This window comes from Cavia porcellus, unplaced genomic scaffold (genome assembly GCF_034190915.1).
Source record: "Cavia porcellus strain 051 isolate PalLab524CR breed Dunkin Hartley unplaced genomic scaffold, mCavPor4.1 scaffold_1, whole genome shotgun sequence".
In the NCBI taxonomy this organism is placed as follows: domain Eukaryota; kingdom Metazoa; phylum Chordata; class Mammalia; order Rodentia; family Caviidae; genus Cavia; species Cavia porcellus.
Window position 1 is genome coordinate 20,412,970 of NW_026947484.1, and position 72,089 is coordinate 20,485,058.

The 72,089-nt window shown below is 39.1% G+C and overlaps 2 protein-coding genes and 1 pseudogene across 2 annotated transcripts in view; all 3 read left to right on the forward strand.

The window, feature by feature from the left end:
* Positions 1–23,076: 23,076 nt before the first annotated feature.
* LOC100728774 (granzyme B-like) lies at positions 23,077–26,259 on the forward strand. The gene is made up of 5 exons (XM_003463980.4): positions 23,077–23,229; positions 24,245–24,383; positions 24,846–24,981; positions 25,136–25,396; positions 26,003–26,259. The coding sequence occupies exons 1-5, from the start codon at positions 23,121–23,123 to the stop codon at positions 26,144–26,146; spliced, it is 789 nt and encodes a 262-aa protein (XP_003464028.2). The 5' UTR covers positions 23,077–23,120; the 3' UTR covers positions 26,147–26,259.
* Positions 26,260–32,761: 6,502 nt separating this feature from the next.
* On the forward strand, positions 32,762–46,073 carry LOC134476208 (granzyme H-like; annotated as a pseudogene).
* Positions 46,074–66,469: 20,396 nt separating this feature from the next.
* LOC134476319 (granzyme B-like) overlaps positions 66,470–72,089 on the forward strand; it is a 10,606-nt gene continuing 4,986 nt past the window's right edge. The window contains exon 1 of the mRNA XM_063249747.1: positions 66,470–66,509. Coding sequence (XP_063105817.1) covers positions 66,470–66,509 — 40 coding nt within the window. The remainder of the gene's footprint in view (positions 66,510–72,089) is intronic.

Here is a 72,089-nt window from a genome sequence, read left to right on the forward strand (position 1 = left end):
AACCCACTTGTTTAAAATATTCCCCCACAGTGTAACATGAATGTTTTTGATGAGGAGATTTCCCCTTGCCCTCTCAATTATCCTGCTTTACATAATAAATTACACAGTAACCCATGATTAAGGAATGCAGGCTCCATTCCCCAAAAGATGGATTCCAAGTTACCCAATTTATCTGATACAGAGCTTGTTGTTTGAGGTGAGTCTGTAGGATCAGGCAAGGGAGAATGCAGTGGTTCAGGTCTGGAAGGTACCTGCATCTTTTTTACTCGCATGCATTTCCTACATAAGTCTCACAGCATGTCTAACCTCAAAGGAGGCTAGGCAGGGATGCACCTGCCTGAGAGAGGCTGGAGAGTGTAGACATGTAGTTCACCGGTGTCCCTTAGAAAAAAAGGAAATGATTTTTTCTAAGCTTCTAACATTTCTCTGTCACAGTGGTCCATAGTATTTGTCAATTATAAAAGATGATGCCCCTCCTTTTTTTTTCTTCTGAAGTGGATGCATTCTCATTATAGAAAATTTAGATAATGAAAAGTTGAAAATGAGACACAAATTCTTGTACATATTTCCCTTTCATCCAACACACACACACACACACACACACACACACACACACACACACACACTTAATATCAACTTATACACATAGTATTGCATTGTACATATTCCTCCTAACATGAAAGGCTTCAAATTTCTCCAGGCCTTTAAAGGGTCTTCTAAAACACCACTTTTAGTGATCTGAGAGGGCATTATCGAATGAATGTATCATCATCTATATTTCTCTTCTCCTATTGTTGAGTTTTTGGATTATCTAAGCATTTTGACAAGAAGGTCTCAGGGCACATGTTTACCCCCTCTTCCTTTTTCACAATACAGCAAGGCTCTCCCTGGGGTGCAAATGATGGTCAGGCAAAACTAGTGGTGTGGAAAATTCCAAAGCAGCAGTGAGAATAATAGCCAGCAATTGGACCGTGGAATTGAACCTCTGAGAGCAGAGGCTTCTGCCTCTGCTCTCCCATCCTTGGATCCCAGATCTCCACCTCAGACCATGGACCTCCACCTTGGACCACAGACCTCCACCTCAGACCTAGGACATCTTCCTTAGAGGGCAGTCACTTCTGCACCTGCCCTGATACCCTGGAAACTCAGACCTCCACCAAGAATGAGACCACTTCTGTGCCGGTCCTCCCACCCTCAGATCCTGGATCTACACCTCGGAGAGTGGTCGTCTCTGTGCCTGTCCTCCCACATTCGAGAATACTCCCAACTTCTGATCCTAATGTGGCTAATGATCTTCAGGTGCACTTCCTCCTCCCAGAACCTTGGACTTCATTGGATTAGCCTTGCTGGTTTAATGAGAGACTAATGAACCAAAAAGAGGACCTAAGCAGGTTTGCACCAGTATGGTAACTTAGCCTCTGAATTAGAGGCCTTCAGGTCTTCAATTCAAAAGATCATGAATACCTAATTTGAAAATCTTTACTCATATAGGATGGAAAATACAGAGAAAATGGATGATTTCAAGGAACATATGAACTACAAAATCTCAATCAGAAAGATTTCAATAACCCAATATCAGCTTTAGAATTTTAAAATGTGATTAAAAACTTATCAACAAAAAAGTCTATGTCCTGATTGATTCATGGCTGAATTCTACAAGAAATTTAGAGAAGATTTAAGGCTAAAAATCCTCAAATGCGTTAATGAAACTGAAAGGGAAGCAATCCTCCCTACCTAAATCTGGGAGGAAAGTATTACTCTGATACTAAAACCAGAGAAAAACTCAACCAAATAGAACTATAGTCCAGTCTCACTAATGAATGTTGATGCAAAGATTCTCAGTAAAATACAGTGCAAATAGAAGGCAGCAAATTATCAAGAAGATTATACATCATGACAAAGTGGGGTTTATCTCAGGAATTCAGGGATTATTTAACATATGCAAGTCAATTAATGTAATACACCACATCAACAGAGCCAAAAACAAAAATTAAATGATTATCTCAATAGATGCAGATAAAGCTTTCAATAAAACCCAACACTTTTTCACGATTTAAAAAAAAAAAAAAACAGAAACTCAGAAGTGATGGTGTCTACCTCAATCTGAAAAAGGACATCTATGACAAACCATCATCCAACATTTTTCTAAATGGACAAAAACTGAAAGCTTTTACTATAAAAACAGGATTAAGACAAGGATGTCCATTGTCAGCACTCCTATTCTAAATAGTCATGGAAATACTAGCCACGACAATCAGACAAGAGAGAGAAACTAAAAGGAATAAAGACAGGAAGTGAAGAAGTTAAATTATCACTATTTGCAGAAAACATGATACTCTACATAGAAGACCCAAAGAACTCCATTAAAAGACTACTAGAGGTAGAGAGTAAAACCAAATGTGACATAACAGAACAGAATCGGTCAAGTCAAAAGGGTGGATATAATAGATAATATAAAAACATAATACAAGGTGATCAACAATGGTAATAAATAATTTCAGCTATATGGATGGATACAAAGTTAGTGCTCAAAAATCAATAGCATTTTTCCACACACAAAAAAACTCAGAGAGATAAACTATGAAAATATTAGCTTTCACAATAGCATCTAAAAAAATGGAATACTTAGGAATCACAAGTGAGAATGTAAAAGACCTATGTGCTGAAAATTTTTACTACTCTTAAAAAGGAGATGGAACAGGGTAAAAGAACATGGAAGAAATTCCTTGGCCTTTGGAAGAACCAACATTGTGAAAATGGCCTTAGTCCCTTAACTATGATACAGATTTATTGCAATCCCAATCAAATTACCATAAACATACTTCATAGATCTAGATAAAACACTTCTGAAATTCATTTGATAATATAAGAAATCTAGAATAGCAATGGCAATTCTGGACAACAAAGGCAAGGCAGGAGGCATCTAAGTTGCTGACTTGAATCTACACTACAATGCCACAATGAAAATATTATCATAGTACTGGCAAAGAAATAGACCTGAGGATCAGTATAACAGATTAGAAGATGCAAACAAAACTACCAAAACGCTCAGCCATTTGATGTTAAGGTGCTAAGCATGCTCACTGAAAGGAAAGCCTCTTTAATGAATGTCCTTGAAAAAACTGGCTCTCCACATGCCAAAGACTGAAACTAGACACATGCCTATCATCATGCACAAAACTAAAGTCAAAATGGATAAACTATCTAAATATTAAAACAGAAATAAGAAATCTACTGGAAGACAAGATAGGTAGAAGTCTTGGAGACATAGGGATAAGCAGAGTATTCATGAATAAAATAAAAACTTCATAGGAAATACTTCAAAAAATCAACAACTGGGATCTCATATTATTGAAAAGTTTCTGCACTTCAAAAGAAATCACCAACAGGGTCAAATGAAAACCCACAGAATGGGGAAGAATTTTACCCAGCAACTCCTCAGACAAATGACTTATACCCAGAACATATAAAGAATTATATTAAGTCCCTAAATTCAAAGCCCCTCTAAAAATGGGCTTCTGAGATGAACACACAGTTCTCAAATGAAGATACACAAGTGGCCCATAAATACATGCAGAAATGTTCACTATCACTGGTCATTCAAGACATGCACATTAAAACAGCACTGAGATCTCATCTCACTCCATAAAGAATAGCTGCCATCCACAAAGCAACTGATGACAAATGTTGGCTAGGATGTGGGGAAAAATGAACACTGCTCCACTGTAGGTGGGCGTGTAGATTGGTGTCGTCACTATGGAAATCAGTATGGAGATTTCTCAGAAGACTAGAATTGGAAGTTCCATTCAATCCAGTTACTGCCTGCGTGGGTATTTTCCCAGAAAAAATGAAAAGTTCATAGCACAGTGATATATGTGCACCACTGTTCATAGCAGCACAGTTTGTAATAGCTAAATCTTGGAAACAACCAAAATGCCCATCAAACACAGAGTGGATGAAAATGATGTGGTATTTTTACTATTCAGCTATAAAAAAGGATGATCTCGAGACATTCATAGGTAAATGGAGACAACTTGCCTCTATCCTTATAAGTGAAATAAATAAAAAAATCATATTTATAAAAATCACATTGTGTCTCTATTGTGAAATGTATTAAAAAATGTAGCAGTAATAAAACCCCAAATGTGTAATTGCTACTGTAAAGCAGACAGAAAAAGAAAATGCTCTAAAGTATATAACTGCAGGTATGATTAAGTGTGTAGGTTTGATAACCATATTACTAAGTTTTTCATGGATCATTGAGCAGAACTGTTTGCCATCTGACTGTTTGAATGTCTACTTTGTACGTTTTAATTTTGTAACTTAAACAAATATTTCTAAGACAACAAACTGTAATTTATTAACTAGTGTTTACTGTTTAGGTTTTTTTCTGAAATTCTGTATTATTTTTACCCTTTGATTGGGTCTTTTATATTCTCTTCAAATAAAATTTTAAATAAATAAACAAAAAATGTTTACTAACAAAGAAAAGCCAAGAAAAGCCCACTGCAGAATTCCACCAAAAATTGAAAGGAGACTTAATGCTGACATTCCTCAAACTCTTCAATGAACTTGAAAGGGAAGCGATTCTCCCTAACTCATTCGTGGAAGCGAGTATTACTCTAAAACCAAAACCACAGAAAGACCCAAAAAAAGAGAATTGCAGGTCAACCTTCCTAATGAACATACATGCAAAAATTTCTCAATGAAATACTGAGAAACAGAATTATGCAAATCATCAAGAATATTATGCACCATTAACAAGTGGGATTCATACCAGGAATGTAGCAATGATTCAACAAACACAAATCAATAAATGTAATCCACCATATCAATAAACCCAAAAATAAGAATCACATGATCATTTCTATAGATACAGAAAAAGATTTTGATTAGGTCCAACACTCATTCATGATAAGAACCTTACAGAATATTGGAATAGATGGTCTTAATCTCCATCTGATAAAAGCCATCTATGATAATCCAACAGCAAGTATCATATTAAAAGTCCAAAAACTGAAATCCTTTACTCTTAAGTCAGGAAACAGACAAAGATATCAGTGCCCACCACTCTTATTCAGTATAGGGGTAGATATACTAGCCTGAGCAATTAGAAAAGAGAGAGAAATAAAAGAAGTAAGAATGGGAAAAGAAATTCAATTATCATTATTTGCACATGACATGATACTCTATATAGAAGACCTCTAAAACTCCATTGAAGGAACCTAGTTATAATAACTAAAGCAATGTAGCTGGATACAAAGTCAACACACAAAAATCAATAGCTTTCCTATACCCAAACAACAAACTCATTGAAACAGAAATAAGAGAAGCAACACCTTTCACAATGGCATCTAAAAATAAAATACTTAGGAATCAATCTAACAAAAGAAGCGAAAGAGCTATCTATTTAGGGAAGATTATAATCATCCCCCCACCCAAAAAAAAAAAAAAAAAGGAATTGAAGCGGACATCAGAAAATGCAAAAAGAATTTTTTGTTCATGTATAGGAAGAATAAACATTGTGAAAATGGCCATTCTCACAAAGTATCCTTGGGTACCTCAAAGATCTAGAGCATTCTTTCCTGAAATTCATCTGAAACCTGAATAGACTTGGAGTAGCAAAGAAAATTCTCAGCAACACAGGCAAGGCTGGAAGCATCACAATTCCTGACTTAAAGTAATACACAAAACCACTGAATAAAATCAGCATGGTAATGAAATAACAATAGACCTAAACATCAACGGAACAGATTAGCAGATACAACAACAACTACCAACACATTAAGCCACCCTACCTTTGATAAAGGAGCCAAACACATTCACTGAACGAAAGATAGTCTTTCTAAAAAGTGCTGCTGGAAAAAGTGGCTCTCCACATGCCGAAAAATAAAGGTAGACCCATGCCTATTACCATGTACTAAAGTCAAAATGGAAAACATATCTAAATATTAAAACAAAAAATAAAACTGAATTTTCTGGAAGACAAAGTAGGTAGAAATCTTGAAGAGTTAAGTAGTAGGGTAGATAAAGAATTCATGAACAAAAATCAAACTGCACCGGATATTCCCAGAATCAATAACTGGATTCTTGCCTTATTAAAAAAGTTTTTGCATGTTGAAAGAAATCTTCAGCAGAGTAAAGAGGAAACCCATTTGTTTGAAAAAATCTTAGTCAACTGTCTCTCAAAGAACGTCAGTCCAGGGCATATAAAGAATTTTAAAATTTCAGTCCCCTGATATTCAAATACCCAATCCAAAAATGGGCATCTGAGATGAATACACAGTTGCCTGATAAAGAAATACAAATGGCAAATAAATACATGAAAAAATGTTCATCATCATTTTTTGTTAGACAAATGCACATTCAAACCACGTTGAGGTTGCATATCACTCCAGAAACAATGGCCAAGATCAAGAAAACTACAAACAATAAAGCCTGGAGACTCTGTGGGTAAAAGGTGCAAGAGAGTGGTACACCCATTATGGGTTTCAGTCTAGAGGTTCCCCTAAAAGCCAGGATTAGAAGTCCTATTTTACCCAAATATTCCACTTCTGGGCACCTTTCCAGAAGAATTGAAAACATCAGGTCTCCTTGATATGTGTGCACCCATGTTTATAGCAGCACAATCTGTGTTAGCCAGATCTTGGAAACAACCTAAATGCCCATAAACTGAGGAATGGATAAAAAAGATGTGGTACTTTAATACAAGGAGTACTACTCAGCTATAAAGAATGATCACATTGAGATATTTATAGGCAAACGTACGCAATTTGACACAATACTCATATGAAACAAAAAACTCACATGTGTAAATACTGTACTGTCTCCCTAGTGTGAGAGATGATTAGTATATAAAAGATACAAAATCCTCAATAAATACAGTGATAGGGAAAGTATCTGCTCTAAGGAGAAAAAAGAATATCTCAGAGAAAAGGAGGAAAAAGAAATGGGAAGGGAAAGAAAAATATCTAAATTTGTATAAACACACTGGATAGCTAAGATGATTGTGATAAAAATTCTAATAGTTCTTGGAACAAAACAGTTAACATTAATAGGAATGGAACAATTTGGCATGTTTGGGTCTGGTGATCTGAGGAACTCTTGTGAAGATCATGATACAAAATAACAACCCTGATTATGCTCCTGTCACCTTGATGTGCAGGCCTATATCATCATTGTTTTGGGCACTTAGCTATCGTCATTTAATTGTATTTTTGTTTCTTTATTTTCTTGTAATGTATTTTGTTTGTTTTGTTTTTCCTGCTAACACAGAAAGTATAGGTGTACATGTAGAGGATGATAGATGTCTAGAATTTCTCCTAAACAGTTTAAGAGAATCAATTATATTATGCATGAAAGGATGAACAGATACTTTGAAGAAAAATAGACATTATGATATCCACTGCTGACACCATATCATCATGCTGTGAAATCCAGTAATGCTTTTGTTCTTTGTTCAGAGTGCTTTTAGTCTGTTTTCTGTTATTGAATTTCACCATACGTGAAGGGATGGACAGCTCTATTTTGAAGAGTACAAGAGACATTATGGCAGTTATTGTTGATTTTCTGTTGTCTGGTTTTGAACCCTGTAATGCCTACATTACTCTGTTTCTATATGTTTTATACTAAATTATTTTGTATGAATTCATTGTATTTGAAGATCTGGACAACAATTTATAAGGAAACAAGAGACATGCTAGCCACGGCATATCTCCTATTGTCTTGCATTGAAATCTCTGTCACTTACATTGTTTTCTTCTGATCTGCTTTGTTCTGTTTTGTTATGTTTTCTATTTCCAATTTTAAAAGAAAAGAACAATAATAATAATAATAATAATAAATTGTGGTGTATATGTACAATAGTATATTATTTGGCCTTAAGAGAACCAAATCACGTTTTTGCAAAAATGATGAAACTGAAGGTAATCAAGTTAAATGAAAGTATACATTTCAGAACGATAAATATTGTATGTAATCCCTAATATATGGAATGTAAAACATGACATGAAAGGAGTAGGAAGACTATTATTTGACCACAGATAGGAAATAAAGAGGAGCAAGAGAAAGTTTTAATCAAGGCACTATTTTGAATGGAAAAAGTTATTAAGTGTGTCATTAAGTTAGTATGATGCTGACATGAATTTATTGAGGTAACAATGTGTCCAGTACACTTCTTTAAGTGAAAAATCAGCATACAAAATTCTATACAGGAACATGATAAATTGTTTTATTTTCAAAAATGCATTAATATAGAAATATGAAATCTTTGAGAATGGTATTCACTAACTGTTTAATGACTCTGAGAAGGAGATGCCTAATACATTTTCTTTTTGGTTAAAAGTATTTCTGACCTGTGCTATTATAAAACATTTTAAGCATAAGGAGTCAAAATGTGATGTTTTTTAAGGTAATTGTAGCAATGGTTCATTGTGCACAGCTATCCCAAAACATGATGCTGTGCAACTTAAGTAAATTTGATTTTGTCAATTGTATTCAGTAAAATGAATTAAAATTAATATATCTTTCAAAGGGATTAAACTGATATTCCTCATGGAAGGACTGTACATGTCCTTCACAATGGTATTTTCTTAAAAATCCATACTATCAGTTACTTTTCCACCTATACTCATATTATGTGTGTATTTGTATTTTCATTCTACTTTTAACTTTTCCAATGTATTAAACATAACATGTGTTTATATTTTGCTTTTATCTCCACTCTGATTATCTTGGACATTCACTGATTCATGAATTATTCTGAATTATGATTTATATAGTTATTGATATGATTATTTTTACATGAACTCTTTATTTATATCAGCTGTTCTATAAATCTTGACTGGCTTGTTTGTTCCTTTGGGCTTATGTTTGTTTTAATGAGCCTTTTTAATATTACAGAAAACTCTTCAGTTTTTAACAGCAACTTTAGGTTTATAGAAAACTGGAGAAGTAAATACAGAGATTTCCCCCAAATCCCTGTTCCCACACATGTGCAATCTCGCTCATTACCAACATTTTCCCCTGGTGCAACATTTGTGACAATTGACAATAATAGAGTACAGTAATTCTACCATTGGGAGAACATCCTGAAAACTGAAATGAAAGTGCGGGCACAGGAGCACACACACACACAACAATACACACAGCATACACTGAGCTCTCAGCATAAAGATTATAGTTTCAATACTGCTTAATATTATCAGAAATTAGAAACAGTTTGAATAATAACAAATTAGGAAGATGGAACCATGATGTATCCACATAATATAGTATTAAAAACGCCAGGCAGTATTTTTAGGAGCCCTAGGGAAAATGAGGCTAAAAACTCTAAGCAGTTATTTCCTACTCACTCTTCCCAAAGAAAATCACTAATTATAAAGAAAATAGTTAACTTCATAGGCTGGCAATGATTTATCAAAAAGCACATACTTTAAACAGCTTGCATGTGAATAAACATCTATCCAAACTTATCAGATAGCACTGAGAAATACATACAGTAAGTGCAAATTAAAAGGACACAATAAGATAGCAAACCTATTTCAATTACATTTTCTCAGAAGACTGAGACAAATATATAAATGATATTCCTGAGAGCATTGTATGCACTAGGGCAAAACTGAGCAACCCGCCAAGACACAAAAGGGAAATCACTGAAGTAAATGTGTTCAAAAGCTACCTGTAAGGGACAAAAGGAAAGCAGTCCCCTGAAATGATGATAGAAGTTACTACATCATGATACCCATTTATAGTTAAGCAAGAAAACAGCTTACAAACTTTTGTGTGAAACAGGACCTCCTTTATTTTTTTTCTGCCTCCTCTTCAATGAGGATAAATAAAAGCCCAGGCAGGGTGCACATGATTTCGCCTGATCAGGACAGCTAGGAATGCTGGAGAGCTAGGAAGCTGACACACTGCTTATTTCCCACATGCCCAACTGTCTCTTAAGTCCATGGTCTTTCCTAACACAGTATGAAAATTTGGACCATTTACAGCAAAGCATTTTGTTTTTACTTTTTGGTCTACAGTATGTAAAGAGAAATGGTTGTGTGTTACACTTTAAAAGTACAATATAGCTAATGTATGTGAATATCCAAATATTTATATTTTTCTTTTCACTTTTTAAGGGGGAAAATGCAAACATAAATCTAATGGCATCCTTGGCCTGATTCGTGAAACTAATACATCCATAAATGTTTCACTGAAAGAGGTTACAATTTTTATTGAGTTTTCAAGATGATTCTCAGAAAATTTTGACATATTTTTATGCTATCTGTTCTTCATCCTTGTAAATAGCAGTTCATGAATGCACTGTGTGTGGTGAGCACAGAGGGTAGAGTTAACACTGCTGTGTGCCCAGGCCACCAGAGTTCCATTGTCACATAGTCTGTGCAAGGGCACTGTACAATCAAATCGTAAAAAAATAGTGCTGAAAATCACAGGAAATTGCTCAAAGTGTGTGATCTTGTGGGGCTGCTTTTGAGTGACATTTACAGCCTTGAGGCAATGTGTGGAAGACAGCTGCTTTACAAGCTCTCTCAACCTAGTACTTCACTTTCAAATGACCTTGACCTGACCCAGTGTCTCTATTCATTAGCATGTCTTTGTCTAATGAGATTTTCCAATGGACTAACAGGGACTTTTATTCAGGTAGTCTTCTTCCTGTCTCAAATTGTCTGAGAGTGATTCTAAGAAATCTGTATTTGCTGGTCCCAGGATAGTCGTAGAGAAAAATCAGGCAAGAACTCTCCACAGAGCTCTCAGTTCCATTTTGTGGCTATGCAAACAAAACTCTCATACCTAGTCGAACAACCTTCATGAGCTCAGGATGCACTGAGAAAGGAACTAACTCAATAGCTTCAGCCCTGTTTCACCAATACCAACATAGCCTCTGTTCCAAGACCATAGGTGCCTCCCCCGGTTGTAGCTATCTTTAGAATAGCTACAAGATTTTTCTTCAGAAGGACTGAAAGCACCCATTTGTTATTCATCAGCTAACAGATGTAAAGCAGGTGACAGGTGATGGAGGTTCAAAGCAAGCTTGTTGGGAGACCTCCAAACCTTCACAAACTTCAGCCATATGACCGTGTACCAATGCCTTGTTTCTTCATCCAGGTTAATTTGGTTCGCCTTAATCTGTCTGAGAAATCCACATAAATGAAAATGTTTTAGGATAACAACATTTATGTTTCTTATACTAAAAATCTTCATGAGTGCAATAACTCACACCACTGTATAAAATCCAAGGAAGCAAGAGAATTGAAATTTGGGAAGCAAAGGCTTTATTTCCAGACCTGCTGATGAGTCTTCATGAGCCAGTTTGGAGACTGCATGCCAGAAGCTGAAGGAAGGACTTTAAAAAGAGGCTGGATTAAATGGAGGGGGGGGGGACAAAGAAACCTGAAAGCAATCAAACTTGTTGACCCAAATCTGGAAACTGTATAGATGTCCACTTAGTTCTGACAACCTTGGGAGCGTCTGATGCCTTCTGAGTTACTCCCATCCTGCAGATAAGAATTATCTGCAATAACATTTGCAGAAGCAAGTATAAAGCTAATTATATCAGGACAGTTCGTTAACACTAACAGATGGGAAGGGGTCGAAAGTTATAAGAAGCTAAAACTTAAGACTTCACAAGGATTTGGAACTTAATCCTTTTGGTGCATTAGGGTTAAGCCACAACATTTTCCTGTAATTTCCTTGAAGCTAAGGCACATTTTATGACAGACCACCACTGGGTCGGAAAGAGGTCACCAGAAACCAAAAATCTTTATGGCCTAGCCTACATAGATAGCTAAGGGAAGAGGGGAGGCAATAAGGTGCCATACAGAACAGGAAATGACAGTTATGTTTTTCTTTCTTTCTGGGGAGGGGGATCAAGGTCAGGTAAAGGGTTATGCTAATAAGCAAATCTCTCTGCACACAGGCATGTTACTTCAAACAACTGTAAATTAGAGGGCCATCCTAGTTTTCTTTAGCTCTTTAGGGGAGAATAGAGGCACCTAACAGTGATTAACAACCCTTGTTATCTTGTTTTAGCACAACGTCTGTTGTTTTTAGAGGGCAACATTGGTTAACATATCAATTAGGTAAGGTTTTACAATTCTTTACAGAGAAGAGCACTGATTAACATATCAATTAGGTCATCCAAAGACATAAGAAAAAAACACATACAGTAAGCCCGTGTTACAGGTTTTGTTATAATACACATATAATGAAGCTATTTTCTTCGAGTACAACATTCCCCACTGATTTTAGTCAGTGAGTCAAATCTTTGACTCATTGGCATCTGTTTATAACCTTGCATGTGTCTTTAAAACCATTAGCTTTTAAGATCATTAACATAGTTTATCAAATTGTTTATAATACAAGGCCCAGTAGGAGGATTAACAAAGGTCTTGCAGCTGTCATTAAAGCTGTTAACCAAAAGGAGAAAAAAACAAACATTTAAATTTACTCTCTTTTATCATACAAGTAATTTTTAAGTCAGACAGAGGTCTCCTCAGGGCCTCTACAAAGCAAGAGAACACAAGATTATCAGTAACATTAGGCAATCTTAAGCTTTAAAGAGTCCTTGAAAGAAATGACAGTTCACTTATCTGCAGGCTGATTGTCTTTTGAAGTTCAGACCTGCTTGCAGTAGGAACAATTAATCCAGGCAGGATTTCAGCTACTTTGAACAGTCCATTGTGGCTCAAGAGATATATGGTGAGGTCCCTTGTCCAGATGCCTAGGCTCTCCAGCTCGCAGTGGGCAGCAGTGAAATAACCAGTGGATGGAAGTCAGAGCTAGCTGAAAAGTCTGTTGGGACTTAATAAGATCAGCTAATTTTTAGAAAACTTTAAGGATAAGAGGATGGTCTCTCACATAAAACCTCAAAAGAGGAAATATCTGCAACATAGGGGGTGCATCATGCATGCAAAAGGGCAAAAGGAAAAGAGACTCACCCCGTTTTTGCCAGTTTTTAAGGCCATTAGTAATTATGATCTTTAGAATCTGACTTATCTTTTTACCTCTCCTGAACTCTGAGACTGGTAAGCCCAATGGAGTTTTTAATTGATCTGCAAAGCTTAGGTTAATTTGAGTAACTAGGCTATAAAAGCCAGGCCATTGTCGGACCCCATGGATAAAAAGGGAGACCAATTCAGTGAAACTGCTATCAGAGCTGACTCAGACTAAGTAGAACACGCTTTTACCCATCTAGTGAAAAAATCAACCATCAGAAGTTAACACTTATATCCTTGAAATTCAGGCCTTTTATTTTTGTAAAATCTATTTTCCAGTGTTTTCTAGACATAGTCCCACTATAACCAGTGGTTTCTATTTGTTGCAGTACTTTTGGATTTACCAATTGGCACTGGGGGCATCTGAAGCTCCAGATTGGCTAGCTTGATATTATCCCCCAAGGATCTCTCCAAAGTTGAACTACCAGATGCTGGTCTTTTCAAGTGAAAATGGGCTCTGACAAAGAAAGTAGGTGGGATCAGCAGTAATGTCAAGCTTAACTCAATCCCCACTGATTTTGGGGCTTTCTGGCTGACTTTTGGAAGGTGGCATTTGCCAAATTATTTTCCCGTATAACAAGATCATCTTCTGCCCAATGGCTTATACAGCAGATAGTAGTCACTCTACTTGGCATCTAGATGGCAATCAACAAGTCAAAATTTGGGGAGCATTTTTAATCTTTTGACCCCAGAAGACAATAAACACCATTTTTGATAAAGACAACTTGGGGCCTCAGTGTGGGCAATGAGTTTAGCTCACTATTCTGACATCTCTGGCTCTAAGATTTGTTCCCATATAATCTGAGAGTGTATAACAGCAGCTCCTGCGACCCGCTTACCTTGATAGACAGGTAACTGCTTCTATTGCAGAAGTACGATGGAACTCCAGATAGTGACTTATTTGCTAGATCAGGTCGAAGTCCCATGAAGTGATCAATGACCTTAGTACAATTGTGGTGAGGCAACCTAGTTTGAAGCTGCTGTTTCCAGAAATAGTGCCTGACAATGTAAGTCTCAGGAGTTAGACATCCATTGGTCTGGCGGGGCCTTGATGAGATTCTCCAGTGAATAGGAGGAAACAATTAAGAGTTTTTGTCTAAAAGTCAATTTTTAAGCCTCCTTTATGATGGGGCCACCGAGGAAATCACTGCAGACAGGGTGGCCATCTGGCTGCCACAGAATCAAGTCTCTTGGAAAGATAGGCAACAGGCGTCTGGCAGGGTCCCAGATTCTGGACCAGTCCTGTGGCTCCTAGAAATTTTGCACTTGCCTTTTAGTCACAGGAACTGGAATCTGTTGGATGGCTTGCAACAACCAGTGCAGTCTTTCTTTGTATAGACAGGTTCTGACAAGGTTGGAGGGATTAGCATCAGAGCAGTTACTTTTTCGGTTGGCGCCTCTGATGTGGTTGCTAATTTTTGAGCATCCTGATCTGCCAAATTGTTTCCTAGGGTGAATAACAACAACCCACTGAGCAAGCCAGACTGCTGCCAGCAAATCTAGGAGCTGTGGAGCCTTTTTTTTTTTATCTTAATCCCAACTGAGGTTAAGAGACCTTGCTCCTAATAGATGGCTCCATGTACATGTATCGTAGAAAAAGCATATCTACTATCAGTATAGATGTTTACCCCCTTCCCATGGCTAGTTTTAGCACTTCAGTCAAAGCAATGAGCTCCACCTTTTGGGCAGAGATTCTTAACCCAGAGTACCTCCTTTTCGGTCGTCACTGCTTCCGTGGGCTCTCATCTGCCATTCTGGATGAAGCTGCTTACATCTGTGAAATTCCTCTGGTGGTCATCAGGCATAAGGGTGGCTGGGTTTAAGCTGAATAAGTCTTGAAAACTACCAACTCTGGGTCTACGAGCAGGGCCTAATAGTGTGGAAATCTGGCATTGGAAAGCCATTTTTCAGGAGGGGTTTTGATAAGATTCTCTAAACTGTGGGAGGTCACTACAGAAATCTTCTGTCCAAAAGTGAGTTTCTGAGCCTCTTTTAGTAGCATTGCCAATATATAGCCTGGACTCTTTCTTTAGACAAATCCCCCCCCCCTTTTTTCCTGCAATTTGTAGCCCAGATGAGTCACACCCTGACTGCACAATTGGGCATTTTTAGCAGAGACTTCATAGCCCAATTGCCCCAAAGTCCTTAACAGTTCCTCAGTTGCCTCTCAACAAGCTTACAAGCTTCTAGGTGGGTTGAGGCTATTAACAAGTCATCCACGAACTGGAGGAGCCCTATCTCAGGGTGTTCTTTCCTAAATTCCAAAAGATCTCTTGCTAATGCCTCATCAAAAAGAGTGGAAGGGCTCTTGTAACCCTTAGGTAAATGTGTCCAGGTCAGCTGTTCTTTTACCCCTGTATCTGGGTCAGTCCATTCGAAGGCAAAAATGGGTTGACTCACCAGAGTAAGAGGCAAAGTGAAGAAAGCATCTTTCAGGTCCAGAACAGAGTACCAGGTTTTCAGGATTTGGCACTGTTGGGTATAGACTCAGAATTCATCTATTAACCTCTCTGAGATCCTGTACAGGGCTGTCCCTGGCTTCTGGACTGGAAGCAAGGGCATGTTTCAGGGAGAGACACAAGGAATGAGAATATCATTGTCTCTTAGCCTCGGTATGTGGACTTTAATCCCTTTCTGGGCCTCCAGGCTTATCGGATATTGCCACAAGCAGATGGGGCATGCTTGGGGTAAGAGTTCCACCACAAGGGGAACCTGGTTAATTGCTAGCCCTGGAAGATTGTCTTCTGCCCAGACTTTTGGAAACTCCTGTTTTTATTTACTTAACCGTTTTAACTTTAAGTCAGTTTGTGACAACTCAGGTACACGGGACAAATTTTCCAGTGGATGGTAATTTTTTCCTGTTTTAAAAGACCTTTTGTGTCTGAGGGGCATTTTCTCAAAACTCTCAAACCTTTGTAATTTTTGTCTAACATGTGGGGCCGGCTGAGTTGCAAAGAGAACAACTGGCGATACTAGGGTAACCTCCTTACCTCTGGATGTCCAATCAGGATGGGACAAAAGGAAAACATGGTTTTGGCATTCCAGATCAGAGAGCAGGCTTCATCTAGATGGCAAACCACCATTTGTCCCAGGGTGCCACGTGGCAGGCCATCATTTTACTGATATTACATACTTAACAAAAAGAGGCTTTTTCATAGGTAACAAAATTGTGCCATATAATCTCACAGATGTTCATAGCACATGCAAGAACTTATATCTTATCTCTATTATCACCTATAATCTCATTTTGCAACAAAGATTTACCAATCTTATAAATAAATCTACCAAAACTGATCTAATACTGTCAAATTTTGAACACATTTACTTCTTGTCAAACCTGTTATTTTCAGTACTACAAACCAAGACAAATAAAATTTACATTGTCTCGAGCTCTCTATAACTTACAATATACCCCCAAGTTTTATCTTCTTTCATATTCTGGCACAGCCAGATATTTTTACTTGAAGACAAACCACTTTCTTTGTCCCTCTTTTTTACTATTACCAGTCAATTACCTTTCTTCTTGCTTCTCAGACAACATTAAAACTCTCAACAAAATACTTGAAGTCACCTTTTAGTAGTCTAAAACATATTTAATTATTTTATGTCTTTCTACCACATTAAAATGCTGTATTTTTAAAATAATGTAACCTTTTAACTGGCTCAATTACAGTATGACCTGGTTTTTACTTGGTAAAGTTGATATGATCCTTAAAAACCATAAATATACACATATATGTGCACATATGTTTACATTTTAACCAGAAAGAAAAATACTCCTTTTAAAAGGCATGCCATGGTTGCAAGCAATCAATTGAGGACTAAAATATTAAACAAGGCACCACAACATTAAAAACACAAACAAAGGTTTCTTTGTGCACAGTTTGGTGAGTTAAAGAAAATAATCTTTTTTTATTATGAACCTTGAATCTAATAAGCCATATGGATCCTGTAACAGAAATGGGTAGTGAGCCCCTAAGTTAGTAACAAATTTAAACAGGCAAACAATTCTAACGTACAAAAACAGTGCACATCAATATCTAAATCCCTTTGTCCATTTTGGGCTCTTAGAAGTGGTTCCTAGGGGAGAATGTTCTGTTAGATTTGGGGTAACCAAAAGGAGAACAATTAGAACAAATGGACACACAAACAGACATACAAGACAAGACAAGCTGCAGCAAAATGGCCTTTGCTCAAAAATTAATCAAATTTTGGGATCTGGAGGAATTAACAAATTAACCAACGGAGCAGTTCCCCACCTGGGGCAGAGTCACAAACGGACAGAATTCATATGAAAAACCAATTGACTCTGTCCTTGGGAGGTTCACACTCCCAAATTGAGGGCATCCTCTCAAAATTACAAATTGACCAAAGCCCAAACAAACCCTCCAGAGTACTTACTTTCAAATGTTCAGAAATGAGTCTGGCATCTTGCTCCCATCCAGGGCGAGCCCCCAAATGTAATAAGTCAGACCCCAGTGTAAAATCCAAGGAAGCAAGAGACTGAAATTTGGGAAGCAAAGGCTTTATTTCCAGGCCAGGTGATGAGTCTCTGGGAGCCAATTTGGAGACTGCGTGCCAGAGACTGAAGGGAGGGCTTTAAAAAGAGGCTGGAGGAAAAGGGCGGGGGGACAAAGAAACCTGCAGAGCCATCAAACTTGTTGACCCGAATCTGGAAACAATATAGGTTTCCACTTCGTTCTGATAACCTTGGGAGCTTCTGGTGACTTCTGAGTTACTCCCATCCTGCAGATAAGAATTATCTGCAATAACATTTGCAGAAGCAAGTATAAAGCTAATTATCTCAGGACAGCTCATTAACACTAACAGATGGGAAGGGGTCGAACGTTATAAGAAGCTAAAACTTAAGCCTTCACAAGGATTTGGAACTTAACCCTTTTGGTGCATTAGGGTTAAGCCACAACATTTTCCTGTAATTTCCTTGAAGCTAAGGCACATTTTATGACAGACCACCACTGGGTCGGGAAGAGGTCACCAGAAACCCAAAATCTTTATGGCCTAGCCTAGATAGATAGGTAAGGGAAGAGGGGAGGAAATAAGACACCATACAGAAGAGAAAATGGCGGTTATATTTTTCTTTCTTTCTGGGGAGGAGGATCAAGGTCAGGTAAAGGGTTATGCTAATAAGCAAATCTCCCTGCACACAGGCAATTACTTCAAAAAACTGTAAATTAGAGGGCCATCCTAGTTTTCTTTAGATCTTTAGCAGATAATAGAGGCGTCAAACAGTGATTAATAACCCTTGTTAGCTTGTTTTAGCACAACTTCTGTTGTTTTTAGAGGGCAACAATGGTTAACATATCAATTCGGTAAAGTTTTACAATTCCGTACAGAGAAGAGCATTGATTAATATATCAATTAGGTAATCCAAAGACATAAGAAGGAAAACACATACAGTAAGCTCGTGTTACAGGTTTTGTTATAATACACATATAATGAAGCTATTTTCTTAGAGTACAGCAAGGAGCATTGTCACATTTTAAGTTAGTACAGCAAATAGGAAATTAGAAAGACTGGGTAGAACTTCTAGGCAAAAGGTTTCCAAATGTGTACGCACTGTGAGATGCAGGCATACAGGGAGAAAAAACAAAAAAATAAAAACAGTCACATTTTATGGTTTACCTCAAAGTGTATTGTAAACTCAAACACGGAAGTCACACAATGTACCGTTACATATTTAAAAGAACATTAGATTCAAAGAAGCTCACGTAGCACCAGAAAATTGAACAACAGCCTGAACCCACAAACCATAATGGTTAATGCTACATATTTGCTTTCCAAGCCCACAGTGACCCATCAAATTCAGACAGCGTTTAATGTACAGACTTCACTTGTGCTATGAGACAAACTGTTGACACTGTATCCATGTTTTTAGGCTGTTCTTGGCTCAAGTATAGCGAGCAATCATTCTCTGTCATCCTAATGCCAACTGGAGGGTTGTCTAGTTCCCCTTGTGCACAAGGACTCCTCATCCAATATACTCACAAACAACCAGTATAAAATTCATTTTCACATTGGGATAATGTCATCTTTTAGGTACCTGCCACCTGCCTTCTTTTTGCTCATGGAGAATATGGTAGCAGAATATCTTAATGATCCAGGTCATCTTCATAATCAGGGTGAAGCAGCTGATTTCAAAAATTCTGAGTTAAAAAATGTTTCATGCAACACAGGTGTTCCGGGCTATGCGTGAAAAGGTAAAAATGAAGACATACAAGAAACAAAACCATGTAGAATGATGTACACGAACACACAAAAATAAAAATCTAGATGTACATTCTGCATATGTAATCACACACAAAAACATATATTTAATATGCATATAGGTGTGGCAATGTATATGAAAATGTATACAAACACAGTGAGAAGTATTGCATATAGAAAGTTAGAGATAGACAGAGATTCACATAGCTGTGTTGACAATCACATTTCCCATTGTAACTGACATTATAGTTAAAAATATTTTAAAGGCCTTTTATGTAGCTTATATTGTCTCTGTCAAATTAGATCATGAAATCCAGAAATAGGCAATTGAGCCATGTAACTGAAACAAAGTCCAGAATTCTAAACCTCAGACTCTTTCAACTGACAGATAAACTCAGAGCCCCATTGAAACCTTTCTAGTGATCTTTCCCCCCAAAACCCACTGTAACCTGCCAGCATTCTAAGATATCCTGCTGCCTCTATTGCAAGAACATCCTGAAAAGAAAATATCTAGACTTACCTAGTTATGAAATCACTTCCTTTTGCTGAACTGAAATCTATACAGTGTTGTTTTGACGACTTCTAAGAGTGATAGACAGTTTTCAGTATAGTAAGCATGCATCTTCTGTGTGTGTTTTGTGTTTGTATGAGGTTTTGTGTGTGTGTGTGTGTGTGTGTGTGTGTGGGCATGAAACTCTCAGAAACCATTTGAGTATTGGTACATCACTTAATATCTCTGACTGCTTCATCTTAGAATGTGTAAATGTAAGTCCAGTGCAGGATATGAAAACTGCAGTTGGATAAACTAAATAAATCCCTGTTAAAACACGGTAAGGTATGGATTAATAATGATTCCCTTTATCTTCTCGTTTATTGTGTTTGTTTCATACATTCTGCTACTAAGTAATAGTCACAAATTATTTCAGGATAGCTATGATGTGCCTTTACCTTACTTCTTCAGATTTTTATGGTTGAGCTAGCAGTTGACAGCACCATAAAGATCCTTCCTTCAGAAACATTTCACAGCACTCAGGCTGGGAAACGTCTCACAACTAACTAATTCCTCTTCATTTAACCCATTTTAAAATATAGGGAAAAATAAAGCCCTGGTCTTACTGATTCTGTGATGACTAGAGCAACAGTGAGATTTCTGGAGAGAGAGAAAGAACCTAACGCAACAATGCGAACTGATACAGTCCCAATAATTCCAGATCCCATTATGTCCTCAGGAGATCTTAAGGACCACTTATGATCTGCGCATATGCAGTTAAGAACTCATACGTGCAAATTCAGAGTCTTAACATGACATAAAAAGCAAGTAGCACATTGTCATAAAAAAACCCTTCATTATAAGTAATCCTTTTAAATGTAAATAGTTTAACTTTCCTAAGATTTAAAGAATGATTTTAGAAACATGATCCTCCAGCCATGCAATATTCAAAATAGACAAGTGCATAGAGAAGAAAGATTAGCAGTGCAGTGAGCAGGACGATGAGGTAAAGGTTAATGGGGAGCAATTATTTAATATTTATACAAAGTTCAAGGTGCTAGAAATAGTTTGAAATTCGAAATACACATTTTGAATGCCATAAATTCTACTGAACTGTATGCATGAAAATAGTTACACATGTAACTTGTTAACTTCCCCTCAGTTTTAAAAATGAGACATAAATGTGTTTATCATCATCCCTTGTTAAAATTTTTCAATGCAAATATTGCATGACAAATGTATTAGATCGTACTTCAAAACGTTAAAGCTAAGTATTAATCAGTGAAGAAAATCAGGTAATTTTGTTTATGCAACTGATCCAAGATCTGGAAGAGTTTAATTATTTACACTTTATGTTTATTTTTTAGTTTACAACTTTAGACATTTATTGCATATTAAATTTTTTAATAAGACTATGAAAAAATCATTAAGGTAATACTGAGTAATTGGATAATTTAAATGTGTTTAAAATGTTTAAATTGTAAAATTAGTTATGAATGAGTACAATAGGAAGTAAATTGCAGTGTATGTACAGCATTGCACTGAGTTAATGAGCTCACCGCATAAGTTTAATGGGCTGTATATAAGACTATAGAAATCAGTACATTGATTCCTCAAAAAACTAAAAGTAAACTTCTATTCAGCCCAGTAGTGTCCCTTCTAAAGATAGCAGTTTCACTATCTTCCTAAAAGAGTGAGAAACTTTATTACAGTAATATACGCATATCCATGTTCATAGTAGCTCAAATCATAGCAGCTATAACTTAGAAGAACACTGTTTGTCCAGCAATAGATGAATTTTTCAAAATGTGGCATTGAACACAAAGGAGTACTACTCTTCTATAAGCAGGACAAACATGAGTCATTTGTAGAAAATATTTGTACTTAGGACCATGATGTTAAATAAAATAAACAATCAACACAACATTAAATATCACATGGTTTCTCTTTTATAAGAAACCTAAAGTATGAATAAAGAGCCAAATAAAAGATACATAACAAGAAACAGTGATAGATTTTTTTCAGATAAAAAGAGGAGTAAAAGTTGTAAGGAGGAGAAAGAGAAGAGACAAGAAGAGGACAAGAAGAAATAAGATGCATTACATAAAAAAATTCTCACAATAAGTATAATCATTATGGAACACAAATATGTATAATAAAATTTTCGATTGTCTGGGGGAGATAGACAAATGCATGCTACTTTTCCTTCCTTCTCTCTGAATATTCTTAATGAATATGTATTATAATTACAATCAGAAAAAAATTTTGCCTTCTAATTATTTGCTACTGGGAAAGTTCAGTTAAAAACAAGCTCAGCTTTGATAAATGTTGATGGTCCTCTATTGAGAAGGAAGATACACCGTAATGTTTTCTTTTCAAGTGTAATACTCCTAATAGAAAAACATGTAAAACATAAACAGGAAACTTTAATCACCAAATCAAATTATTCAGACCTACAGTTGGGCCTTGAGCAACAGGGTTGCAGTGGATTCAGGCAGGCAGGCTTCAAAACAGGAACACTATGGCAGAAGGATTTCATGGAGCAAGGCAATTCTCAATTTCTATAGAATGGGAAGAAGAGAAAAGAAAAAGAGCCCTAAAAACAAGGGACCAGTATCCTAATATATACACACCAAGACAACTCCATATTTTAGTTCAGGTGGTTCTACTGGGATCCACAACAGCACAACCAAAGCAATAGGAGTAACCTATGTCAAAACATAGATTGAATTGCAAGGACCCACAGCAATTTGCTAATTTAGACCAAAAATGCCAAGTGCAGACATTTTGTTCAAAAATATTGAGAAGAGAGGCCTACTCCGTCACACTCAATGTTTATAATTAAATAAGAGATGTTTAGGATTCCCATGGAAGGAGGCTATGATCGTGTCAGAGTCACCAGATTGATTGAGCAGATGCTGGCCACACTTTGTTATTCCTAAGTACATTGCTCCACTGTGGCCTTCCTGAAATTGGGTTACTGGGTTTCTGTCTCTTTCATCAGAAGGTCAGCTCACTCTCCAGCATGTTTTCTCCTAGCACAAGAGATGGTCCTAATACTCAAATGCTTCTAAATCTACCCTGATGAAACCTGGCATTGATAATTCTGTCATTGGAAACCCAGGTTTATGAGAATGTCCTGGCCAATACCATATCCTGCAGACCCACCTTGCATTCCTGGGTTTCTGGTGAGGACAGGAACACATGATTTGATCTGACTCATCAGCTGTGCTCATTGTACGGTTCTCATACACTTGAAAGGTGTCATGATGAGAGGAGACAGTGGCAGTAGTGTGTTGTTTTAGAAAGCCTCTCACGGTAAAGCACCACAAAACCAGTGTCAAATATGTGGTCACTGTGCAAACTCCTCCCTTTTCCTCTGCTGGGGGATAAAAGACAACATGGAAAAGTCTTCAGATGCTCTGACTTGGAGTAGCTTCTTGCTTCTTGGGAAGATGCAGCTGCTCCTGCTCCTGTTGGCCTTTTTTCTGCTCCCCAGAGCAGAGGCAGGTGAGTGACCATCTCCACCCTCCAGATGCCCAATCTTATTGCACAGAGCATATGAATCTCCTGTCCCTATGAAATACCCCCAGAGTCTTATGTCTGCCAGCATTGCTCTGAACCTGAACTGAAATCCCACCAGAGCGAACCAGGTAGGACACTGCATAAGCTACTGGAGTTTGTTTTCAAGAAGAGCCTGTGGATACTGTACCCTCAGTAAGCCTCAGCTTGCACATCTAGAGAGACATTCTTCAAAGTTCATGCAGGTGAGAAGTAAAAAGGAGAAAATATCAAGCACTCCTAAACAGGGCAGCATGGGCCAGTCTTCCCGGTCAGGGGAGGGGAAAGGCTTTGCATTCATCAACTGCCTAGCAGAGATGCCTAGAGCTCCTCAGAATGGATGGAATCTCTGTCCTCTGAACACTGTTTTTGCCTCTCCTCACTGCTACTAACTTTCTCCAGCTCTGCTTTCCTCCTCCGGACTTCAGTGGCTCCTCTGTTTTCCAGTAGGAGACACAGAGGCAGAGTCACACTTCTTTGCTTTCCAGAATTCCATCTGCACTGCTCTACTAACCAGACACTAACTGCAGCTGTTCCTTCATGCTGCCAGGGAACAGATCTGAGACACCCTCTACATGTCAGGCCTTAGGAAAGAGGATAAGACCACATCTACAGTACACCTAGAGCCCTGCCAGAAGTAAGCATCACCCTCCTAGACATCAGAGGACTCAGAAACGTTTTATTTACTCAAGGGATGTAAAAAGTTAGCAGAGCAATGATGAAAAGCCTCAGAGGTTTTGTTTTCCCCTGATACATATAGTCATCTCCAATCAAACAGAGGAAAAGGACAAGTAGAACAAGACTCAATTTCCTGCACTTTGGAGAACAAATTGAGTCATTTTCCTGTAGGTTCCTGTCCACTTCAAGAAATTGCAGGCTCCCAAATGCCCAACTGTTCAGAGACTGTAAGTAGATACTTGTTAAAGGACTCAGTGGCTTCACCCAGTCTTCTTGATGTTTTCAGGAGAGATCATCGGGGGACATGAAGCCAAACCCCACTCCCGCCCCTACATGGCTTACCTTAAGATTGATTCTAGTGACATTTGTGGTGGCTTCCTGATTCAAGAGGACTTTGTGCTGACAGCTGCTCACTGTTTAGGGAGGTGAGAGAGGAAAAACAGTCCACAGTCTACAGGAAACACTTCTCAGAGCCCTTTTTCTAGGGAGCTCACTGAGCTCATGGACATAACCATGAGGAGGTCTGGTAAGAGTACGAAAGGGTCATCATGTCCCAAGAGGAGAGAAGCAAGGTGGCACCAAAGAATTCCTGATATAAGGAAAATCAGGGCAGTCAAACCTGATTACATGTAGACCCAGGACCATACTTTGGCATAACCATGCAAAGAAAAGCAGTTTCATGTCCTTTCCTGGAGGCACTGACCATTGAGCACCTCTGGGGCCCAAGGTGCCCTCCCTCAGTACTAAGAAGGAGGGACAGTCTTTCAGCCGGGTAGCCCTCTGTCCTCTACAGCTATACCCTGTTTCAGCTGTGGCCTGGTTTTACAGATCCTGGGTTTTGTCTTTTGTCCCTCCCCATCCACCAATCCACTTGTCTCTGTGTACAGCCAAATAGAGGTCACCTTGGGGGCCCACAACATCAAGGAACAAGAGGATACCCAGCAGGTCTTCCGTGTACAAAACGCATTTCCCCACCCAGACTATAATCCGAATAAACGCATCAATGACATCATGCTGCTGAAGGTAAGGCACATGTACTTGTCACTCTTGCTCTCCTCAAGAATGGTTGCCACTCCCACTGGCACCCTGCCCCTGCCCTCTTTGCCATCATGTCCATCACACTGTGCATACCCAGGAGCATACACTGAACTGGACTTCCTTACTTATTTTCCACCAGCTGGAGAAAAAGGCCAAGCTGACTAAAGCTGTGCAGCTCCTCAACCTGCCCAAGGGCAGGACCCAGGTGAATCCAGGTACCCAGTGCCAGGTGGCTGGATGGGGACGATTGTCCCCAGGGGGACCACATTCAAGCACACTGCAGGAAGTGGAGATGATAGTGCAGAAGGACGAGAAGTGTGAGGAACTCTTTCCAAAGTATTATGATCGTGCTACTGAGATTTGTGTGGGAGACCCAAAGATTAAAAATACTTCATATGAGGTAAGACGAGGCATCTGTCACAATTGGCTTTGTGGGAAAGAGTGTTTGGGACAGATCTAGTACCAGGAGACCCAAGCATCATGGATTCCTTCACCCCATAGGCTCTTATGTTTCTCCCAGAAAAGAGAAGAAGGGAGCAGTCTTAGCTGGGAGGTTCTAAAGCCGCTACAGTTTTACTAAGGGGCCTCTGGTGAAGGAAACCCCACTGGAAGCTTCAGTTTGTTACACATGACATGAGCTCATGGCACAGGCATGAGAAAAATTTTTCCCTGCTGTGCAGGAATTGTAACCTCCTCTGAGAAGGAAGCCCTCGTTGTCAATGAGCTCATCATCTGTGCTCGTTGTCAGACTTGGTCATCAGCCTCCCTGGTCTGTAATGAATGGTCCTCACTACTCTACAGGGGTGAGGTCCAGACCTGGGGATGAAGACAAAGGCTGGATCCAAGAGTGAAAATGTCCATAGTCAGAGCTCAGCAGCTAAGAGCCTGTAGTTCCCTTTAATCTCTCACAAGCAGACCTTACAATCAGTACTGCATGAGAGGGCTTGGGATAATGAAAGTGAGAAGTAAAGTGGTGCCCTTGTTCACAGAGTCACTCCATTTACAGGGTGACTCCGGAGGCCCCCTGGTGTGTAATAATGTGGCACAGGGCATTGTCTACTATGGATCACAAAATGGAACAACACCATGTGTCATTACCAAAGTCTCATGTTTTCTACGCTGGATAAAGAAAACCATGAAACATAGCTGACAGCTCACAGCAAAGTAAATCCCCTCTATCAGCAATCATCTTACCTGAATCTGCATCTAGAATCACTCTAGAACAGATACCAGCAATTAAATAAATGTTTCATCTCAGTGGAAGGCTAGTTTTTTGTTTGCTCACTTACTTTGGTTCATGGGGACCAACTCTGTGGTAAGCAGGACAGTGACACAGTTCTGATGATTTCTGCCTCCTCCACACCTTCTCCACTCAATACCTTTCCAAATCCCCTCTCAAAACTGTTAGCAAGCTCCTCCTTATACACTTTAGCTTCTCCACAACCTCTCTTTTTGCAAGGGCTACAGTTAAGCACCAACTGAAGAAATAGGAGACATCTTTCTTCCTAAGGCTCCAGTGGAACATGTGACTTCCTTTGTGTCACATGTAGTGGGGAAGGGCATGATTTCATGGGTCCTGGAGTTCAGCCAGGCACCACTGAGGTCATGACTGGGCCCCATCAGGCTCGGTAGAGGAAGGGTATTCCTGAGCAGGACATTTCTCTCCCACAGCTTTAGGGATACACATGGAGTGCAGGGTAACCTGACTGACTCTTCACATTCACCTGAAATTTTCTTCTCCATTCTGCTCTAAGATCAACCTTAGCTTACAGCCACCTTTATGCCCATTTTTATCCCTCCAAGAGTTGTCACTGTCTACCAACTACTCTCCTTAAGAGGCCACACTGATGCGATAGTGTAAACTCTTCAAACCTCCCAATCCAGGACCAAAACCTGTCTCTCTTCACAGGTTAATGAAACCTTGGTTCAGAACTGGGTGGTGGCCTTTATTCTGCTTAGCTATTGTTCTGACTGGACGTAGGATCCCCTTTGGGCCCCACAACTACATTCACTGGATTAACTCTTTATTCATGGCATGAGTTTCACTGGACTTGGTAGATTGAAATTTCTTTATTAGAATTCCAAGAGCCTTTCCTGGCTTTACAAATATAATCTCCTCCCGACTGTGACAAGACTGGAATGGTTTCTGTATTAGTGTGTACAAAGTGCTAGGCCAGATGCTGGACATTAGCTCATCTGCCAAGGCACCTGCCAAGCAACCACGAGGTACTGAGTTCAGTCCTAAGTACAAAACGAAAAATAGTTCCAGGTCTTAGGTTCTATGATGAACATAATCATAGACCCCAGTGAAGCTGGTATGGTCACAGGCTTTCCAAATTAACTCCCTCTCCATCCTCCAGATTGCCCCATGAGGCCTGTGTGGAAAATCAGTGAAATAAAATATCTTATTTATATTTCTTCTTACAGTTTCTATCAACATTATCACATGATACATCAAAATATGAGATTTAAAAATGACCTTAGTCACACACTTTTCAGATAGGAATTTGCTAAATGATTCAAAAGAGGGCCCCTAGGTGATAAGATAATGAGGCAGGCTTATTTTCATTGGTTTGAAAAGAAACAGATGTACATGTTTTCATACAAAATCCAATTACAGGAAACACACATATCCAGTCCAACTGCTGTAACCATAATCCCTGTCAGTACTACAGGGCCCTCTTCTAAATAATCAAACTTGAGTCTGGGAGGCCACCACAGAAGAAAATGGGGAAATATCTATAATATTTAGGTCATCATGATTATTGATACATCCATTATATCTAATATTATCCAAGCTTCGTTTGTTGAGAAGTTCATAGCTTAGAGAACACAAAGTGCACGGCATTTTGTCCTTTGGTTGCTGGGTTTACCTTGCTGAACATTCTCTCCACCTGGAACTGCACAGTCAGGTCACTAATACTCCACAGTGCCTGGCCAAATTCGGCTCAATCTTAATGCCTCTATGTCCCAAATACACAAATTACTACATTGTTTTGTGGCACAGATTTAAATCTCACTCTGATATCATGTAATTCTCAAAGGCATGCCTTCTCCCATCTTTTTTACAAAGCATGCTACATCACAGTCTCATAATTGTCTGGTGTAGCTTTACAAGGGTAAATCAGCTTCTGACTTGAGCCTGAAAAACAAAATTCCTGCACCTAATACCTACTGAAGTTCTGGCTCCTTCCTCAGGAAAAAAAATGCAAATCCACAAAGCAAAAAATCAAAAAACAATATTTAAAATGTTTCCCAGTCATATACATGAATACTTCTGCATTTTATTTACTTTAGGGAAATGGGTTTGTAGTTTAAACTCCTTTGAAATGGATTACTGTAGATTGATCCCAATACTACTCTAAAAGAAGAGAAAGAAACAGAGTCCCAAGAATGCAAAAGTTAGGAGAGAGCTTGGACTGAGGCACGTTCCCCAACCATCTGCCTACCAGCAGTCCTGGTCTTCTAACTCTCAGTCCATGTTTTGGCTCCATCTCCACAATCTTGAACTTTGCTGGTCTATTGGTCTTACTTCCTGAATAACAAGGCCACTGTCATCTGTTTACATCCGCCATGATGATAGGTGGATTATTGATCCTGATATCTAAGGGAATATCGATTCCCTGAATTGACCCTTAGTGACAGTGAATGAAAGTCAATGTAAGGCCAACAAAGGGGTATCCTGACTTCACCAGGTTACCTTGTTAGGACAACTGAGTTGAGATCTACCAATTTGTGACTTTTATTATCTGCAAGGAAAAGGAATGTAAGTTTGCATTTTGACATAGATGTGAACTGTTACCTCCATTTTCCTTGACATACTATTTAAGGTTTCTCATCTTCTTTTATCTACACATGTAGTTAGTAATAGGTATCTCGCACACTGGAGTTTTATACAACATATCTAAAGTAGCTGGTATATCCTCTCAAGCACAGTAAGAAACGAATCCATATAAATTCCCATTGATTTCACCAAGTACTATAGTTTTCCATGCAAGGATTTACTCAATCAAATGATACTTAAAATTATTTCAACAATTCTTTTCTTGAAGCTATTTATGGTGTTCTAAGAGATGTTATGGTATATATATATATATATATATATATATATATATATACAATTTGGAATGACTAAGTAAGGCTCATCAACATAACCAACAATTTAATAATTCTGTTACTTTATACTCAGAGCATCTGAAATTTGCACTTAGCAATTCTGAAATATACACTACTATGTGAGATCAGTGTGATGCATACACACTACTAAGTATGTATACACACTACTGAGATTTCCAGAAACACAAGCATCTCTTCACTTTTGTGACTCAACAAATTACATGAAGCCATAGGAAATTTATCCATCAGAGAGCAGCAATAGAGCAGCCTCAACCTTAAAAAGAGGAACAGTTAATAGATTCACAGACAACACTGAACAATTCCCAATGAGAATCAGGAGTGGAATGATCTAGGCTCCTGAACTGCAAAACCTGAGTGCCAACATTCATTCCACACATATCCTCAGAGAGTTTCAAGCAAGACTAAGCTCCAGTTGACTGGCATCCCTTGAAAAAAAAGGGAAATTGAGAAATAAAGACACACAGAGACATGATGATAGATACAGATGGGAGGTATGTATTCACAAGCCAAGAAGTGAGAACTACTGCTGATGGAATGGCCTTAGATCAAGAATGTCTACCCAAAAGCTCTTGCATTCAGAGCTGGGCATTTGGAAGACTATTTTCTGGGATCATGAAATGCTAAATAATGAACATCTAAGCAAATACGTTACTCATTGCAACAGAGTAAACAATGATTTATTATGATTCAGTGAATTTTGTTTCCCAAAATTTCTTCTTAAGAAAAAATCCACACTATTTGACATGATTTATGTCTGTGGCCCCCAGGCCTCATGAGTTTGCACTGTGCATTTCTGATGGTTCATTGTCTAGTGCTTTGATTGATGGTGTCAGTGCTCCACCCATAGAGGGGTGGAAGACAGGATGTGATGTAATGGCAGGAAGAAAGTGACCCTTGCTCTCTTTGCAGGTTGCTGCTTGCTGTTACAGCCACCATGAACTGCGTCCCATCCGTTCCCACCTGCCTTGGAGCCAACTGAGTGTGGACTGAAACCTCCAAAAACTGTAAAAAATAAATCTTTCCTTTCCCAACTTGGGCTTCAGGTATTTTGTCTCCACAACAAGTAATATGTAACTAAGACATCATTCATATTTAAAGAAAGTATTCTAATCATTTTAAAAATCTGAGGCTATGATTGTGGCAAAATAGAAAACTCTTACTATCCAACAGAAAAACATACTGTCCATTTTCACATGTGCTTAGAAGAAGTCTGGACTTTATCCCATATTCCAAGCCAGCTTCACCACCAAGTTTGCCACCTCTTTCTCTAAGGACAGATTTTAAGTCCACTTTAGACATTTATCAGCCTTTGAGGGAAGGACCCATCTACCTTTCCTCCTTGGCTCTAGCCTGCTAAGTAGTTGTTCACAATCTTCACCGAATGAGAAAAGACACAAGAGCTGTGAAAAAGAGCCATGCTTAGTACAGTTCAGGCACTAGGCATGTTCTGAGGTCTCTGCCCTTCTACTAGCTGCATGCACCACATGCTCAACTACCCCTACCTCTTGAGCTTTCTTCTTGCTGTGCCTTGTGACTCAGCCACAGAGCTGTTAGAGGTGACAGTGTGGTATTCACCTAAACCAATTCAGATAATGTTCATAACTCTCCCTAGAAGGATGACACCCACTGAAACCAGAAGAGCACATATCTAAGAGATCAGCAAGGTCACAGGGCTTGTGGCTCATTCAATGTGCTGCAGGGGCTCTGTCTGCTCTGACCTGGCAGCCTTCCTGGGAAAATGACACCACTTTTACTCCTGCGGACCTTTCTGTTGCCCTAGAGGCTGGAAGGTGAGCAGCCATCCTTATTCCAGAGGTCTGAGCTCATCCCACAAAATCTTCACTACTGATTTTTTGTTAGCTTCGGTGTGGAACTTTCTCCTTGGTCTCAACCAGGAGTTTTCTAACCACAGATCCAGTTTCAAACCCAGACTCACAAATCCAAAGTAACCCGGACACTTCTGAGGGTTTCAAAAGGAGGGTGTTCTCAAATGGTTTAGTACGTGTTAGCCTGTCCACAGAATTTCCTGCATTAGCCAGAAACGAGTTGTCCTCAGAAAAACATTAAAAAACAAAAATCAAGAACACATAAAGCAGTGAATGTGAAGCAACAAAAGTAAGTATTTAAATTGTGTTACTCAAAACCAGAACAGGGCAGCTTAGACCAACAGCCTGTGGGGGGCGGGTGTCACAGACTCAGTTGCACTTTCCAGTGCCCAACCAACCCAGTCCCAGCCCTGAAGAGAATCTCAGGGTGCAGCTAGATTCAGAGGTGTTAAGATGACTGTATATGCTTTTCCATTACCCTGGCTCCACCTTAGGTCTTTGCAGCTTCACTCTAATGATCTTTTCTACCTCTGCCTTGCCGGCCTCCCTTGGGGACTCTCCCTCCTCCTAAAATTTTATGGCCCTCTATGCCACCACAATACACTTGCCCATCAAGCACTGATGAAACGTTGAGTAGGCATCAGATACACAGCCTAAATGTGTTAGGCCTACATCATCAGCATTTTGGAGAATCGAACCTCATAATCATATAGGAAGATTGTTAGAATGTGCCACCAATCCAGAAATTAACAGATGTTCAAACAAAATTGTAACATTCAGTAAGAAAACAGGAATGAAGGCAGCTGCCCAGTGTCTTCTGAAACTGTGCAGTCAGTCATCCCACTTCCAGGCATGTGTCCAAGTTAGGAAGTAGAAGACCAGCACTACCCTGACTTTCTCAGAACATTTGAGATTTAGAAAACGTCTGGCTCCAAGGCATGCAGCCTGCACACATAAAATGAGTACCCCCTGCAGGGTATAGAGCACCCCAGACCCCACCCTCAACCCTCACTTCCCCCAGTCTTCTCTCTTGACCACACTGCTCCCAGCCATCCCATCTTCAGCTTTTCTTTCAGAGGAGATCATCGGGAATTATGAGGCTAAGCCCCTTTCCCATCCCTAGATGGCCTTTGTCCAGGTTCTAAATGGACAGAAGATGAAGAGATGTGGTGGTGTCCTGGTGCGAAAGAAATTTGTACTAACAGCTGCACACTGCAAGGGAAGTTCAGGACGGACAACCAGCCCACATTTGCCAAAAACCAATGGGGACTTCTGTCTTCTACAGGAACTGCAGTCCTAGGAATGCCTGGCTTTCACAAACCCATAAGAGCTCATCAGCAAGCAGGAAAGGAAGCAAGATCCAAAGTTCAGCACAGTAATTGAATGTATGATAATTAACTATATCAAGCATTCTAAGATAAAGAAATGATTCTGAGGCTGGAAAAATAAAAGGGAGATGAAGGAAGAGGAGAAAATAAAGAAACTGAATGTGTGGGGTTTTGGGATTTAGCTCAGTGGCATAAGGACCTGCCTTGCAAGCAGGTGCTTTTGAGTTCGATCCCTAGTAACGATAAAAAAGAAAGAAAGACAAAAAAAAAGAAAGAAAGAAACTAATTGTGTTATACACATGTACTAATCTCTTACAGTGGATGTAGTCCTTGAGTATTGCAAACAAGTAGGAATAAAAGTATAAAACAAATGTTTCTGCCTATTCTTGGCAAGTTAACTAGTTGGTGAGTTACTGTTTCAAAAATAAAAATAAATTCAAAAGCACTGAAAGCTTTACCTCAGAGCAAGAAAACATGTCCCATTCCAATCGCCTTAAAGAAGGAAAGAAGACTTGGAAAATGAAAGGCTTAGAAATAAAAGAGGTAAGTTTTGGAATCAGACAGTGAGTGTTCAGAAGAAGTGATACAGGTGACAAGACATAGCAATCACACTGCCAAGCAAAGCAGGTGTAAGCCTGCTCTGAATAGGTCCTCTGTGGTTTCACCACCTAAATCCATGCTCTTCTGTGTGCAGCTCAGTAAGTGTCATTCTGGGGGCCCACAACACCCAGAAACAAGAAAAGACCTAGCAGGTAGTCCTTGTGAAGAGATCCATTACATACCTAGAACAAACTACTAGAAACTTCTCCAATGACATCATGCTGTTGCAAGTGAGGGAAAACGTTCTGCTGCTCTATCTCTTCTCCTGCAGGGATGTTGCTCCCTGTGGGTCACTGCTCTTTTCCTCCTTGCCCTCATGTCGATCACAGTATGTAGGTCCAGAAGGTATAAGGTCTAAGATAGAGGCTAATTTAGTTTATAATGCTTGTTCACCATCAGCTGAAGAGAAAGGCCAAGCAGACTAAAGCTGTGCAGCCCCTCAGACTGCTTGAGGCCATGAGCCAGCAGAATTCAGGAGACACATGCCTGGTGACAGGCTGGAGAAAAATCAACCCACTGGGTCCCCTAGCAAGCACAGTGCAAGAGGTGGAGCTATCATTATAAGACAAACCAAAATGCCAATCTTCCATCCATGCCTACTCTACTCTCACTGAGATTTGTGTGGCAGATCCAGGGAAAACAAAAACTGGTTTCAAGGTAAAATTTCCACTGCCTATAAACACAGAACCCGGGGAAACAGAAACTTGGTGGGGGATATGACAGCTTCCATATCTCTTGCTCTGAGTCCAGAGCTTGAAGGCCTGTGCTCTACAGCAATGCAGTGTTTAATCCATTCCCTGGATAGATAGGAGCAGAGGGTGGGGAAATAGCAGTAAACCAAATTCAGTGTAATCACTTGAGTATCTCAAGGATTGCGCAGAAAGGTTCAGGTAGGTTAATACTGGAAAGTAAAGTCAGGGTGAGGGTAGAGCCTCTGGTCTGAAGGAGGCAGCCAGACATACCCTTCCCTGATTGCATGCTCACAGCCCCCTGACAGAGGTCATCCACTGTGGTGAGGTTCAAAGAGCAGCAACAGGAGGAGGTGTATTCCATGCTTTCCTTCTCTGTCCAGGAGGACTCTGGGGTCCCCTCGTCTGTAAGCACATGATCCAAGGCTTTTCTCCTATGGAAAAAAGGCTGGGAATCCCCCAGGAGACTTCATGAAGGTCTCCCACTTCCTGCCTTGTGTAAAGAAAACCATGGAGCAGTTCTAATAGCAGGCACAAGATGGGCCTCCTCTGTGCCTCATCATCTTTACTGAGCCATTAGAAATACTACCATGGGCCCAGGCCACTGCACAGTGACAATAGATTGATCTGAAGAATGACTGTCCCTGAAGTCCTATTTATTCCTTGATCCCCAATTAGCGTGAAGCTGCACTGCTGGCCATTCCTACTGTGGCTTCCTCTTTTCTCCCCAGGCCTCCCTCCTTCCTTACCTTCAGTCCATACTATTCCTCATGGATTGCTCCAACCCATAATGTTTAAAGCTCAGCTCTCCAATGTTGCTTGCTGGACACACAGTGGTGAATCTCAGCATTAGGAGGTGTCATTTTTCACAGGGTCCCACAAACTTGTACTTCACTTTTCAAATGTAAATCTCTGCTTCAGGAATCTCTAGCCATCTCTAAGCCAAGAACCTTCATGAGATGCCCAACAATTTGGCAGAGAATAGATCACGGCAGTGGAGAGTGATAATCCTAGAGATGCAGGAGTCAGCACACTCACTTTCCTGTTTCAGTCCTTCTCCCCAGTGGGACAGGATTCTCCCCTTTCAGTGCTGTCTGCTGCTTAGGAGGCTGAGATGGCTCTCACGAGGACCAGGTCCCACTTCGTGTCCTGCCCTGAGCCAGGAGAAAGTTCAGTCCACCTCTGACCTGACTGCCTGGCTTTTCTACACCGGCCCCTGTCTAAACCTGAGTGCCTCTGGCCACCAGCTCCTTTCCTTTCCAGCTCCCTGCAGAGTTTCAAACTCTATGTGGATTCACTGCTATCAGCCAGTTCCAGAAAACTTGCAACTCTCCGCTTCACCTGGACAGGCGTGCCTGCACCCTGTTCCAATCCAGCATTCTCCAAGGCTCAGGCATCACCTCTTGTGAAGTCAAGGCAGTCTCAGGTCTTTCAGTGTGGCCTGGTTTTGGAGTCCACTGTCCCCCTCCTGGCAGGCATGGATTATTGCATCCTTTGAGTCAGCCCAGAGAAGCTGGGCAGGAAGGATCACTTATCCCTCTATCAGCAAACACTCTTCTGATTTGTCTTTTTGTAGCAGGTATATAATAGGCTCTGGTCTCACCTTTGGAAAACTCTCAGGAGTGAGAAATTTCCTCTAAATATCTCCAACTTCTCTCCTTCCACCATCGCAAGTCAATTTACCCAAATAGACTTATATGGGAATCCACTAAAAATCTTACTTTGTAAAACATTAAATTCTCTGCATTCTGTCTTGGTTGTGCATTACAGTGTCACATGTGTGATATTTGTGGTTCCAGTATTGTGTGATACTGAAGAAGGCATATAGGTGCTCATAGCCAGAAGTAGCCCATGTGTGGCCCCTGGAGAATGGGTTCAGAGGTATGGAGGGGATGAGAGGCAGCCCAACAAGGCTAAATTTCAACCCACAAACCTCCAAGCTGCTGCACTTCAGATGTGAGACACTTTTGACCTGCATGATTTTATTTAGGATCCCCTATCACTCAAATAGCTCCACTCCTGAGCGTATGAAACAAACACAAAAAAAATCTCATGATAGTTATGCTTCATCAAGTGATTCCAACATCAAAAAGATCTCCTTTTCCAAGAGTTGAATATCTTAGGCAATAGTAGCAAAAATTGCCAAGGAAGATTGCATTGATTTCAAAATCTTTGTTCACAATGGAATCTACAGAGTGAAGAGTAACATTCATCAATACGTGGGAGAAAATTTTGGTGAGCTACTCTTCTAGCAGAGGGTTGATATTCAAATGTACAAAACTTCATAAAAGTTAATCCCAAGAAAGAATCAAACTGGGTGTGGTGGTTCATGTCTGTAATCGAAGCACTCAGAAAGTTTAGGCAAGAGAATTGCTGTGAGTCTGAGGCCAGTGTAGGCTACATAGTGAGTTCAAAGCTGGCCTGAGCTACATAGCAGGACCTCCATCTCAAAAAAATCATGCAAAACCAAACCAAACAAAAACCCCAGTTGGTAAGTGTGTTCAGAATGGATACATCCCCAAAAAGTACATACAAATGATGAAGAAGCACCAAAATTGGTTTCAATATCTTTAGACATGAGAGAACAAACACAAAACTACATTAAGAGTTCATTTTACTCCAGTCAATGATAATGAAACAATAAATGCTTGTGAGCACTGGGTAAGAATGTAAATTTGCACTATCACCATGGAAATACATATTGTAGCTCATCGAAAAAGAAAAGTATAATATACTGTAGAGATAATATAGATAGAGCATACTCTAGAGGCACTTGTGCACCTAGGCTTATTTCAGTGCAATTCACAAGAGGTAAGCCACAGAAATAGCCTTGGCCCTCATATGCTGATTAATGGACAAACACAATGTGGCATATATATATATATATATATATATATATATATATATATATACACACACTGGAGTATCACTGAAGCACAATGTCATGAGAAATGATTTCCTGAAACTGGAGATCATCGTGTTAAGTAAAATAAATCAGTCAGAATGACAAACATAGATGTCTTCTCTTAAATGTTGAAAATAAATAAGATGACATAAAAGTAGAGGAGAGATGATTAAAGAAGAATATAGACAAGGGGAAAGGGAATTTGTGGAGGAGGGAAATATTCAAAGTACTCTACTTGTATGTACCCATCAAGATAATACATGCAATAATAAAAGGATAGGTGTATCTCTGTTCACTGTGGTAACTTGCATGGTGGAATTAAGGCTGACACGTCTCTTCTTTATCTTTGAATTTATCCTATATTCCTAACGTTATAATTATTAAGGTTCTTAAAAATACTTTGTCAAAAAGATGCATTAAGTAAGATGATACATGGTAATATTCTGCTGTGTTCTGTCAGAGATAAATGTTTACAGATAAAATTTAACCCACTTGTTTAAAATATTCCCCCACAGTGTAAAATGAGTGTTTTTGATGAAGAGATTTCCCCTTGCACTCTCAATTATCCTGCTTTACACATTAAATTACACAGTAACCTATGATTAAGGAATGCAGGCTCCATTCCCCAAAAGATGGATTCCAAGTTTCCCAATTTATCTGATACAGGGCTTGTTGTTTGAGGTGAGTCTGTAGGGTCAGGCATGGGAGAATGTCATGGTTCAGGTCTGGAAGGTACCTGCATCTTTTTTACTCGCATTTCCTATATAAGTCTCACAGCGTATCTAACCTCAAAGGAGCCTAGGCAGGGCTGCACCTGCCTGAGAGAGGCTGGACAGTGTAGACATGTAGTTCACCAGTGTCCCTTAGAAAAAAAGGAAATGATTTTTTCTAAGCTTCTAACTTTTCTCTGTCACAGTGGTCCATAGTATTTGTCAATTATAAAAGATGATGCCCCTCCTTTTTTTTCTTAGATAATGAAAAGTTGAAAATGAGACACAAATTCTTGCACATGTTTGCCTTTCACCCAACACACACACACACACACACACACACACACACACACACACAAACACACACACACACTTAATATCAACTTATACACAGAGTATTGCAGTGTACATATTCCTCCTAACATGAAAGGCTACAAATTTCTCCAGGCCTTTAAAGAGCCTTCTAAAACACCACTTTTAGTGACCTGAGAGGGCATTATTGCATGAATGTATCATCATCTATATTTCTCTTCTCCTATTGTTGAGTTTTTGGATTATCTAAGCATTTTGACAAGAAGGTCTCAGAGCATATGTTTACCTCCTTCCTTTTTCATGATACAGCAAGACTCTCTCTGGGGTGCAAATGATGGTCAGGCAGAACTAGTGGTGTGGAAAATTCCAAAGCAGCAGTGAGAATAATAGCCAGCAATTGGATTGTGGACTTGAACCTCTGAGAGAAGAGGCTTCTGCCCCTGCTCTCCCATCCTTAGATCCCAGATTTCCACCTCGGACCATGGACCTCCACCTTGGACCCCAGACCTCCACCTCAGACCTTGGACCTCCGCCTTAGAGGGCAGTCATTCTGCACCTGCCCTGATACCCTGGAAACTCAGACCTCCACCTAGAATGAGACCACTTCTGTGCCTGTCCTCCCACCCTGAGATCCTGGATCTACACCTTGGAGATCGGTCGCCTCTGTGCCTGTCCTCCCACATTGGAGAACACTCCCATCTTCTGTTCCTAATGTGGCTGTTGATCTTCAGCTGCAATTCTTCCTTCCACAACCTTGGACTTCATTGGATTAGCCTTGGTGGTTTAATGAGAGACTCAGTAACCAAAAAGAGGACCTCAGCAGGTTTGCACCAGTATGGTAACCAGTATGGTAACTTAGCCTCTGAATTAGAGGCCTTCAGGTCTTCAATTCAAAAGATCATGAATACCTAATTTGAATATCTTTACTCATATAGGATGGAAAATACAGAGGAAATGGATGATTTCAAGGAACATATGAACTACAAAATCTCAATCAGAAAGATTTCAATAACACAATATCAGCTTTAGAATTTTAAAATGTGATTAAAAACTTACCAACAAAAAAGTCTATGTCCTGATTGATTCATGGCTGAATTCTACAAGAAATTTAGAGAAGATTTAAGGCTAAAAATCCTCAAATGAGTTAATGAAACTGAAAGGGAAGCAATCCTCCCTACCGAATTCTGGGAGGCAAGTATTACTCTGATACTAAAACCAGAGAAAGACTCAGCCAAAAGAACTATAGTTCAGTCTCACTAATGAACGTTGATGCAAAGATTCTCAGTAAAATACAGTGCAAATAGAATGCAGCAAATTATCAAGAAGATTATACATCATGACCAGTGAGGTTTATCCCAGGAATACAGGGATGGTTTAACATATGCAAGTCAATCAATGTAATACACCACGTCAACAGAGCCAAAAACAAAAATTAAATGATTATCTCTATAGATTCAGAAAAAGCTTTCAATAAAATCCAACACTTGTTCATGATAAAAAAAAATCCAGAAATCAGAAGAGATGGTGTCTACCTCAATCGGAAATCTCAGGGTGCAGCTAGACTCAGAGGTGGTATGATGACTGTATATACTTTTCCATTACCCTGGCTCCACCTTAGGACTTTGAAGCTTCACTCTAATGATCTTTTCTACCTCTGCCTTGCTGGCTTCCCTTGTGGACCCTGCCCTGGGGACTACTCCCTCCTCCTAAAATTTTATGGCCCTCTATGCCACCACAATACACTTGCCCGTCAAGCACTGATGAAACGTTGAGTAGGCATCAGATACACAGCCTAAAACAACTCTTGAAAGCATAGAATGTGTTAGGCCTAGATCATCAGGATTTTGGTGTATCGAACCTCATAATCATATAGGAAGATTGTTAGAAAGTGCCACCAATCCAGAAATTAACAGAAGTTCAAACAGTCTTGTAACATTCAGTGAGAAAACAGGAATGAAGGCAGCTGCCCCGTGTCTTCTGAAACTGTACAATCAGTCATCCCACTTTCAAGCATGTGTCCAATGTAAGAAGTAGAAGACCAGCACTACCCTGACTTTCTCAGAACATTTGAGATTTAGAAAATGTCTGGCTCCAGAGCATGCAGCCTGCAGACATACAATGAATACCCCCTGCAGGATATAGAGCACCCCAGATCCCACCCTCACCCTCATTTCCCCCAGTCTTCTCTCTTGACCACACTGCTGCCAGCCACCCCATCTTCAGCTTATCTTTCAGAGGACTTCGTCAGGGAATATGAGGCTGAGCCCCTTTCCCATCCCTATATGGCCTTTGTCCAGTTTCTGAATGGACAAAAGATGAAGAGATGTGGTGGTGTCCTGGTGCGAAAGAAATTTGTAGTGACAGCTGCACACTGTAAGGGAAGTTCAGGACGGACAACCAGCCCACATTTGCCAAAAACCAATGGGGACTTCTGTCTTCTACAGGAACTGCAGTCTTAGGAATTCCTGGCTTTCACAAACCCATAAGAGCTCATCAGAAAGCAGGAAGGAAAGGAAGATCAAAAGTTTCAGCACAGTATCTGAATGAATGATAATTCACTATATCAAGCATTCTAAGATAAATAAATGATTCTGAAAGTGGAAAAATAAAAGGGAGGTGGAGGAAGAGGAGAAAAGAAAGAAACTGAATTTATTATGCACATGTACTAATCTCTTACAGTGGATGTAGTCCATGTGTATTGCAAACATGTAGTAATATAAGTAAAAAAATGTTTCTGCCCTGTCTTGGCAAGTTAACAGTTAGTGAGATACTGTTTCAAAAATAAAAATAAATTTAAAAGGACTGAAAGCTTTAGCTCAGAGCAAGAAAAAGTGTCCCATCCCAATTGCCTTAAAGAAGGAAAGAAGACTTGGAAAATGAAAGGCTTAGAAATAAAGGAGGTAAGTTTTCGAATCAGACAGTGAGTGTTCAGAACATGTGACACAGGTGACAAGACATAGCAATAACACTGCCAAGCAAAGCAGGTGTAAGCCTGCTCTGAATAGGTCCTCTGTGGTTTCACAAACTCAATCTGTGCTCTTCTGTGTGCAGCTCAATAAGTGTCATTCTGGGGGCCCACAACGTCCAGAAACAAGAAAAGACCTAGCAGGTAGTCCATGTGAAGAGAGCCATTACATACCTAGAACAAACTACTAGAACCTTCTCCAATGACATCATGCTGTTGCAAGTGAGGCAAAACTTTCTGCTGCTCTATCTCTTCTCCTGCAGGGATGTTGCTCCCCGTGGGTCCCTGCTCTTTTCCTCCTTGCCCTCATGGGAATCACAGTATGTAGGTCCAGCAGGTATAGGGTCTATGCTAGAGGCTACTTTAGACTATCATGCTTGTTCACCATCAGCTGGAGAGAAAGGCCAAGCAGACTAAAGCTGTGCAGCCCCTCAGACTGCTTGAGGCCATGAGCCAGGAGAATTCAGGAGACACATGCCTGGTGGCAGGCTGGAGAAAAATCACCCCATTGGGTCCCTTAGCAAGCACACCACAAGACGTGGAGATAAAGGATCACTTATCCCTCTATCAGCAAACACTCTTTTGATCTATCTCTTGGTATCTGATATATAATAGGCTCTGGTTTCACCTTTGGAAAACTCTCAGGAATGAGAAATATCCTCTAAATATCCATAAGTTCTCTCCTTCCACCAAAGCAAGTTAACTTACCCAAATAGACTTATATTGGATCATAATTACCGATCGAGCAACAAATAAGTCATATGCACTTGTGGGAATAGAATTTATGAAATAAAGAAACAAAAAGAAAGAAAACTTTAAAAGAAATTTGCCCTTAAATTTCTTCAGTGTCACTGAGCAAAGGGTTCAATGTTTTCAGGAGGTTGAAGTACAGAAAAAGGCAAGCACTCAAAAAAGAGTGATGGGTCAGGAAATGGGCCACCAAAAGAAGAGTCTTGACTGAGTTGATTAAAGAAAGTTTACCTGATCCAAACAAGACTGACTTGGATTAAAAGGGTGATCAAAGACATTACTTTGAGTAGAGGCTAGTTTCCTTAGAACTCATCCCTGCAGACACCTATAACTTAACGTGCACCTTAGATTTCCAGACACACAAGCATCTCTTCACTTTTGTGACTCAACAAATCACCTGAAGCCATAGGAATTTTCTCCAGCAGAGACCAGCAAGAGAGCAGGCTCAACCCTAAAAAGGGGAAAGGGTAATAGATTCACAGACAACACTGAACAATTCCCAATGAAAATCAGAAGTGGAATGATCTACGCTCCTGAACTGCAAAACCTGAGTGCCAACATTCATTCCACACAAATCCTTTGAGATTCTCAAGCAGGACTGAACTCCAGTTGAATAGTGACCCCTGAAAAAAAGGGAAATTGGGACATAAAGACACCCAGAGCCTCACCATTTGATGATTGATGCAGATGGGAGTTATGTATTCACAAGCCAAGAAATGAGAACTACTGCTGATGGAATGGCCTTAGATTAAGAATCTCTACCCAAAAGCACTTGCATTCAGAGGTGGGCATTTGGAAGACTATTTTCTGGGATGAAAAAATGCTAAATAATGAATACCTAAGCAAATAGGTTGCAACAGAGTAAACAATGATTTATTTTGATCCAGTGAATTTTGGTTCCCAAAATTTTCTTCCTAAGAAAGAGAAATTCCAGAGTATTCATATTTAAAGAGGGTATTAAGTCATTTTAAAAATCTGAGGCTATGATGGTAACAAAATAGGAAACTGTTACTATTCCACAAAATAATATACTGTCCATCTTTATGTGTCATTAGAGCAAGTCCAATCTTTACCTATTATTACCAAGCCAAATTCACCACCAATTTACCACATTATGCTCTAAGCACAAATTTTAAGTCCACTTCAACCAATTACCAGATTTTGAGGGAAGGACCCATTTGCCTTTAGTTCTTGACTCTAGACTGCTAAGTAATTCTTCAAACTCTTCACAGAATGAAAAGTCAGAACTGTGAAAAATAGCCATGCTTGGTTAAGCTCAGAACCTGGGCAGGTTCTGATGTCTCCACTCTTTTACTAGCTGCATGCAGTACAGCCTCAACTACCTCTATTGCTTGAGCTTTCTTCTTGCTGCCTTGTGATTCAGCCACAGAGCTATTAGACTGACAGAGTTTCCTGAACCATCCAGAAAATGTTCATAATCCTCACTAGAAGGATGACACCCATCAAAACCAAAGGAACATATATGTAAGATATTAGCAAGGTCACAGGGCTTGTGCCCCATTCATCGTGCTGCTGGGGCTCTGTCTACTCTGACCTGGGCAGCCTTCCTGGGAAAATGACATCACTCCTACTCCTGCTGAGCTTTCTGCTTCCCCTTCAGGCTGGAATGGGTGAGTGGCCATCTCTATTCTAGAGGTCTCAGCTATACCACAAAGTTCTCTCCACTACTGACATTTTTGCTAGCTTGGGTCTGGAACATTCCTTGGTCTCAGCCAGGAGTTATCTGACCCCAGATCCAATTGCAAACCCAGACTCACAAATCCAAAGCTGGCTGGACACTTCCAAGGGTGTCAAAAGGAGGGTGTTCTAGATGATTTAATAGGTGTTAGCCTCTGCACAGAATTTTCTGCATTACCTGGAAAGTGAGTTGTCCTCAGAAAAACATTAAAAAGAAAAATCAAGATATCATTAACCAGAGAATGTGAACCAACAAAAGTAAGTAATTAAACCCTGTTGCTCAAAAACCAGAACAGGGCAGCTCAGTCCATCAGCCTGTGGGGGACAGGTGTCACAGGAACCAGTTGCACTATACAGTGCCCACCACCCCAGTCTCAGCCCTGAAGAGAATTTCAGGGTGCAGCTAGACTCAGAGGTGACATGATGACTGCATCCTCTTTCCATTACCCTAGTTCCACCTTAGTTCTTTGCAGGTTCACTCTAGTTATTTTTTTCTACCTCTGCCTTGCTGTCTTCCCTTGTGGTCCCCGCCTTGGATACTTCCTCCTCCTAAATGTTTATGTCCCTGAATCCCACCATACTATATTGGGCAATCAAGCACTGATGAAACATTGATTAGACATCAGATATACAGCCTAAAACAGCTCCTGAGAACACAGAATATGTTCGGTATAGATCATGAGGGTTTGAAGAATCCAAATTCATTATCTCATAGGTAGATTGTTAGAAAGTGCCACCAATCCAGAAATTAATAGCAGTTCAAACAGACAGGAAGGCCTCAGAAAGAAAACAGGAATGAAGGCAGCTTCCTAGTATCTTATGAAATTTTACCATCACTCATTCCTCTTCCATGCAAGTGTCCAAGGTAGGAAGCAGAAGACCAGCACTATCCTGACTTTCTCATAGCAGTTGACGTTCAGAAAAAGTCATTCTGGCTCCAAAGCATGCAGCCTGCAGAACCTAAGATGAGTCCCTCTGCTGGGTACAGTCACTCCAGATCCCACCCTCAACCTTGACTTTCCACAGTCTTCTCTCTCGACCACACTTCTCACAGATACCCCATTTCAGCTTTTCTTTCACAGGAGATCATCAGGGATCATAAGGCCAAGTCCCACTGTCATCCCTATATGACCTTTGTCCAGTTTCTGAATGGAGATAGGAAGAGGAGATGTGGTGGTGTCGTGGTGTGAAAGAAATTTGTACTGACAGCTGCACCCTGCAAGGGAAGGTGAGGAGGGACAACCAGCCCACATTTGCTAAGACCCAACAGGGACCACTGTCCTCCACAGAGACCACAGTCTTAGGAGCTCCTGGGGTTCACAAACCCATAAGAGCTCATCAGAAAACAGGAAAGGGAGGAAAATCAAAAGTTTCAGCCCAGTATCTGGATTATGAGAATTAACTGTATCAAGCATTCTAAGATAAATAAATGATTCTGAGGCTGGAAAAATAAAAAGGAGATGAAGGAAGGGGAGAAAAGAAAGAAACTGAACGAGTTATGGACCTGTGATAATCTCTTACAGTGTATGTAGTCCTTGTATTCCGCAAACATGTAGGAATAAAAGTCAAAAAATGTTTCTGCCCAGGCTTGATAAGTTAACTAGTAAGTGAGATCCTTTCTCAAAAATAAAAATAAATTAAAAAGGACTGAAAGCTTTAGCTCATTGCACAAAAAAGCATTCCACCCCATTTGCCTTAAAAAAGGAAAGAAAACTGGGAAAATGAAATGCTGAGAAACAGAAGAGCTAAGCTTTGGAGTCAGATGGTGAGAGTACAGAACAAGTGACAGGTGACAAGACATAGCAACTACATTGCAAAGCTGGTGCTGCCTGCACTGCACAGATTCACTATGGTTTTACAACCTAAATCCATGTTCCTCTCTGCACAGCTCAATGAGTGTCATCCTAGGGGCCCACAACATCCAGAAACAAAACAAGACCTATAAGGACATTCATGGGAAAAGAGCCATCCCACACCCAGAATATACTCCTAAAACCTTCTCCAGTGACATCATGCTGCTGTAGGTGAGTTAAACCTTCCTGCTGCTCTTTCTCTTCTCATACAGGGTTGTTGCTCCCAGTGGATCCCCACTCTTTTCCTTCTTGCCCTCACAGCTATCACAATGTAAGGGTCCAGAAGGCATATTGTCTATGCCAGAGGCTGTTCTCAACTATCTTGCTTATTCGCTATCAGCTAGAGAGAAAAGCCAAGCAGACTAAAGCTGTGCAGACCCTCAGATTGCATGAGGCCATGAGCCAGGTGAATCCAGGAGACACGTGCCTTGTGGCAGGCAGGGGGAGAATCACCCCATTGGGTCCCTTAGCAAGCACACTGCAAGAGGTGAAGCTGAAAGTACAAGACAAACAAAAATGCAAGTCTTCCATCCATACCTACTCCAATGTCACTGAAATTTGTGTGGGAAAGCAAAGGAAAACAAAGACTGGTTTCAAGGTGAGGTTTCCATTGTCTGTAGAAACAGAACCCAAGAAAGAGAAACTTGGTGGGAAGATGATGGTGTCCATATCCCATTCCCTGAGTCCAGACTTTGAAGTCCTGGGTTCTGCAGCAATGCAGTAGTTAATGCATTCCCTGGGTATATAGGAGTAGAGGATCAGGAAATACCAGTAAACCGAGTTCAGGGTAATCACTTGAGTATCTCTAGGATTTCCCAGAAAGGTTCAGGTAAAAGCCGGGGTGAGGGTAGAGCGGGAGGCAGCCAGACGTACCCAGCCCTGATCTCACTAGTAAGTGAGATAGTTTGTCAAAAATAAAAATAAATTAGAAAGGACTGAAAGCTTTAGCTCAGTGCACAAAAAAGCGTTCCAACCCATTCGCCTTAAAAAAAGGAAAGAAAACTGGGAAAATGAAATGCTGAGAAACAGAAGAGCTAAGCTTTCGAGTCAGATGGTGAGAGTACAGAACAAGTGCCCCCTGACAGGTCATCCACAGTGGTGATGTTCAAAGAGCACAAACAGGAAGAGGCCTATTCGATGCTTTCCTTCTCTGTCCACAGGGGGACTCTGGGGTCCCCCTCATGTGTAAAAACATGATCCATGGCATTTTCTTCTATGGAGAAAAGGATGGCAAACCCCCAGGCGTCTTCATGAAGTTCTCCCACTTCTTGCCCTGGATGAAGAAGATAATGGAGCACTTCTAACAGCAGGCACAAGATCGACTTCCTCTGTGCCTCATCATCTTTACTGAGGCAGAATAAAACACTCCCACGAACCCAGGCAACTGCACAGTTACAGTAAATGGATCAGAAGAATGACTGTGCCTGAAATCCTATTTATTCCCTGAACCCTAATGAGCATGTAACTGCTGTGCTGGCCATTCTAACTGTGGCTTCCTCTTTTCTCCCCAGCCCTCCCTCATTCCTTAACTTCATCCCATACAATTCCTCACTTGTTGCTCCCACCCATTTTGTTTAATGTTCAGCTCTCCACTGTAGATCCTCAATGCACACTGGAGAGTGTCACTCAGCATTAGGAGGCATCATCACACACAAGGTTCCACAGTCTTATAGTTTACCTTCCAAATATGTATCACTGTGCTTCAGGACTGTCTTACCATCTCTAGTCCAAGAATCTTCATGGGATCCCAAACAATTTGGCAGGGCAGTGGAAAGGGTAACCCTAGAGACTCAGGAGATTCAGAGCACTCACTTTCCTGTTTCAGTGATTCTCTCCCCAGTATTGCAATTTTCTCCCCCTTTCAGTGCTGTCTGCTGCTTAGGAGGCTGAGATCACCCTCAGGACTACCAGGTCCCATTTCCTGGGTCCCTATCCTGGGCCAACACAAAGTTCAGTCCATCTCCTCCCTCTTGATTTGGCCTTTGCACACCAATGCCTGGGTCCACTGAGTGGCTCTGGCCACCAACTCCATTCCTTTCCAGCTCCCTGAAGAGATCACAAGTCTGTGTGGATTCACCACTGTCAGCCAGTTTCACAAAACTTGCAATGCTCCACTTCTCCCTGAGTAGCCCTGGCTGCAGCCTGTTCCAATCCAGCATTCTCCAAGAATTCAGCCATCACCTCTTGTGAATTATCACCTCCTGTGAATTCAGGGCAGGCTCAGGCTATCAGCCTGGTCTGGCCTTGGTGCCCACTCTCCCCCTGGTGGCAGGCATGGATTATTGGTCCTGTGAGTCAGCCCAGGGAAGCTGGACATGAAGGATCACTTATCCCTCTATCAGCAAACACTCTTTTGATCTATCTCTTGGTATCTGATATATAATAGGCTCTGGTTTCACCTTTGGAAAACTCTCAGGAATGAGAAATATCCTCTAAATATCCATAAGTTCTCTCCTTCCACCAAAGCAAGTTAACTTACCCAAATAGACTTATATTGGGAATCCATTAGAAATCTATTTTGAAAAACATTAAATTCTCTGTATTCTGCCTTGGTTGTGTATAACAGTGTCACATGTGTAATATTTTTGGCTCCAGAAGAGCAATGTGTGGTACTGAAAGAGCCATGCAGGTGCTCATGTGTGGCCACTGAATGTGTGATACTGCAAGAGCCATGCAGGTGCTCATGTGTGGCCACTGAAGTCTGGGTTCAGAGGTGTGGGAGGGGAGAGGAGGCAGCCCAAGCAGGGTGAATTTCAACCCACAAACCTCCAACCTTCTGCACTTCAGATGTGAGAGTGTTGTGACCTACATGATCTAATTTAGGATCCCTTATCACTCAAACAGCACTACTTCTGAGTGTATGTGACAATAACTCAAAATAGTTTGCTTAACCAAGTGATTCCAACATCAAAAAGACTTTCTGTTACAGGAGTTGAGTATCTTAGGGAATAATAGCAGCAATTGCCAAGGAAGATTGCATTGATTTCAAAACCTTTGCACAAAAGCAATCTATAGATTAAAGAGTAACACCCATCAAAACTTGGGAAAAAACTTGTTGAGGTACCCTTCTAACAGAGGCTTAAATATTCAAATGTATATAGATTCAAAATTTTAACACCAACAAATAAACAAACTGGGAGTTATGGTACATGCCTCTAATCCAAGCATTCAGAAAGCTGAGGCAAGACAATTGATGTGAGTCTGAGGCTAGTGTGGGCTACATAGTGAGTTCAAAACTAGCTTGAACTGTATAGCAAGACCCCATGTCAAAAAATAATGGAAAACAAAAACACAAGACAAGTTGATAAGTGGACAGGTGAACTTTATGGATACTTCCATAAAACATGCAAACAAATAATGAATAAGTACATAAAAGTGTGTTCAACATCTTTAGACCTGAATGAACTAAAATAAAGCTACATTAAGATTCCATCTAGATTGACTCATAATGATTACCAAACAATAAATGCTTGTAAGCACTGAATAAGAATGTAAGTTAGGACTGTCACCATGGAAAAACACATTATAGAACCTCAAAAACTTGAAACGTGCTCCATACTGTGTAAATAATATAGATCCCGCATACTCTAGATGTACCTGTGCACTTATGCTTATTTCAGGGCAATTCACAATAGTTAAGCCATAGAAATAGCCCTGACCCTCACCCACTGATTAATGGATAAACACAATGTGACATATATACATACTGGAGTATCACTGAGTCATAGTCCCAAAAGAAATCATTTCCTGAAAATGGAGATTGATATTAAGCAAAATAAGTCAGAGTCAGAATGACAAAAATAAATGTCTTTTCTTAAATGTGGAAAATAAATAGAATGATATGAAAGTAGAGGAGAGACGACTAAAGAAAAATAAAGACAAGGGGAAAGGGGAATTAGTGGAAAGGGGAAATGTTATTCTAAAAAGCACTGCAAACTGTTCTGCATGTGCCATCACCCTGGTAACATGTGTGGTGTGTTGACCCTTGCTCCCCTTGTGAGGGACAATTGTTCCTAGAATCAGTCTACCTTGAGTTACCTACATTCCTCTCTCTCGGACTTTTGTCCTCCTTTTGTGAAAGATAGTTGATCCTGAAATTAGTAAACAAAGGGCGGTAAATTCTTGTAAAGAAGCAAATGGCTGACCACCAACTGCAAAACTTCTCTGCCCTCAAGCAAGGGTGAACAAAGTCTTCCTTATTCCTGTTACCCCACCCAAGATTTACTTTGTGATTGTTGTTTCTATAAAAGTCTGTCAAAATTTTAACCAAGTTACAAGGCTTAGCAAACTCCAGCTGCACTGTATGGCTGTTGCCAGCTTAAATAAAACTGCTCCTTTTGTTTAAAAGAAATCTTGCTCCATTTTTTGGACAATATGTAGGGGTCTAATTTTTGGGGTACAATATTTGGGTGCTCATCTGGTATTACTGGGGGACCCCTCCCCAAATTATTTTTCTCCAATTGATTGGCTTAAACATCTGTAAGTATTTGGGTCTTTTAGCCTGTTTGTAATTTGGGTGTTTTTGCCCATTTGTCTTTATGTTCAGTGCACTTTGGAGCCATCTGCTCGTTTGAATCTGTTGAATCTTGTTAGTAACGTTTTTTTTTTTTTTTTGCCCATTTGAACTTGTTGAATTTGTTACTAATTTAGGGGCTCATTGCCCATTTCGGCTTCAGGATCCATGGGAAGAAAAAGCAGTTTGTGATTCAGATGGAACCTGTCCTCTGATCCTGAACACCAGAACCATGTTTTCCCTTTGTCCAACCCCGAGTGGACAACCAGAGGTAAGGACGTTCTCCATTGCTATTGCCAGTTGTTCTTGGATGCCCGTAAGGGCGCCCCAGAAAACCCACCATTTTGCCCAAGGTAGCACAGGGGAGACAACTGGCTAATGAGACTTCCTCGGGGTTTTCTGGAAACAGTGCAAAATGTCTATGACATTTATAAACCCATAAATCAGGTAGCACCTGAAAATGCAAGCTCATTTAATATTGCATTTGTAACCCAGTCAGCCCCTGATATTAAGGGAAAATTGCAAAAGTTTGAGGGATTTGAGGGAATGCCCTTCAGTCAGTTATTAGATATTGCTTAAAAGACATTTGACAACTGGGAGAGCACTAAAGAACAGAAGCCAACAAAGTCATCCAGCCTAATGCAGTCTCATCCACCCCTAGATAAAAATCAGTGTGCTCTAGATATTTATCCTGCCCATTTCTAAGGTGCACAAGTATGTCTGTCTGAGAGGATGCTTGCCACAGTTGGGCCATCCACCCTGGATGGGACAAGCGGTCAGGGGAACCGGAAGGAAGGCCATTACCCAAGAAGGATCCAATGCAGGAGCACCAGATGGTGGCACACGGATGGACAGAGGATGACACAGACTCATTTACCTGTCTGTGGCAAGTGAAGAAAAAAGAACTGTACTGACACACAGTTGGGTATGCTGTTCTGGGGCCTATGTCTTGGAGGAACCCCCAGCCCTGTCCCCTTCTGTAAGTCTGTCTGTCTGTCTGCCCATTGAGGAAGCCACCCTGATACCTGCTGGCAAGGGAGTCAGAGCAACATTCATCAGGGACACGAGAGAGATGTTGGAAAGTGCTTTTGGATGTCTCTCTCTTTGGGCTGTAGGGGAACTCAGGGTTTTGTTTGTGCATAGTTATGAGTCAGCATCCAATGTCTCCGGGGAATGGACTCAGTCCTTCTGAAAAGGAAGCACAGCCACTGGAATGAATCACTGCTGCCGGTCTTCCCTCGATCCATGGGGCCTCCAATATTGGGTTTTTGGATTTTTCCACTACCTTTACCATCAGCCTGGCCTCTGCATATACCCTTCAGGCTCAAACAAGAGTCAGCCTTGGGCCCACTAGTTACCCTCCAGGGCCAAAGCAGCCTGATATCGGATCCTCCCCTGAGGGAGCAGTTCCAGTACTGCCCAGAGGGACTGACATTTTCTCTGGAGCACACCCTTCTGTGAGTGGTTTGCCACCACCCTCTCTCCCAGGGTTGGGGGCTACAGACCCTTACTTCCAATAAGCCCAAGACCAATCAAAGTCAGATGTTAGCTAACTCATTTCAGGCGGAATGGGACCTTTGAAGCCAGGCAAAGTGTTGTTTGTGGGGTTTATGGAGTACTGGATGAGGGCAGGGGAGTGCACACATGGGTTGGTTAGGCTTAGGTCCGGCATAGGGTGAGGGCTAGTGACCACTGGAGTTAGTCAGCTAGTGACTCAGAGAAGCTTGAAGATGCCCCTGTAAACCCCCACCCTCTACTCCTCCTCCACACACCCTGAAGGAATGTGGGCTCTGATGTGGGATTGGATGGCCCCCAGCCATAGAAGAAGTTGTTCTGTCTGTTTCACCAAAGAAACAACTAGAGTCTCTTGGTCGAATTTTTCCACATGGAAAAATTCATTGTATTTCTATGTTCCATGAGGAGTTTGCTATAGATATGTTGGAGCAGAGGAGTGCTCAGTGGCAGGGTATTAGGTTTAGCAGAGGGTGATGATTAGTTGGCCAGTGGCTTAGGGAAGACCCCCTGGACCCACTTTGGTCAACCTGCATTGGTTTTGGAAGCTGCTAGTTTCCATGTCAGCTCTGTGAGGCTACCGCCTATTCCACGTTTGGCCACCAGACGGCGCCCCTTGCAAACCTAGCCACAGTGGAGGATTCAGAAGTCTACAGAGAAACACAAAGAGGCAAAGAACGACATCATAGACATACACGGCACGCGAAACATTTCTTCGGTTATGGACCTGTCTGGTGTTGTAGGGGGGCACCGAAAGATGGTGGCCGCCGCTTTTGAGAAGGTTACGATTAGGATTAGGCTCTGCATTAGTGTTTTTAGGTTGCAGCTCTGTAGGTGCTCTGAACATTGCCTTCCTGGAGACTGATCAGAATCTTCCCAGGATTGCCCGTGGCCTTGCATCCGAGGCCAATGTTTCTTTCATTTATCTTTTGTCAGCGGTAAGAGGCTCTCTTTTTTTGCAGAGGACAGCCTTGGGTGGCAGTCCATGCAGATCAGGAATATCTGTCACTTCAGATCGAGGAGTGTATTCTTTGTACAGGGAGGGCTTCACATGTGGGGCCGAGGTTTCCATTGGAGACTGGAGGGCACTAGGCTTGGTTCCGACCTCTGGTGGCTGCTACTGGACACCAGGAAACACTTCCTAGCAGGTAGTTCCCATACTTATGTATTGCATACACCTACTTATGTACTGAGTATCGTGTGATTTCTATGTGGAATGGTTTACCCCAAGGTCTATGAGCTATTTGACATACATTTCTATTGTAGACTGTTACAGAACAAAGAAAATTAGGAGAACTGGATTTTATGTTCATCCTAATTGGATTATCTTGTCTTAATGTTTATCAGTGTAGGAGGGTTTAAACTGACCCTCATGTAGGAATTTTCATCAAAGTCAGGGTGTTCCAGTCTTAAGTTATTCAAGGATAAGAGTATTGAAAGTGAGTATCATTTATGGTTTCTGTGTAACAGGTTTACCCCATGGCCTTTGAGCTATTTAACATATATTTCTATTGCAGACTCTTTCAGCACAAAGAAAATTACAAGAACTTCACTGTATGTTCATCCTAATCAGATTATCTGTTCTTAAGGTTCACCAGTGTAGGAGGGTTTAAACTGACTATCAGGTAGGAATTTTCATCCCAGTCAGGTGTTCTAGTCTTGAGTATTTCAGCGATAAGTATATTGAAAATGAGTATCATGCATGATTTCTATGTGTAATGGTTTACCCCAAGGTCTATGAGCTATTTCACCCACATTTCTATTCCAGACTCTTTCAGAACAAAGAAAATTATGAGAACTGGATTTTATGTTTGTCCTATTATCTAGTTTTAAAGTTTACAAGTGTAGGAAGGATTGAATTAACCCTCATGTAGGAATTTATATCCAAGTCAGGTGTTCCAGGTTTGAGTTATTCAAGGATAAGTATATTGAAAGAGGGGGTCGATAGCGGCTGGGGATTTAGCTCAGGGGCATAAGCACCTGCCTTGTAAAGCAGGCAGTCATGGGTTCGATCACAGGTACGGAAAAAAAGGGAAAAAGACCAAAAAAAAAAGAGAGAGAGTATTGTGTATGATTCCTACGTGAAATGGTTTACTCCATGGTCCTCGAGATATTTCACATACATTTCTATTGCAGACATTTTCAGTACAAAGAAAATTGCAAGAACTTCATTTTATGTTCATCTTAATCCGATTATCTAGTGTTAATTTTTTCCAGTGTAGGAGGGTTTAAACTGACCCTCATGTAGCAATTTTCATCCAAGTCAGGTTTTCCAATTTTGAGTTATTCCAGGATAAGAATATTAAAAGTGAGTATTTTGTATCATTTCTATGCAGAATAGTGTACCCTAAGATCCACGAGCTGTTTCACATACATTTCTACTGTAACCTCTTTCAGAACAAAGAAAATTACGGGAACTAGGTTTTATGTTCATCCTAATCAGATTAACTGGTTTTAAGGTTTAACAGATTAGAAGCTTTTAAACTGCCCATCATGTAGGAATTTTCATCCAAGTCATGTGGTGCAGTTTAGAGTTATTCAAGGATGAAAATATTGAAAGTGAGCATCATGTATGATTTCTATGTGGAATGGTTTACACCAAGGTCTATGAGCTACGTCACATACATTTCTATTGCAGACACATTCAGAACAAACAAAATTATGACAACAACTAGATTTTATGTTTGGCCTAATCAGATTATCTATTCTTAAGGTTGAGCAGATTAGGAGGGTTTAAATTGACCCTCATGTATGTATTTTCCTAAAAGTCAGGTTTTCCATTCTGGATTTTTTCAAGGATAAGTGTATTAAAAGAGAGTATCGTATATGATTTCTATGTGAAATGGTTTACCCCATGGTCCTCGCGCTATTTCATATACATTTCTATTGCAGACTCTTTCAGAACAAAGAAAATTATGAGAACTGGATTTTATGTTGGTCCTAATCAGATTAACTAGTTTTAATGTTTAGGAGTTGAAGAGGGTTTAAATTGACCATCATGTAGGAATTTTGATCCAGTTCAGGTGTTCCAGTCTTGAATAATTCAAGGAGAAGTGTTCTGAAAGTGAGTATCCTGTATGATTTCTATGTGGAATGCTTTATGCTCTGCCCTCAGGAGCTACTTCACATACATGGGTGTTGCAGACTGGAGCAGAAAAAAGAAAATTATGAGAACTGGATTTTACGTTAGTCCTGATGGGATTATCTAGTCTTACAATTTACAAGTGTAGAAGGTATTAAATTGACCCTCATGTAGCAATTTGTATTGAATTCATGTGTTCCAGTTTTGAGTTATTCAAGAATAAGCCTAATGAAAGAGAATATCGTGTATGATTTCTATGTGGAATGGTTGAGCCCATGCACTTCCACTTCCCAGAACCTTGGACTTCATTGGATTAGCCTTGCTGGGTTAGGGAGAGACTCAGTAACGATAAAGAGGACCTCAGCAGGTTTGCTGCAGTTTGGTAACTTTGCCTCTGAATTAGAGGCCTTCAGGTATTGAATTCAAAAGATCATGAATACCTACTTTGAAAATCTTTACTTATATAGGATGGAAAATACAGAAGAAATGGATGACTTCAAGAAACATATGAACTACAAAAGCTCAATCAAGAAGATTTCAATAACCCAATATCTGCATTGAAATTGAAAATGTGATTGAAAACTTACCAATAAAAAACCTCTATGTCCTGATATACTCATGGCTGAATTCTACAAGAAATTTAGAGATTTAAGGCTAAAAATCCTCAAATGCATTAATGAAACTGAAAGGGAAGCAATCCTCCCTACCTAATTCTGGGAGGCAAGTATTACTCTGACACCAAAACCAGAGAAACAGTCAACCAAAAGGAACTATAGTCCAGTCCCACTAATGAACATTGATGCAAGGATTCCCAATAAAATACAGGGCAAACTGAATGCATTAAAACATCAAGAAGATTATACATCATGACCAAGTGGGGTTTATCCCAGGAATGCAGGGATGGTTTAACATATGCAAGTCAATAAATGTAATACACCACATCAACAGAGCCAAAAACAAAAATTAAATGATTATCTCAATAGATGCAGAAAAAGCTTTCAATAAAATCCAACACTTGTTCATGATAAAAAAAACAACAACAGAAAATCAGAGGACATGGTGTATATATCAATCTGAAAAAGGCCATCTATGACAAACCAGCAGCCAACATTATTCTAAATGGACAAAACCTGAAAGCTTCTACTCTAAAAACAGGAACAAGACAAGGATGTCCATTGTCACCACTCCTATTCAAAATAGTAATGGAAATACTAGCCAGGACAATCAGACAAGAGAGAGAAAATAAAAGGAATAAAGATAGGAAGTGAAGAAGTTAAATTATCATTGTTTGCAGAAAACATGATACTCTATATAGAAGACCCAAAGAATTCCACTAAAAGACTACTAGAAGTAATAAATAATTTCAGCACTATAGCTGCATACAAATTCAACACTCAAAAGTCAATAGCATTTCTGCACACAAACAAAAATCTTAGAGAAATTATGAAAATATCACCTTTCACAATAGCATCTAAAATGAAATACTTAGGAATCAACATAAGTAAGAATGTAAAAGACCTATGTGATGAAAATTATTACTACTCTTAAAAAGAAGTTGGAAAATGATTGTAAAAAGTGGAAGGATATTCCATGCCCTTAGGAAGAACCAACATTGTGAAAATGGCCTTATTCCCAAAACTATGATACAGGTTTATTGCAATCCCAATCAAAATACCATTAACATACTTCACAGATCTAGAGAAAACACTCGTAAAATTCATTTGGAAATAGAAGAATTTTAGAATAGCAATGAAAATTCTGGGCAACAAAGGCGAGGCAGGAGGCATCTAAATTCCTGACTTGCAGCTATACTGCAATGCCACAGTGAAAAAAATTATCATAGTACTGGCAAAGAAATAGACCTGAGGATCAATAGAACAGATTAGAAGATTCAAACACAACTACCAAGACACTCAGCCATTTAATGTTTGACCAAGGTGCTAAGCTAGCTCACTGAAAGAATAGCTTCTTTAATAAATGGTGTTGAAAAAATTGGTTCTCCACATGCCAAAGCCTGAAAATAGACACATACCTATCACCATGCACAAAACTAAAGTCAAAATGGATAAACTATCTAAATATTAAAACAGAAATAAGAAATCTACTGGAAGACAAGGTAAGTAGAAGTCTTGGAGACATAGGGGTAAGCAGATTATTCATGAACAAAATACAACGTTTATAGGAAACACTTCAAAAAATCAACAACTGGGATCTCATGTTATTTAAAAGTTTTTGCATTTAGGAAGAAAGCAACAGGGTAAAAAGAAAGCCCACAGAATGGGAAAAATTTTAGCCAGCAACTCCTCAGACAAATGACTTGTATCCAGAACACATAAAGAATTGAAAAATATTAAGGCCCCACATTCAAAGGCCATCTAAAAATGGGCTTCTGAAATGAAAACTCAGTTCTCAAATGAAGATATACAAATGGCACAATTAAATACATGCAGAAGTGTTCACCATCACTGGTCATTCGAGACATGCAAATTAAAACAGCACTGAGGTTTCATCTCACTCCAGAAAGAATAGCTGCCATCCACAAATCAACTGATAACAAATGTTGGCAAGGATGTGGGGAAAAAGCAACACTGCTCCACTGTTGGTGGGCATGTAGACTGGTGCAGTCACTATGGAAATCAGTATGGAGATTTCTCAGATGACTAGAATTGGAAGTTCCATTCAATCCAGCTACTCCCTGCCTGGCTATTTTCCAGAAAAAATGAAAACTTCATACTATAGTGATATATGTGCACCCATATTCATAGCAGCACAATTTGTAGTAGCTAAATGTTGGAAACAACCAAAATGCCCTTCAAACACAGAGTGGATGAAAAAGATGTGGTATTCTTCTTATTCAGCTATAAAAATGGATGATCTTGAGACATTCATAGGTAAATGCAGACAACTTGACTCTATCCTTATAAGTGAAAGAAATAAAAATCATATTCATAAAAATCACATTGTATCTCTAGTGTGAAAGGTATTAAGAAATGTAGGAGTAATAAAACCCAAAATGTGTAATTGCTAGGTAAAGCAGACATGAAAAGAAAATGGTCTAAATAATATAGCTGCAGGCATGTTTGCATGTTATGTGTGTAGGATAGATAAACATATTACTAAGTTTTTCTTGGATCATGGAGCAGAACTGTTGCAGTCTCACTGTTTGAATGTCTAATTTGTATGTTTTAATTTTGTAATTTAACTATTTCTAAGAGAACAAAATATAATTTATCAGCTAGTGATTACTGTTTAGGTTTTTATCCGAAATTCTGTATTATTTTTACCCTTTTATCTGTTTTTTATTTTCACATCAAATAAAATTTTAAATAAATAAATAAAAAACTTTACTAACAAAGAAATGTCCAGGTCCAGATGGATTCACTGGATAATTCTACAAAAAATTCAAAGAAGACTTAATGCCGACATTCCTCAAACCTTCAATGAACTTGAAAGGGAAGCAATTCTCCTTAACTCATTCGTGGGAGCAAACAAAAAAGAGAACTAGAGGTCAACTTCCCTAATGAACATACATGCAAAAATTTCTCAATAAAATACTGAGAAATAGAATTAAACAAATCATCAAGAAGATTATGCACCATGAGCAAGTGGGATTCATCCCAGGAATGCAGCAATGATTCAATGAACACAAATCAATAAATGTAATCCACCATATCAGTAGACCCAAAAATAAGAATCACATGATCATTTCTATAAATACAGATAAAGCTTTTGATAAAGTCCAACACTCATTCATGATACGAACCTAACAGAAAATTGGAATAGATGATATTTATCTCATTCTGAAAAAAGCCATCTATGATAATCAAACAGCTAGCATCATACTAAAAGGCCAAAAACTTAAAGCCTTTACTCTTAAATCAGGAACCAGACAAGGACGTCCATAGTCACCATTCTTTTTCAATATAGTGCTAGATATACTAGCCTGAGCAATTAGACAAGAGATAGAAATAAAAGAAGTAAGGTTGGGAAAAGAAATTCAATTATCATTATTTGCACATGACATGATACTCTACATAGAAGACCTACAAAACTACATTTAAGGACACCTAGCTCTAATAACTACAGGAATGTAGCTGGATACAAAGTCAATAAACAAAAATCAATAGCATTCCTATTCACAAACAACAAATTCATTGAGACAGAAATAAGAGAAGCAACACCCTTCAAATTAGCATCCAAAAATGAAATTCTTAGGAATGAATCTAACAAAAGAAGTAAAAGAACTATCTAAATAGGGAAAATTATAGTACACCCCCTCCCCAAAAAAAAGAATATGAAGAGGATCTCAGAAAATGGAAAGACAATTTCTTGTTCATGTATAGGAAGAATTAACATTATGAAAATGGCCATTCTCCCAAAATTGTTATACAGATTTAATTTAATTCCAATCAAAATACCCCTATGTACCTGACAGATCTAGAGCATTCATTCCTGAAATTCATCTGAAACCTGAATAGACTTAAAGTATCAAAGAAAATTATCAGAAACACAGGCTAGGCTGGAAAAATCACAATTCCTGACTGGCAGTAATACAAAAAGCTACTGCTATAAAATCAGCATGGTACTGAAATACAAATAAACTGGAACATCAACGGAATAGATTAGAAGATTCAACTACATCTACAAATGCCCTCAGCCACCTTATCTTTTTTTAAAATTTTATTTAAGAAGAAAAAGAAAAAAGAAAGCAGAGAAAGGGTACAAGTTATACAGATTTACAGAAAACAATAAACAGTATAAAATCACTAGTTAATGGATTACGTATTGTCATCTTAGAAATAATTGTTCAAGTTACAAAATTAAAGCTTATAAAGCGGACATTCCAACAGTGAGACTGCAAACAGTTCTGTTCAATGATCCAACAAAACTCAGTGATATTATGTATCTTATACACTTAAATATCCATGCAGTTATATCGTTTAGAGCACTTTCTTTTCCTCTCTTTTGTACAATGACTATTACACATTTTGGGTGTTGTTGCTCCTACAGTTCTTATTACCTTTTTGGAAGAGAGTAGAACCAAATGTGACATAACAGAACAGCGTCAGTCAAATCAAAAGGGTGGACATACTAGATAATGTAAAAGCATAATACAAGGTGATCAACAATGGTTACCATAATGCCTCCCGCTATCTCTAATAGAAATGCATATATCATCAGTTATAATAAAATTGAACAAAACAGTAAAGAACAAAAACAAAGAAACCACAATATTGGAGACATTATAGGTCTTCAAAAGTAGATAATAGTCAACCAGAATGGGTGTCATAATGAGTCCCCCTATCTTCACAGCTGTTGCCTAAACTTTCAAACCTGGTACTATCAAGCAAAACAGAATAGAGAATCATCAGTCAAAACAAGATGGTGAGAGCAATACAGGGCTTTAAATCAAGATAATGGAAAGTCAAAGTGGGTTACTATAATATATCCTGCTATTTTTTATTTATTTTTCTCTTAATTAAAAGAATAAAAATAAAAAAGTAAATAATAAAATGGAGATTGAGATAAAAGAGGGCAAAATACCAAAACAGCGCAGATCAAAACATAACCATTTAAGTAAAATAGTGGTTCACCACAAGATAATCCCAACAGAAAAGTAGTTACCATATTGTCTCTTTGCTTGAAATCTTTTGAGTATAGCTGCGTGTACTGTAGCATCAAATATATCAAAACAATGTAAAACCATTTAAGAGAATGACAGTATTACAGGGTATTTAGAATCAACTAACAGAAAATGAACAATGGTTTCTGTATAATTTCCTTGTCTATAAAAGTTTTTGTTTATACTATCATACATAATAAAATCCAATATGATACAACCTGTTTAGATCAATGGAGACAGAAGAATAAAAGCTTGATGAGACTTCAAAACAAGATGACACTAAATCAGTATTACCTATTAAGATGTCATTTTCTCCAAAATAGCTGTTCCTATCATCCAGTCTTCTTTGCCTCATTTCTGTTGAGATCTTTTTCTGTCATTAGTTGTCAGTTTGTCTTCTTCATTTTGCTTTCTGCTCCATTCATTGTGGCCTCTCTGCCACTATTTTCTGGATTCTTCGTATTTTTCCTTTTTAGAATATCCTGCAGTATTCTCTGTAGAGTTGAATTGGTGGTTGCATATTCCCCTAGTTCCTCTTTATCCTGGAAGCACCTTGTTTTTCCATCAATTTCGAGGGATAGTTGTGCAGGATATATCAATCTTGGGTGGAGATTATTATCTTTCAAAACTTGAGTTACTTCCCCCCCACGCTCTTCGTGATTTGATGGTTTGTGCCAAGAAATCTGCTGTAATTCTAACGGGTGTTCCCTTGTAAGTGATTTGTTTCTTGTCTCTGATGGCTTTTAATATTCTGTTCTTGTATTGGATTTCTGGAATTTTAATTATTATATGCCTGGGCGTTGCTCTGTTTGGGTGGTAAGTGTCTGGGTTCCTGTATGCTTCATACAACTGAGTATCTTTACCTTTTGCTAAATTAGGAAAATTCTCCTTGATTATTTCTGTGAGTAGCTTTTAGTCCATTTATTTGTGTCCCTACTTGTTCTTTTATGTTCTTAATTCTTAAGTTATGGATCCTGTTATCATCTTCTAGTCTTTGTATTATTGCTGTTTGTTTCTTTGTTATTTTTAAGAAGTTTTTCATTTCATTCTCCCATATTACCAATCTGCCCTCCAGTTCAGATAATCTGTCCTTAGTTTCTTTCAAGCTGTTATGCCAGTTTTCGATAGAGTTTTTAGTTTCCTGGTAATCTCTTTGAACCTGCTTCACGTATTCTATGCTTTCTCTATTTTCTCCATCAAACAATTCTCCCCTCTTTTTCTATTATTCCATTCTACCATCTGTTTTTTCTTGGATGGTGCTTAGCATTTCTCTAACTATTCTGCTTATGTCTACCTTCAGGTCATTAATAACTTCATTCCTGAACTTGTCTAGGAGGCTCTGGAGATAGCGCTTTATATCTATTGGTGCTGTGTCTGCTATTGCCTCTTTCTCAGGATTGGGGGCTGAGGACCCTTTCTTGTTGCTGCCTCTTCCATATTCTTTGTTCCTTATATATGCAAGTGTGTATAGGAGGCCCAGCTTCCTTCCGTGTCAGCCACAGTCTGATTGAATTGCACCGGCTAGGTGTTCCTGCCCACCGCCACACACCAGGAAGTTGTAGACCAGGCAGCCTATGCAGGGCCTGCCCCTCCAGGTCACCTTCAGGAGCTGGGATCTGGGTTGTGCTGGCCTACTGGGTCTCAGCCAGCACGTCACATAGGCTAGGAACTGCTCAGCAATCCCACTTGAGAGGGGGATACGTGGCTGAAGTCACTGCAGCACACTGTTCCCTCAAGTCTGCCCCATCCCACAATGTCCTGAACCATGGAAGAGTCCCAGTCAATGCAGAGCTCCCCACCCATCCTGCTTTCAACTCCTTTCACTGATTCCCATTCTCAGAGCTTTCGTTCGTCTCTCTCCCTGCCGAGCTGATGTAGATGCAGCAGCAGCGGTGGGAAACCCAAATCGCAGTTTCCAATGGCACGGGCTCCAGCTTCCATGCTGAGGCTTTTCTGTTCCTGTTATAGCACCAGGATTGCGTTCCCAGTTGGTTTCTCTCAGCCCAGTTCATTCTTGGGTCAGCAGGGCAAATCTCCACTTGGCTATGAATCCTTACTCTGCAGCATTTCTGAATTCTAAGCTGGGTCTTTCAGAGAGCTTCCATAGCTGCTGCTATCTGTCTGCCATGTTCCCCCCCACCTTATCTTGATAAAGAAGCCAAACATGTTCACTGAAAGATAGTCCTTTTAAAAAGTGCTAGTGGAAAAACTGGCTCTCCACAAGCCGAAAAATATATGTAGACCCATGCCTATTTTCATGTACTAAAGTCAAAATGGAAAAAAGATCTAAATATTAAAACAAAAGTAATACTCATTTTCTGGAAGACAAAGTAGGTAGAAATCATGAAGAGGTAAGTAGTATGGTAGGTAGAGAACTCATGAACAAAAATCAAACTGCACCAAATGCTTCCCAGAATCAATAACTGGGTTCTTGTCTTATTAAAAAGTTTTGCAGGTTAAAAGAAATCTTCAGCAGAGTAAAGAAGAAACCCATGAGGTTTGAAAAAATCTTAGTCAACTGTCTCTCAAAGAACTTCAGTCCAGAACATATAAAGAATTTTGAAATTTCAGTACCCTGATATTCAAATACCCAATCCTAAAATGGGCATCTAAGATGAATACACATTTCTCTCATAAAGAAATATGAATGGCAAATAAATACATGAAAAATTGTTTGTCACCATTGTTCATTAGACAAATGTACATTCAAACCACACTGAGGTTGCATCTCATTGGAGAAAGAATGACCAGGATCCAGAAAACTACAATCAACAAATCCTGGAGATTTTGTGCCTAAAAAGGAACCCTCTGGCACTGTTGGTGCAGGAGATGGTGCACCCGCTATGAGGTTCAGTCTACAGGTACCCATAAAAGCTGGAATGAGAAGTCACATTTTGCCCTGCTATTCCACTTCTGGGCACATTTCCAGAAGAATTGAAAACATCAGATCTTGGAAACAACATAAATGCCCATCAACTGCGGAATGGATAAAAAAGATGTGGTACTTTTATACAAGGAGTACTGCTCAGCTATGAAGAATGATAACACTGACATGCTTATAGGTAAACAAATGCAATTTGACACCGTACTCACACATGAAACAAATCAAACTCACATGTGTAAATACTGTTTTTTCTTCCTAGTGTAAGAAATGGTAAGAGTATATAAGATACAAAATCCTCAATAAATACAGTGATAGGGAAATTATCTGCTCAAAGGAGAAAAAGAATATCTCAGAGAAAAGGAGGAAAATGAAATAGGATGGGAAAATTAAAAAAAATCTACATTTGTATAAACACACCGGATAGCTAAGATGATTGTGATAAAAATTCTATTATTTCTTGGAACAAAGCAGTTAACATTCATAGAGTTGGAACAATTTGGTAGATTTGGGTCTGGTGATGTGAGGAACTCTTGTGAAGATCAAGATACAAAGTAATAACCCTGACTATGTCTCCTTGTTGTGCAGGCCTATATCGTCATTGTTTTGGGCACTTAGCTATTGTCATTCATTTGCATTTTTTGTTTCTTGTTTTTCTAGTAATCTGTTTTGTTTGGTTTGGTTTGATTTGGTTTGTTTTTTTCCTGCTAATACAGAAAGGATAGGTATACATGTAGAGGCATATACATGCCTAGAACTTCTCTTAAACAGTTTAAGAGAATCGATTATATTATGCATGGTAGGATGAACAGATACTTTGAAGAAAAAGAGACATTATGGTACCCATTGTTGATACCCGTATCATCATGCTGTGAAATCCAGTAATGCTTTTATTCTTTGCTCAGGGTGGTTTTAGTCTGTTTTCTATTATTGAATTTCAACATACATGAAGGGCTGCACGGCTCTATTTTGAAGAGAACAAGAGACATTATTGCAGTCATTGTTGATATTCTTATTGTCTGGTTTTGAAGGTCTGTAATGCCTAGATTGCTCTGTTTCTATCTGTTTTATACTACATTGTTTTGTATGAATTCATTGTTTTTGAAGATCTGGACAACAATTTAGAAAGAAACAAGAGATATGCTAGCCACAGTAGATCTCCTACTGTCTTGCATTGAAATCTCTGTCACTTACATTGTTTTCTTCTGATCTGCTTTGTTCTGTTTTGTTAAGTTTTCTTTTTCCCATTTTAAAAGAAAATAATAATAATAATAATAATAATAATAATAATAATAATAAATTGTGGTGTATACATACAATGGAATGTTATTCGGCCATCAATATAATCAAATTATGTTTTTTGCAAAAAAAGGATGAAACTGAAGGTGATCAAGTTAAATGAAAATTTATGTTTCAGAAAGACAAATATTGTATGTTTTCCCTAATGTGTGGAATGTAAAACATGACATGAAAGTAGTATAAAGACTACTATTTGACCATAGATAGGAAATAAAGAGGAGCAAGAGAAAGTTGTAGTTAAGGCACTATTTTGTATGGAAAAAGTTATTAAGTGTGTCATTAAGTTATTGTGATGCTGACATGAATTTACTGAGGTAACAATGTGTCCAGTACAGTTCATTAGGTGAAAAATCAGGGTACAAAATCCTATACAGGAACATGATAGATAGTTTTATTTTCAATAATACATTAATATAGAAATATGAAATTGTTGAGAATGGTATTCACTAATCGTTTAATGACTCTGAGAATGAGATGCTGAACACAATTTCTTTTTGGTTAAAAGTATTTCTGACTTGTGCTATTATAAAACACTTAAAGCAGAAGGAGTCAAAATTTGCTGTGTGTGAGGTGATTGTAGCAGTGGTTCAAAGTGCACAGCTATCCCAAAACATGATGCTGTGCAACTTAAGTAAATTTGATTTTGTCAATTATATTCAATCAAATGAATTAAAATTAATATATCTTCCCAAGGAATATAACTGATATTCTTCATGAAAAGAAATGTACATGTCCTTCACAATGCTATTTTCTTAAAATTCAGTATTTACTGTTCTTTTCAACCTATACTGGTATTCTGTGTGTACTTCTATTTTAATTCTCCTTTCAACTTATGCAATGTTTTACACATAACATGTGTTTATATTACACTTTTATCCCCACTCTGATTATCTTGGACTTTCACTGATTTATGAATTATTCTGAATTATGATTTATATAGTTATTGATATGACTATTTTTACATGCACTCTTACTTTACTTATATCAATTGTTCTATAAATCTTGAATGGCTTGTTTGTTCCTTTGGGCTTATGTTTGTTTTAAAGAGCTATTTTAATATTAAAGCAAACTCTTCAATTTCTAAACAGCAATTTTAGGTTTAAAGAAAACTGGATAGGTAAATACAGAGATTTCCCCCAAATTCCTGATTCTACGCATGTGCAATCTCCCTCATTACCAACATTTTCCCCAGGTGCAACATTTGTGCCAACTGACAATAATACAGTACAGTAATTCTACTATTGGGAGAACATCATGCAAACCGAAATGAAAGTGCGGTCATAGGGGCACACTCACACACAACACTGCACACGGCATGCACTGAGCTCTCAGCATAAAGATTATAGTTTCAATATTGCTTAATATTATCAGAAATTAGAAATAGTTTGAATAATAACATATTAGGAAGATGGAGCCATGATGTATCCACATAATATAGTATTATAAGGGTGAGGCAGGATTTTTAGTAGCCTTAGGAAAAATGAGGCTAAAAACATTAAGCAGTTATTTCATCCCTCACTCACCTGAAGGAAAATCACTAATTATAAGGAAAATAATTTAACTTCATAGGCTGGCAATGATTCATCAAAAAGCAAGTACTTTAAACAGCCTGCATGTGATTAAACCTCTATCCAACCTTATCAGATCCCAATGAGAAATACATACGGTAAGTGAAAATTGAAAGGACATAATAAGCTAGCCAACCTATTTCACTTGCATATCCTCAGAAGACTGAGACAAATATATAAATGATATTCCTGAGAGCATTGTGTGCACTAAGGGGAAAGTGAGCAACCCGCCAAGAGACAAAAAGGAAATCACTGAAATAAATGTGTTCAAAAGCTACCTGTAAGGGACAAAAGGAAAGCAGTCACCTGAAATGATGATAGAAGTTACTACAACAGGACACCCATTTATGATTAAGCAAGAAAACAATTTACTAACTCTTGTGTGAAACAGGACCTCCTTTATATTTTCTGTCTCCTCTGCAATGAGGATAAAAAAAATGCCCAGGAAGGGTGCACATGATTTCACCTAGTCGGGTCAGCCAGGAATGCTGGAGAGCTAGGAAGCTGACACACTGCTTATTTCCCCCATGCCCAAGTGCCTCTTATGTCCATGGTCTTTCCTAAACCAGTATAAAAATTTGGACCATTAATACCACAACATCTGTAGACTTTTTCGTCTAAAGTATATAAAAAGAAATGGTCGCGGGTTACACTTTAAATCTATAATATAGCTAATGTATATGAATATCAAACATTTATATTTTTCTTTTCACTCTTTTAAAGGGGAAAATGCAAACATAAATCTAATAGCATCTTTGGCCTGATTTGTGAAACTAATTCATCCATAAATGGTTCACTGAAAGTGGTTACAATTTAGTTAGTTTTGAAGATGCTTCTCAGAAAATTTTGATATAGTTTTATGCTTTCTGTTCTTCATCCTTGTAAACAGCAGTTCATGATGCACTGTGTGTGGTGAGCATGGATGGTAGAGTTAACACCGCTCTGTGCCCACGCATACAGAGTTCCACTGTCACACAGTCTGTGCAAGAGCACTGTACAGTCAAATCATAAAAAATAGTGCTGAAAATCACTGAAAATTGCTAAAAGTGTGTGATCTTGTGAGGCTGCCTGTGAGAGACATTTACAGCCTTCGGGGAATGGGTTGAACACACCTGCTTTACAAGATCTGTCAGCCTAGCACTTCACCTTGAAATGACCTTGAACTGACCCTGTGTCTCTATTCATTTCTTCACACTGTACTCCCTGAGCATGTCTTTGTGTGATGCGACTTTTCCAGTGGACTAACGGGTACTTTTATGCAGGTAGGTCTTTTTCCTGTCTCTTAACTTCTCTGAGAGTGATTCTAAGAAGTCAGTATTTGCTGGTCCCAGGATAGTCGTAGAGGAAAATCAGGCAAGAACTCTCCACAGAGCTCTCAGTTCCATTTTGTGGCTATGCAAACAAAACTCTCATACCCTGGTCCAACAACCCTCATGAGCTCAGGATGCACTGAGAAAGGAACTAATTCAATAGCTTCAGCCCTGCTTCACCAATCCCAACATAGCCTCTGCTCTAAGTTCATAGGTGCCTCCCCAGGTTGTACCTACCTTTAGAATACCTGCAAGATTTTTCTTCAGAAAGACTGAAATCACCCATTTGTTATTCATCAGCAAATAGATGTAAATCAGGTGCCAGGTGCTGGAGGTTCAAAAGCAAGCTTGGTGGGAGACCTCCAAACCTTCACAAACTTCAGCCATCTGACATTGTACCAATGCCTTGTTTTCCTTCACCCAGGTTAATTTGGTTAGCCTGAATCTGTCTGAGAAATCCACATAAACAAAAATATTTAGGATAACCGCGTCTATGTTTCTTACACTAAAAATATTCATGAGCATTGTCACATTTTAAGTTAGTACAACAAACAGGGAATTAGAAAGACTGGGCAGATCTTCTGGTCTGAAGGTTTCCAAATGTGTACGCACTGTGAGATGCGGGCATACAGGGAGAAAAACCAAAAAAAAAGAGCAGCCACATTTTATGGTTTACCCCAAAGTGTAGTGTAAACTGAAACACGGAAGTCATACCACGTACCACTACATATTTAAAAGAACATTAGATTCAAAGAAGCTCACGTAGCACCAGAAAATTGAGTAACAGCCTGAACCCACAATCCATAATTGTTAATGCTACATGTTTCCTTTGCATACCCACAGTGACCCCTCAAATTCACACAGTGTTTAATGTACACACCACACTTGTGCTATGATACCAACTTTTGACACTGTGTCCATCTTTTTAGGCTGTTCTTGGCTCAAGTATAGTGAGCAATCATTCCCTGTTATCTTATTGCCAACTGGAGTGTTGTCTAGTTACCCTTGTGCACAAGGACCCCTCATCCAATATACTCACAAACAACCAGTATAAAATTCATTTTCACATTGCCATAATATTCTCTTTTCTGTGCGTGCCACCTGCATTCCTTTGTTTATGGAGAATATGGTAGGAGAATATCTTAAAGACTCGGGTCACCTTCATAATAAGGGTGAAGCACCTCATTTCAAAAATTCTAACTGAGTCAAAAAAATGTCTCCTGTGACACAGGTGTTCCAGGCTATGCTTGATAAGGTAAAAATGAAGACATACAAAGAAACAAAGTCATAAAATGATGTACATGAAAACACACAAATATAAATCTAGATGTATGTTCTGCATATGTAATTATACAAAAAACCATATATTTAATATGCATACAGGTGTGGCAATGTATATGAAAATGTACATAAACACAGAGAGAAGTATTGCATATAGAAAGTTAGAGAAATATGGAGATTCAAAAAGCCAGGTTGACACTCACATTTCCCATTCTAACTGACATTATAGTTAAAAACATTTTAAAGGCCTTTTATACAGCCTATAGTGTCTCTGTCAAATGAGATGATGAAATCCAGAAATAGGCAACTGAGCCATGTAACTGAAGCAAAGGCCAGAATTCTAAACCTCAGACTCTTCCAAATGACAGATAAACTCAGAGCCGCATTGAAATCTTTCTAGTGATCTTTCCCCCAAAACCCTCTGTAACCTGCTAGCGTGCTAAGATATCCTGCTGCCTCTATTGCAAGAACTGCCTGAAAAAAAAATCTAGACTTACCTGAGTGACAATTCAAAAGACATCTCTAATTATGAGATCACTTCCTTTTGATGACCTGAAATCTATTCAGTGTTCTTTTGACGACTTGTAAGAGTAATAGATAGTTTTCAGTATAATAAGTATGCAACTTTTGTGTGTTTGTGTGTTCCAAACTTTCATAAACCATGTGACTATTGGTATATCACTTAATATCTCTGACTGTTTCATCTTAGAATGTGTAAATGTAATTCCAGTGCAGGATATATAAACTGCAGTGCGATAAGCTAAATAAATGTCTTTGAAAACATGGTAAAGTATGGATTAATAATGATGCCCTGTATCTTCCCTTTCATTGTGTTTGTTTCATACACTCTGGTACAGAGTAATAGTCACAAATTATTTCAGGATAGCTATGATGTGCCTTTACCCTACTTCTTCAGATTTTTATGACTGAGCTAGCAGTTCACTGCACCATAAAGATCCTTCCTTCAGAAACATTTCACAGCACCCAAGATGGGAAACCTCTCACAACTAATTCCTCTTCATTTAACCCATTATAAAATATAGGGAAAAATACAGCCCTGGTCTTACTGATTCTGTGACGACTGGAGCAACATTGAGATTTCTGGAGAGAAAGAACCTAAAGCAACAATGTGAACTGATACCAGTCCCACTAATTCCAGTTCCCATTATGTCCTCAGGCGTTGTTAAGTACCACTTACGATCTGTGCATAAGTTAAGAACTCATAACTGCAAATTCAGGATCTTAACCTGTAAGGGCAAAGAGACCTGGAGATCAGACACCTGGGAGCCTGAAGGAGAGAACCAAAGTTTTGCAGAATTTAGTGTAGTCCAGAAAGACATTTGAGTGTGCCAGCCTACACTGTAAACTCTCATCTTGGAAGTTTGGGCAAATGATTCAGCATACAGAATTAATGACAATAAGGAAGCAATTGGTTGCTCAGTAATCACACTAGCAATGTGCCACCAATACAACTCTCAGGACTACTTTTCTTTCATGAATAAGACAAAATGCCCAACACAAAAACTTCAAGGGAAACAATTTTATTTAACTCACAATTTGCACAGGTTTCAGTCTATAACTGACCAATTTCCAGACAGGGTGGTATGGCAGAGAGGCATTGGAGAGGGAAAACGATTCATGGCAGGGCGAAAACAACAAAACTTGACAAGGGACAATGGTGGCACTTTCTATCCCTTGTATTTTATCTGGGTTATGCAGAACAGGAATCACTCACACCCTTAATCCCAAAGCCTTTCCTCTAAGCATTGCACTTTGGATAAATCTCAGTGTCACACATTCTAGATGCAGCCTCCTCAGAAAAAGCCACATTTAAGACTGCATGACGCTTTGGGGAATATTTAGACACATACAATGACAACAATGTTCTCAGTTTTGTGTGATACCTCGTTTCAAATAGAGCACACGTTGAAGGGCAGCCTGGAATGGTCTAGGCTGCCTACACTTTTCACATGTATGCATTAGGCTGTTCTTAATTTTTTAGTTGGGAACAGAAGCTGAATATATTAGGGGTTTCTATTCCTGGTCTGTCACACAAACGCAAGACAATAGAAGATACACCACAATAATTAGCAAGCAGAAGTTAGAGATACAAAGATTTATTTAACATTAATTTTACAATCATACACTTGATGTTTCAGTAAAGAATTCAACACATCTCTTACCTACCACAAAATACACATCTGCCACATCCTCCATAGATGTGGTAAAAATGTTCACAGCATGAGAACCATGGGAAAAATTAGAAGAGAAATAATCCATCGCTCTAGAAAGACAAAGTATAAGCTTTGGGCCATGTGTAAACAGAATGTTATGGAAAGGAAAATAAAATTTATAGTGTGAGGAAACTTTTACCTTTGCAATACACCCAATGAGGAGTTTTGAGCAAAGAATTACAGAGAATAAAAAAGAGCAATAAAGTATCACCCACTCACAAAAAATGAAATTTATGTAAAACATTTTTGAATATCTTAGGCATTGGATAGACTCAACAAAGGTTTTAAATCTGCCAAGTGTAACATGATCAAAACACTGAAGTGAACTGACAAATAGCTAAATGAAACTAGACATGATATACAAAAAGGAAAAATACTGAAAAATCCAAAAGTTTTTATTTCTGGAGCTTAAAAGCATTATCACTGAACTGAAAAGTTCACTAACAAAGTCCAACTACAGATCTGAACAAAGAGAAGAAAAGAAATTTTCATAAATATGAAATAACTCAGTCTGAGAAACGAAAGAAATAAAGAAATATGAACAATGTCTAAGGGTCCTATAGGTCACATACAATATCATATATATCATATGATTTTTATATATCATATATATGTATATATATATATATATATATATATATGTAAACAGAGAGAGAATCGAAGTTCAAGATACTGAAGAAAGAAAGATAATTTCAAAATCAAAAACAGTTCCAATAAATGACGGCCCCACACTTCCCAAATATGATGAAGTTTAAGAATACACAAACCCAACAAGCTCAAAATTTCTTAGCAGGTTAAACTCAAAACTCAAAAGGGCACTTACTACATGGAAACTGTTACAACACAAATAGAAAACTTTCCAAACATCAAAATAAAAGTGACTCATCCCAGAAAATGATTCTCAATGAGATTAACAGTTGATCTAACATCAGAAACCTTAAGGGCCAAAGGCACTGGGACCATTTCCTTACAGTGCAGAAAGAAAGTCCTAATGGGCAGGATATACAGTTAGTGGAACAGGCCCTGCCTGGCAAGTGCAGGGTGTAAATTCAACACTCGGTACCAAGAGAAAAAAAAAAGAAAGAAAAGAAAGAAAGCCATTAACCAAGGATTCTACATCTAGAGAATCTGTCCTTCATCACTCAGCAGTAAGTGAGGGGTGGTGGTAGATGCCTGCAGTCTCAAGACTCTGGAAGGATGCTGCAGGAGAAATCTAAGGTCTAGTCAAAGCAATTTAATGAAATCTTATCCCAAATTAAAAACTAAAGAGAAAGGTAGGATTTACCTCAGTCCAAAGACCCTGGGTTCAACCTCTAGTACCACCAGAAACAAACCAAAAAAAGACAATATCCTGATTTTTTAAATGTGCCAGTCTGTAAGAAATGCTAACGCAATATGGAGAGAACTGATTAGTGGAAAACACATGACATGAAAAACAAGTAGCACAATGCCAGAAATAAGCCCTTCATTATAAGTAATCATTTTAAATATAAATAGTTTAAACTTGCCAAAGATTTAAAGAATGATTTTAGAAACATGATCCAACCAGGCAATATTCAAAATAGACAAGTGCATAGAGAAAAAACATTAGTGGTGCAGTGAGGAGGACTATGAGAAAAAGCTAAATGGGGAGCAATCATTTAATATTTATACAACGCTCTGAGGTGCTAGAAATATTTTGCAATTCCAAATGCACGTTTTGTATGCTATAAATTCTACTGAATTGTATGCTTGAAAATAGTTACACATGTAATATATTAAAATTCCCCTCACTGTTAAAAATGAGTCATAAATGTGTTTAACATCATCCCTTGTTAAATTTATGAATGCAAATAATACATAAAAAATATATCAGATCATACTTCAAAACATTAAAGCTAAGTATGAATGAGTGAAAAAAATCAGGTAATTTTAATTGTTTATGCCACTTAGCAAAAGATCTGGCACAGTTTAATTATCTATACTCTGATTATGTTGCTTTTTAAATTTACTTTAGAATTTTATTGCATATTAATTT

Coding starts and splice junctions, on each gene's coding strand:
- LOC100728774 (XM_003463980.4), top strand. CDS start 23,121: ATGGAAAAGTCTTCAGATGCTCTGACTTGGAGTAGCTTCTTGCTTCTT. Junction 24,982..25,135: donor ATGACATCATGCTGCTGAAG/GTAAGGCACATG, acceptor ATTTTCCACCAG/CTGGAGAAAAAGGCCAAGCT. Junction 25,397..26,002: donor TTAAAAATACTTCATATGAG/GTAAGACGAGGC, acceptor CTCCATTTACAG/GGTGACTCCGGAGGCCCCCT.